The sequence below is a fragment of the Pieris brassicae genome, chromosome 3, assembly GCF_905147105.1.
Source record: "Pieris brassicae chromosome 3, ilPieBrab1.1, whole genome shotgun sequence".
NCBI classification, from domain to species: Eukaryota; Metazoa; Arthropoda; class Insecta; order Lepidoptera; family Pieridae; genus Pieris; species Pieris brassicae.
Window position 1 is genome coordinate 16,442,285 of NC_059667.1, and position 72,089 is coordinate 16,514,373.

The window sequence follows — 72,089 nt, forward strand, 5'->3', positions numbered from 1 at the left end:
TTTCTTTACAAATTGTTCGGTTGGTAAAAATAATGTTTAATGCACAAAAGTAAATTTCAGTTCAGTTTAGTTTTATAAATTATACATAGATATTAGTATTTAATGTATAAATAAATATATATTACAGAAGTAAAACGATCGTATTTACTTACGACGCACCTATCTGCAACTGTCATGCAAGTTTTGATGCTTCGTTATTTTAATGGCACCAGATGCAATTGTCACTATGATGCTGCTGATAAAAAAATACTCCTAGGATCACTGTCAATCCATCATACTTCTAGTTCATTATACAAATGAACCCTTTACGAATACGTTTCGCGTAATATATGGAGGTGGAACTGTCCACTTGACAAAAAAATTGTGTGAAAATATGGAACGTCGGTATTTGACCCATGTCAAAGGGACGTACGATGTTATTTGTGAATAAATAGTGAATTTGCATGGGACCCGGCTCAAACTTATATTATCAACTTTGTTTTAGGATATTAACGAGACTCTTGGAATAGAGAATAATACAATATTTTGTCATATATCGTGTGGTTTCACAAACACATAAAATATAAAGATTAACAACATCAAGCGGTATTCCAGGCAACCAGGCAAGTGAAGGTTATTGTATTTACTTTTAATTAACGAAACTATTACTTTTTTCAATTATGAAAAATATATATCTAGTCTTAAATTGCTTATATCATTTTGATCTTTAATAAAAACGAGAAACTTTTTTATATGGGCTTCTTTCTTTCTACATACCCTTCACAAACTTTAAGAATAGTATTCAAACAACTGTTTTTGTGTTGCATAATCGATTTATCGAGCTCTGTATTCACTAAACACAATATCCAGTACAGTAGGATAAGTCGCTAAGGATCTAAGTATTGATACGGTTATAAAAACACCTGTTCTTGGCTAATGAAGAATAAAGACTGTCTTGAAAAATATAAACTAATAGCCCTCAGTAGACTTCCCCTTGCCGAGAGCCCATAATCGGTGCGACGTGATAGACGTGATCACGTTAATAAGCGATTGCGATGGTTACATTTACTTCTATGAGACACTTACGAATATAATATATGTATTATATATATATTCGTAAGTGTCTCATAGAAGTAAATGTAACTTTAATGTATGTAGACAACTCAACAATTTTTATTTGCGATGTACCCTTGAACAATAAAATCAGTTGGAACAGTTAAAGCATGTGAGATACAATTTTAAATTTTTCAATCGCTACCTATGCAGTCATAAATCTGATGACACCAAAAAAGAGATTCCAGTAGGGCGAAACATACTCGATCTGCTGCAATACTATTTTCTTATATAAACAGGAAAGCAAGCATTTACCGTCGTTTCTTATTATTGCAACAAATAATAAGATATGTTATATTTCATTCTATTTACACTTGATATTTTAAAAATCGCTACAACGCACACGCTCGTTTTTAAAACACGATCCTAAGAAAATTTTAAACTGCAAACTTCGTTGGGTGCGAGATGGAATGAAAAGTGATTTGCCTAATCCATTGTGGAATGGAATGTGGTTCTCGCCTAGTTTTAAACATGTAAAAATGCTTTTTCTCTGGTACGATAATAGCTGTGTAATAATTATTTACATATATTATTATATAAAATATATAAATAAACTAACTTTGACCAGTAAAAGTGGATTAACAAGTAACTGGTCACTTTAACGTACAACTTGAATAAATAAATTTTCAGTAAAATAGTTAATAAGAATAATTTTCTTTAAATGGCAATCGCCGCCTTGTCTATGCCGAACAATGGTCACTATAACCGATATTAACTAAATAATACTAATTCTATTATATTTACACCAATAAACGGAAAATCAGACAACAAAGAGAAATGAGACAATATCAGAACAAATGAAATAGAAAAATGATATTTCCACATCAATATAGAAGCAGTCGTTACGGTTCTATTAATTACAAACATAAAAATGATTAATGATTGGAATGTTGAAACAAAGGACAATATTCGACCCCGGAATTTGTCAAGAAGACAAATAGCTTGCCTGCTCTTATGAGTTGTCGGAAAAGATTTTATTTCAATTTGTTTTACTGAAGGTTAAGGATAATGGAACTAGGAAGGTTATGATAAATTTTGTTTTTTTTATATTAAATCAGTCACTGGTAAGGCCATGTTGCCTTAGTAGTATAATACAGTGTTATATAGTTTACGGGCAACATTGGTTTCCAATCCCGGGAATTATTTATAAAACCTGATTGATAAATTCACTAAATATACATTTTAAATTGAGAGTTTACAATGATTTTATTATTTATAAAGAAACAACTAAACACTTAGTAGTAAATAAAGAATAGTAACGTGTCATAAATAATATTTTATTATAAATAACTAAATATACATATAATAACAACTCTTTAAATAATTAGAATAAATCGATTATTAAAACGATTTAAGTAGGAATCATTACATTTTAATCTTGAGTATTTTAATTTTTACAAGATTTTCAGTGACGGTTTCGCGTTTTGTATATATTATGGAAAACTAAACATATCTCTAAAATATTACCTATCTTGTAATATATGGTTCTAAAACTATTAACATTTATTACAATTTTGTTTTAGTATTGAAAAATAACTTCACATAAAATTAGTACGTGCGTGTTCATTCAATTTTATTTTCATAATATTCAGTCCTTTGAACATTGGAAATTCTTCAGATAAAAGGATTAAGCTGAATCAGTATTCCCTAAACGATACAAGCATCTTTGAGACATAATATTTATGACAAAGGCTACTCCATAAAGGCTAAAAGGTTTCACAAAAACTCTCGGAATCCTTTAGTTATCTTTGAAAAAAACTCGTTTGTCCAAAATATTCGGGCATTCTTTTGTGAGCAACCCTTTTTAAGGAAATAATTTCACTCACGCCTATTAAAAATCATACTAGAATATTTTAAAATGAAATATTGCTCGCGACTTCAGATGTCTCTTGGCAATAATTCAGTAGACACCTTGTAGTTAAATATCTCAATCGACGTATGTTTCATCTAAATCGCTGAAGACATAATTGACCAATCACAGCACTGAGTAAAGTATTTAAGTAAGTGTTTAGTGATTGCTAGCCTTATTGTTATTGATAAAACTATCCCGTTAAAACAAACCTGTATGCATTTTAATTTACCTAACGACGAATCTAATTTTAAATACATCGTTAATTATAATTATCATTCACTATCGAAAAGATTATTAATAGTTCTATTGCAATACATATTTTATATTTCATCCCAAAAACCTTTCTGAGTTTCTTGACTGGTTTTGCAGCTTTCTTGAACATACTATAAAATATTTGTAGGACAAATTATGCTTAGAGTATCATGAAAAAAAAACTGAGCTGTGAAATGGAAAAAGGGATATATTTTAGTGACATTTTTCGGTTAATATTAATGATTGTTATACTGCAAAATTCATAGAGAATATAAAGATAATTCAATAAATTATGTCCAATAAGCCCTAGTAAATATTTCATTACTATAGTGTACTTTTACAACAACAGGTAACGCCTTAAACGCATTACGCTCACCAAACATTAAATAATTATGAACTTGACCTACTTTTTAAACTTGACATCAAATTATTAAAGAACGAAATTAAAATTAAAAAACGAAAATACTGTACGATACTGAAGCCGACTGAAGCATCTGATCTTGTATAAAATCTGGGTTAAAATCGGTTCGACTGTTAATTACGAAAATATATAAATTTTAACCTACTTTCAGCCTCTCAACCTCTTAGTTTGGATGCTTGATGTATTTAATAGATTAAATCATGAATAAAACTGAGGATTCTTATTTAGTACCAACAATATTATGTTGTATTGTTTGTCTTTGTTCTTTTCAAAGGAAAACGCCACAAATGTAAATTGCTATATCTTTGTTTATTTTAATTAGTAATTAAACAGTTATACAATATACATGCCTAGCATATTAAAACGTAAGGAAATTAATAACCTACACTTAAGTTAAATAGTTACAAAATCGCAAAATTTATATTAAATAACAATACTAATAAGTTAAACTTTAAAAAATTTAGAACTCAATATAATCTAATATTCTCTAGAAACTGACATTCTTCACAGACTATATTTAGGTTCGGTACTGGGCGTGAAAATCACAGACTATTTGAAATATTGTCTGTGTGTTGCAATATCTCAAAACTTTCCTCTCTCTCTAATGAGTTCGCTGTACAAAATATACTTCAATATTAGTGTGTTTGTTTAAAATCTATATAAACATTTTCACCGTTCTTTATTGAAAACGTGTATGGATATAAAATATTGGTTATAGTAATTGAAATTTATTGGTACTTTACTCTGTTCTGAGCAGCTTTGTAAAATTAGCTTGCAGTAAAGACGGTTCTTTATTCTCACTAGTATTTCGCATTACATAAATATGCAATTCCCCAAAAAGACCTTGAGAGATACTTGAAAACAAACCAGTAAGCTCCGTATTATAATGCTGCTAGCATATGCGAACAAAGTGGCTGGAATTTATTTTATCTACTTATCTTTTTTTCAAGTTGAGTTATATCTGTCACTGTTTTATAATATAAAAGGGTTTCAGTGATGGTTGCTATAACTTATATAAAGGTACCTAAACTGAAATGTAAAGGAAACTATTCCAGATAATCCAATTAAATAATATTCGACATTTCTTTATACATTTAAACCAAAGTTTCACGTTAACAAGCGAGTCTTTAAGCAAATCTCGGACGGAATTTTCTTCGCTTAATTACATACATTTCAAGCATTGCACTTTGTTAAAACGAAATAAAGCTTTTCAGAGGAAATTTGTACCTGTACGATTTACTTTAACAGGAAGTCCAATGTTTGACCTAAGATGGAATAAATCATTATATAATTTAGTGATAAAATTTCTTAGGAGATACTTTAATGGCAATCAGCAGCGTGAATTAAATATTTAAATAGCCAGTGGTACTTTAACTGCGCTTGACTTGGCCTCAGATTCCAAGTATTCTACAGGCTTTTGTTTTTCTTATAAGGCATGCAGCTGAACTTTCAGTGCCACACGCCGTCGAGGTCTTCTGTTTTCCTTATTATACTGAATTTATATATAATATGTATATAAAGTCAGTATAATAAGATCTCTATATATTTATATATAAATTCAGTATAATAAGTAGGAGGAAGAGTACTGAATTTATATATAAATATATAGAGATCATTCATAAAAAAAATAGTCTAGTAGGACTAGGCACTGAGAGCCAGATTCACACACGCTAGCCAGTAGACTGCTCAAGGCAGTTATTATATTTATTATATAGAAATAAAATTGAAATAGGAGATAATAATATCTCTTAATTGTATTATACTAGAGTACAAAAAAGTTTTTGAAGTGACACTTCTTTATCGACGTTGTAAAAAAATTACCGTCACATTCTTCGTTTACGCATAACATTATTCCGTTACGCGTCACATTTATCCGTTACGCGCCATCTTTATCTTGTCCCTACCACGGTTGATTCGAAGAAATTCGAAGCCATTAATAACAAAAATATATAACAATGATAGTAATAATTCTATTACAATTAATGAAATTCTACTAAGATTAGTATAAGGTAATATGAAATAACTGTGTTCTTTGTATTCATGTCTATGATAATTAAAGCCTTTTGTTAAACTTTATCTAATTTAACTTTATTTAACCAATTTCTGTAAAGTTGTCTAGGTAGTTTTATAAAGTCATAAAGATTTTTTTGAATATATCGTATTATATATGAGCATAAAGAGCTTTGATATAATTTAATGCTTTAATTTCACATTTCCACGTAAAATAATTGTTTCAAGAATCTTATTTTACATTAGACAATGTGTAACGTTTCTAACAAAATTCCACAAAATATTATTTGTGTTGTACATAGTGAAACATTCTTGTTTTAATAATTCAATTTTGGAAAAGCGGATTTGTTCTTTCATTTAAAAACACACAATATGTTGTAATTACAACGTCTTTTGTTTTAATTTTTTGGATGCTCAATCTATTTATTTTATGACAAATTCATTTTTAATGTTAAAGCTATATTTTTTAACTATTCCGATTGTTATTGAACTTTTTCAAGCAACACGCAATCCTATATATCTTCTAGCATAGTTAACTTAAACTAATTAAAGTATTCAGACACCAAAAAATTTATTTATATGCTTAAAGTTGCACACAATTTTACCCTATAATAAGAAAACGCGGTTTGAATTTGCTATATTAAATCACGTTCGTAGCTCACCGTAGCGCATCTACATCGACTTCAAAACCGTAGACGCCTCGTAGACGCAGAGGTATTAAAGATTTTTGGTGCTTTGTAAGAGTATTCCTTTCAAATATATACTCATATCGTCGAATTGAGTAGCCAAAAGTATTTTCAACTTGTAAGCGGGTATACATTTTTATAATTAACGTAAACATATTCTCCCATCTCTATTCAAAACCTTAGAACATGCACATGTACGTACGCAGCGAGACAAATGCACTCCCTTTGTCATAACTTTCATACTTCAACACGATCATAAGAACAGGGGCATAACAGACAGCTGTACGTGCTTACTCGAGGCCCAATAAACGTACATTATTAATAATTTAATAGATTAAATCATACATTTTTATTTATAAGCCGATTAAAGGCCACGTCGGTGTAATTTGTGTATCTCATAGAGCCGGTAATGCCAAGTTCCCTATGTTTTTAATTGTGTACAATAAGGAGACTATGAACGAGACAATGTTTATTATCTTTTTTGTACTGTACACCAATCTCAACACCTAACAATTTTTTTTGGCTTCATAAGGCGTTCATAAATAAATATATTTATTGTAGTGAAAACGACACACGATGAAAAATCTTAATACAAATATTAACACGAAATCTGACTCCAAAATATGCTACATTCATTCAGTTGGAAACAGTCTCATTTTCTCACGACATTTGTTTCCTTCCAAAAGATGTATTTGGGAAGTATCACGTTTATCTTAAGAGGTGGAAATGAGCTATACTGTATATCTTATTTGGTTGTTATATTTTGTGTTTATTTATCACAACAATATACATAAGCAGCGGCCTAGTTGTTTAAGCCTGAGATCGTGTATTTGAATCCCTAATGTATACCTACTGTCATTAAAATAGATGCAAACATCTGGGCTAAGTGTATTTAATATAATATAGCAGTCAAAGGGTGATAAAATATGCTAGAAACATTAGAAATAGGAGTAGGCAAAAAAAATAATTGTCAGTTGAACGAGTGATGTCCGTGTTAATTTTTAAACAAAAATTCAATACCCTTAGAAGCTCTCTCTGTCATCAATATATTACCAAGAATCAAAGGGGTTATCTGCCGACAACACTATACGGTAACCAATTTAAAACTTTTGTTTTAGTAATAATGAGAAAGCAATGCTTGTATCTTGTCTGTTATAAAATGTCGGAAACACTTTATTAAAATCATTTTACAAATACTGAAAAAAATATTTTTGCTATAAATTCTTAAATTAAAAGATGTCAAGTTGGATAGTATAAATTCCCAAAAACCTAATAGTTAAAAATAATTCTATATATTAATGAATCTTTGAAAGCCTTAATTTCATCTTGAGCAATGCCAAACATAAATTTAATACCAAGTAAGTGGATGAAATTAATTTTAAATATTCTTCATTTTAGCGTAGACATTAGTAATTTTTACAAGGCGTTTTATGTGTATCAAATTGTAATACTGTAGGTATAATGATAACCACATAGCACCCCTAATGATATCATTTTTAAGCGTCACCTACCAATATTAATCTTAATACATGTTATGAAACACAATGACAAATGCTACAATCAAAATTAACCTTTTGTTTATTATGTGCCATAAACTGTTAATAACTTTTTCTGAATATTTGAAATTGTATATTTATTTATATTATAATGCTTTTTCCCGAAGGGGTAGGAAAGACCGTAGATCTGCACGTGCTACGGTCCTGACATACCTCTCTAGCTTCATCCACTTTCATGCACGCTCGTCGGTTATGGGTACTTTTAACTTGTCCTTTCTCTAGTACCTCCTAGTGGTCCAGGTATGTACGACAAGGAATATCCGACCCAATTTCATTATCCACGCTTGCCTTGTATATCCTACTTGTTAACGGCTTCTCACTCATCCGTTCTACATGGCCACCTTCGCATTCCCTCTCGTATCCTTCTCATTACGTCCTCTTTTAACCTACACTGCTCACGTATCTCACTTACCCTACCACGTAATTTTACACCACACATACTTCTGAACGCTCATTGAAGAATTTTGTTTCGATACATAAGTTCGAGTTTTATATGTAACTGTTAAAGAACAATCATCTGGATCATTCTTAGAATGAGTTTTTATTGTAATGAATTCCCTAAATAGGAGTTATGCTAATAGTTATTATTAGATTCTCTATAACCTTTACAGAATATGAAACACACACATCTTTATATATATACTTCTACTCTACGAGTGAATGTCACTGAACTCCTCTTAAACGGCTGGACCGGTGTGAATGCATTTTTTGTGTGCATTTTTATGACGCCCTGGATGGTTATTTATTTATTCAACAAATAAGCAGCTGGTATATATTTAAATATTCTATGCATGTGTACGTAATTGAGCTCCTAAAGGGCTGAACGGATTTTGATGAAATTATTTGTGTGTTTAAGTTGAGTCGAGAATGATTTATGTTAGGCGATATATTCTTTTGTATCTAAGATGTGTGAACAAGACAACGTCTGTCGGATCCAGTAGTACTTTATATGTTTACTGACCGTTCTACAACGACGGGTTTGATATTTATTTCTTTTAATCTCATCTAAGCTAATTTCGTCAGTAAGACGTAAGATGTATACAATCTTAATTATTTCTTACTTATTGTATTTATTGCTTCCGGCTATTTATATTTCAGGCTTTGGCAAAACTCCTCTACCAATGACAGAACACTTATTATGTAAAAGATATTGTCCTAGTATAATGTTGTTTTATTGTGTTTGTGTACGAATAATTACAGGTTACTGTATAATATACACGTTGCGTACGTATTATGATGTTATATCACTTTTAACATCATATTATACGACATAGAAGTTAAGCATCGCTAACAAATTGCTTTAAATATTAAAATATACATAAAGAGTTTTCTGTATTGTAATGAGGACCTAATTATTTTTTTAGAACAGGGGGCAAACGGGCAGGAGGCTCACATAATGTTAAATGCCAGAGGGCACGCGGGTGCGTTGCTGGCCTTTGAAAAAATTGGTAAACTCATTTCTTGAAGGATTAATTATTATGTATACCTAATTATTAACTGCATTCTGAAAATTATCTTCTCACCGGTATCAGACCTTGTGACGATAAAATAACATGTCATATGTTTGTTGGTAGCGCTATGCCTATATACATAGTGTATACAAAAGCAAAAGATTTATTTTTATGTGTCTTGGTAATAGGCAATAATGATTAAATAGATACTTAGTCTAATAACAGGATTTTTAGAACAAGAATACTAGTTATATTCTTATTCTATAAAATAATAAAACAAATCGGAGCTGCTACAACTTCTTAGGTATGGGCCTCAGAAGTATTGTTGATGACCAATTGTAAATCTAATAGGCAAGTAGGTGATCAGCCTCCTGTGCCTAACACACGCCATCAACATTTTCGAGCGAACACTAAATAAGCACATAGAAAAGTCTATTGGTATCGAACCTACGACCTCATAGATGACAGACTCATGCTGAAGTCACTAGGCCTACACTGCTGGTTATAATATTAGTGTAGATCTTATTATTATGTAATGTTGTAAACAAACAATTTAGTCCTGATGAAAGCCTTGTTAAAATAAAACGACAAAATTCCGTAATAAAAACCATCAATATATTTACATACTATTTACATATTTACATAACAATAGCTAAGTATATGATAATTGATCAATTTATTTCTATGTACAACGGCCGAATTATATAAACATGTCTTTTAGCGCGAATTTCTAATGAAACAAAAAAAATGTTTTATGGCGTAATTGTGATGATATTTGGGAGAGATTTAAAAATAAGCATACATACAAGATCCATAAGATTTAATAATTTATTTATTACACAATATAAAACTATACGTTTACATCAGTTTAACGTTTTCAACGTTAAGATTAACTTTTGCTATAGTTGTCCTTATACAAACGTCATTTTACGTATGTTGAAATTAAGCGATGTCACTAATATATTCTCTTTATTTTATGTATGTAATAAAAACATGTGGTATTTAACAAAACAGACTTTAGGTGAAAATACAAAACTCAAATAAACCAGGAAGCTTTTTTCATTTGTAAGTAATCAACACGCATTTTTAAACAAAATCTTATTTAAGACAGAAGTTAAAAAAAAATATCAATTGGTCGTTTCACAAGCCAAATACACTAGAGTTACACATCTATATAAACTTTCTACAAGTCAGTCTGTAGCGTGAGCCCGAATTTTGATCCATATTAACTAACTGTTAAATTATATCTAACGAAAGGTAGTAATACTATTAATCAAAATGTTATTCGTTAAATATTTGTTCAAATTTAAAGTCGTTAGTTTCGGTTCAAAATATCAGGCCTTCGTGTTTTAGTTTTTACTAAGTCGATTCTTCGAGCGCACTCATAGGACTCTCTGTCACTTTCAGTTTACTAGTGTTAGACAGAGATAGATTTGTTAGGTCTTCATCAACCGTGGTCAGCTGAGAATATACCGCTTTGGGGTATAATGTCATATGGTTGCGTCGTTTTATGTTAATCTGAAAGAGAATAAATGTCAAAGACCGTTTCTGTTTGAAACTTGTAATGTCGTCTCTTTAGTAAAAGTTATATGTATTTTGATGAGTCGGTAGTAATTCATTAGTGAAAAAGAATATTTAATTAATTGTATTCTTATATATGTCTAGCCTTAGTTTCAGAATAGAGAGCTTCAGATTAGAGGCTAACAGTAACTCTCGGATGTCAAAACGTATTGAATATGACATACAAAAGTCATACATATAGTGATATAATATATATTACTAAATATTGTAACTCGACTCTGGATTAACTTAAGCCATTCTCAACGGAATTGCGTTGAATTTCAAAAAAATAAACAAATGAAATAAATCTTGCTTAATCGGGAGTTTAAGTAAGTAGTTATTACGAGACGACGAAACCATTCTTCATAATGCCAATTACAAGGATAAGAAAATTCACGTTCTCATTATGAACGGTATAAAATCGAACATAAACCTTATACAAAATTCCGCTCTAAGATAATCAAACACTAGCTGTTACATAAGTGTAAATAGCCAAAGGACTCACCCTTATCACAATCACAAGGGCTATGACCAAAAGTGCGGCAGCGACACCGCTCCACACTATCAATATATCACGGTGAAAGATATTTGGCTTGGTTTTTGCGTCGCCGACAAAAAACGAGGCGGTCATATGTGATCCAATGTTCTCTGCAATGCGCCGTTTGCCCGCAGATGAACCGTTTAAACAGCCCCCTAAAATGTATTATACCTGTTTATACCATCGTGATAGCTTTGATGAATGTATAACGCTACAGGGAAGTGCGTTTAAGTTGAGTCGTGGGCTAGTGGTTTTTTTTTTAATTTAGAATGCGGGTATGCGGTTTCAAATTGAGTGACTTTGTTGCTATACATTATTTTGCAAATGATTGTAGATGTTTTTAGGGGATAATTTGTTTCTTAAATATAGTACATATTTCACTTAATATAAACATATTTTAATTAATATACGATATTCTTAACTTCTCAACGTATCTTTGCATTGAGAGATAACGACATGTATTTATAAATACATGTACAATTAACTTCTTTCTTATACAATGATTTCTGAACTTACCAATATCCCTGTCACAATGACAGCAATCTGTAGATTGATTGCCACTCGAATACACCGCGTTCTCAGTACAGCACGGCAAGCAATTGTGGTTAACTCTACAAACAAAAATACTTCTTTATAAATCTTCTCGAGGACAAAGTTGAAAATTTTATGACTGCTAAAGTTGGAAATGTGGGACATTAGACGTCGGCATTGCTCCACAATTTGTTACTGTTTATAAAAGTTTCAAATTATGTCGTATGAAAAGTTTATTCCTTCATTTCGCATAAAATACTTTTATGTGTTTGTTTGTGAGGCCAATTATTCTAATTTTGAAATACAACGAGTGTTGTAAATGTGTTATATAAGGTTTTAATGTAAAGCGTACGTTTTGTTACGTTAACTTTTTAGGCATTGCCTAAGCTTTCGTATAAATTAAAACTTTAACATAATTATTGAATGGACATCTAATAAAAGTTTTGGAGTTTTGTGAATTGTTTATTTATTATGAGAGTTTAAAATAGATAAATTCGTATATGGAATATTAAAAATAAACCTACCTATCTAAACGTAAAGGATGTGCGCATGTAACGCAACTCGTGGGCCCAGGACCGGAACAGGATCTGCACGAATCATGGCACGGCCGACAAGTCCTTGTCCTGGGCTCGTAGTACTGTGAACTAAGGCATTCCACACACAATCCATTTTCCAATGAAAAGTGCGGCGGACATGACGTACACCTCTGCGGTCCAGCACCATAGCAATCTTGGCAGTAATGATGACAACGTCGGCACGTATCGCCCCACGAAAAAAAGTTCTGCGGACACTCAGGCCGGCATTCGCCCGCCGCGAATCTCCAATCCGGCGGGCATGACGCGCACTGGTTCCGTCTCGCCCCGGTACATGTTTCACAAGACAAGTAACATTTCGAACATATCGCCTCATCCGGATAATAACCGGGGGCGCATGTCGCCCGGCATGTACCGGATTGCAGGCGTAATGCACCCGCACAAGATGTACAGTTCAATCTAGAGACGCAGTTGGTACAAGTTAGCGGACACGGAGAGCAACTGCCAGCTCGTTGATAGAAACCTTGACCGCATTCCGCAACACACCTATAATACCATATACTAGTTTAGTTGTGTCCCGTAATTAGATACAACAAGATAGGCGTATTATTTTGTGATATTCCTATCTTGTTTCCTGGTAATTAATAATTAATTATTAACTGCGATAGCTCGATTCGATTGCTGTTTATACTTAGTATGGTTTACACTAGATTAGTAGATTCACCTTTTCAAAGCATAAAAGACGTAATTAAACATACATTTATAATACACGACGTTATTACGAGTTAAATTAATGGAATGACGTCAATCATGACATATATAACGTCCAAACTAATGAAATCCAACATATTTAAGTGTATAAATCATTATAAAGCTTAATGACATTATAAATTAATAATGAAATGATTAACACGAATCATAGTGATGATTATTTGTATTTTTATATCTGTCATGTATAATTGAATTATGATACATCGGATTCTAAATGTCAGTGTTTCTTAATGTTATTTCTATCTTCACACTATATTGTTTTATTGCTAGTACTGTTTATTTAATCAATATTTCGTAAACGTATGTTACTTTTATAAATATTTTTCCAGATCAAGTTTCTGGTGATTTACAGTCATGGTCTCTCATTCACGGGTAATGTAATTAATTTGCGTTGAAGAAGTTCTTTTTACGATCGTCGTTTATTAGTTAGGTCTACGATTAGGGTTGCCACTTTCTTTTACAATTACATTATATTGGTTATATATGTATAATACTCATGACATTTTTTTATAGTTTTAAAGTAAAGTATAATGTATGTTTCTGAAGTAGTGAGTAGTGGCGAGTGGCAACTTCGATTTAGACCACCAATCAATAAATTCCGTTTAAGGAAAAAAAATATGACTAAAGAAATCACATCAAGCATAAGAAAGTATTTTCGTGTACTATATTGTTCTCATAGAGTATAGAGTAGAATTACCTAAAATAACGAATAATACTTTATTATAAAGTACGGATGGCAACCGTAATAATTATTATACGCAGATATGTTACGTGAACTTATCTTTGAGCTGATTATAAATATGAATTATAATTACAGTTTTATCGAGTTAATGAAATTGTATAGTTTTAAATCTCCACATAAATTAAAATAGGGTTACGATAAACAGTTCCAAAACCATTAATAAATAATCATATTTTCTTAGATACATACTATCAACTCTCTTCATTTCTTAGTTTATATTTTTAATTTAACTAAAAATCGTGCGTTACGTGTAACTGTAAGAAAATGTTTTATATTTGTATCGAAAAATAATGCTAAAACTTGTGTACATTGCGAACAAACATAACTAACATTAATTTATCATTCTATAGTACATATTATAACTTAAACATAGACACGTAAGATCAAACGTTGAATATAATTCGACTCACCTCGATCCTTGCAATAACAAGGGACTCGAACAAGATAAACAATCCCATTCGTTTGGTCCGCTACATTTCTCACAAGTGGAATGACAGTTTTTGCAACGTCCTCCTTCATAATATTCGTCTGTAAAGAAAAAACCTTTTAAACAAAGAACTAGCAAAGCGGCGTAAAAGCTTTGGTATTCGTTAAATTGACATATTTCAGTTGTACGTGCTCATATAGAAATGCTTTGTGCGGCTTTGTAGTTTGTTTCATGCATTTACTCAAATAGTCAGGGAATCTGCATTTGTTTTCTTTACAGTGTTGCAAGTCTAATAAACTTATTTATGGATTAAGGGATACTAAGAAAAACTACAATTGTATGGCATTGTATCTTTATGAACTAAAAAAATACACTCCTTTTTAATGAGTGAACATTTTTTCTCTGTAGAGTAGGACATCACGTTTTCGTTATTATTATTCACCGGAGACGGAACCTAAGAACAGGGCTTTAAACAATATTTAATACCTGAAACTCTGTCGGTTACTGACGAAAATGTATTCAAGCTTTAATCTCAATCATTTATGACGAAAAGACTTACTCGTGTCACATTTTCCATTGCCGTCTGGAAAGCAATTACCACCTTTTGCGAGTAACCATTTTGGCTTGCAAACAGAACAAACTCCATTCACACAAACTGAGCAACCAATTGGACACCTAAAACAAAAACCTTTTTAAAATATCTATTGTGAAACAAACTTACAATTAATATGTTTTTATATAACGTATTAAATAAGTACTTTTTATAAAATGTTTTTTGTTCTCGTCAGAATGTACTTACTATCTTAGCTATAATGAAAGTCAAATAGATTTAATTAGGAAATGTGTGTTTATACTCACTTAATACATTCTCTTTTCTGAAAATCAGCATAAGATCCCTCTGGGCATTTAGATAAACATTGGCTCTCCAAAGCGTAGTATCCAATTCTACACGAAATGCATTCTATTTCACCGGGGCCCCTACATGATTCACATAACTCATGACATGGCATGCAACCAAAGTCATCCTTTTGAAACGTCCCAGGTGGGCAAGTCGCCAAACAAGACCCATTGTATAATACATAGCTGTGTGCACATGAGGAGCATAGATCAGCCTTTTCCGTGCAAGTATCACAGTGCTCGGCACATGGAAAACAGGCGTTTGCGTCTGGATCCTCGTAATAGCCGTCGGGACATTGTTGTAAGCACACAGCCAAGTCGATAACTAAGAGATGTGCCGGGGCACATGTCAGGCATGAGTCCTGCCCCGCCCCCGCACAAGTTTCGCATGACTCATGACAAGGCCAGCACACTCCGCCCTGATTTACGAAGCTCCTCGGCGGACATCTTGATACACAAGAGTTATCTAAACGATAATGTTTACAGGCGACACATTGAGTTGGCCCCTTTCCATAACAACCTTGAGAGTCACACTCCGGATCACACATTCTCTGAACTTGTTTATCGTTTGCATCTGCCAGCACATTTTTCCTCTGCGAAGACGGTATATTTTTTGGGTAGTTGTGTCGATCTGATACCCCGAGCTCGATTTCGTTTAAGAACAGGGAATATTCGGACGCGTCATATACATCGTTAATGTGATAGGTTTTTTCCTCCTGCTGAGCGTTATTCGAATCGAAATAGTTTTTATTTCTCAATCTGATCGGATTCGTCGCTGTACCGTAGAAAATAAGCTGCCATTTTTTCAACACTCCTGGCTGTGTAACGTGATTATTTCCAGCGTTTATTATCTGTAGGGTCCATCGTCCCTCGGCATTTTCGCCCCAAAAATGTATACTCAAAAATGGCCAGTCGTCGAAATTCGAACTGGTCGCATCGTGGGTCCGCTCAAACAAAAGAGTGGACGTAGTCCCCATCGGCGATGTGAGTAATATCCGTAAATTTCCTCTGGGAAAAAAACTCAGCGAAATTTTACATTGAACATGTTCCAGAAATCTGACCTCATTCATAGTACCACTACAACCATTCACGTCCATATGTACGGAAATTGTGTATCCAAAAGAAGATTCAATGGACCTGTCCTCGTTTATTTCCTGTGACTTGCAAATATGTTGCGGCGGCACACTTATCCATTGTTCCGCTAGGGAAACCATTTGACCTGCATCCATTAAGCCGTAACCGAACTTATGGCTCACCTTCCGCTTTACCCCGTTTACGATCCACCCTTCTTCCTTCTCGAGTGGCTGCGATCGAGAGGTCATTACTACTAAATGCTGCATATCTCGCCAAGTGAGCACTGTATTCGCCTCTAAAGCTAAAGCACAAATTCCTGCGGCGAGCGGAGCGGACGCAGAAGTACCCGTGTGATCGACGGTGCATATATGATCGGGTCGTAATTGCACATCCATGTCCACAGTCGCAACGCTTTTATCGCGCCCGGGAGTGCCAGAGCTATATGTTGATGCTAAAGTGGACGAACATTCCTCTAAGTACCACGGTTTATATCCGCCTTGAGTCGCACTCGATATTGAAATCGTAAATATACTGTTTGCATAACCGTCACAATTACACGAGTCGGTATGCCGGCCGCCATTTCCTGAGGCCCATATAAAAATGGAGCCTTTCCCGCCTCTCCCGTTTGTAACCCCATTTATAAATGCTCTGAAACAAAAAAAAATGTTTTAATGAGCTCGCTCGCTGCAATCTCATTCAAAGATAATTAGACAATACCTTCTCGCTAAAGGGCCCGGTCCGTCGACCGTTTTTCCGTCGTCTTCCGGTCCCCAGGAAGCGCTGTAGATGTCTATGTGATGAGTGTTGAAACTCAATGCCTTCGCTTCCACTGCGTCGTTAACGAGGCCGTCTAGCATTCTGACTCCCCCAATGCTGGCATTGTATGCGATGCCGACACCGCAATACCGATTGTAGGCGACAGCCGCCACCTCCCCGGCACACCGAGTGCCATGTTTATTATCGCCGTTGTCTTGTGGTGTCGGGTCTGTGTCGTTTCCATTTATATCAGTCGAAGCTGATGGGTCCTAAATTTTAAAATTACGCTCGTAATAAGGTTAAAACTCAATTTAAATATAGTACCCTTACGTAACTAAACCTATGTCAAATCAGCAGTACATTCATATTCAGGAGCAGATTCGAAGTGAAAATCTACATATTATATTTCTGGGCCACACAATTTGGTATACTGCATACATTCTAAAAATTTCCTTCGTTTGTGGGTCACGCGGTCGAATGCAAGACTTTGCACCCTCATCTTGAATTCAAGACGTAATATCCTTAGCTATATAAGGTAATCAGTTTACACACAGTGTAGCATTGAAAATTATAATACTTTCAACATTTGTTTATTTTTTATACACAATTTTTAGTGTATATATATGGTCATACAACTAAAAAAATCACACGATCAAATATATGTACTAATATTATGAGATCTTAACAGACTTAGGGTCCTAGCAAAGAGCGTACTAATTCTTTAAAGGCCGGCAACACACTCGCGAGCCTTCTGGCTATGCTGGCATGGGCGGCGGTATCAATTAACATCCGGTGAACCTTTTGCCCATTTGCCTCCAATTACATAACTAACAGAACGTTATTTGTCCGTTTTGCAAGTTTAAATTGTATTGGATAGATGTATAGTTTTTAATTTAATAATCAATCAACACAGGACAAGTATTAATAAAGCTTTTCTTGTATTAACAATAACGTGAAATTGCATAAATAATCGAAAAAATAAAAAATAATACCTAGAGGTTAAGTTAGTTTCTATTATTATTATATACATACACACTAGCAGCTTAATAAACTGATTCGCGCGTATTTGGAGATTTGGAGAAACTATACAACCTAATTTTAAAAGATTTCAAAGAGGGTGCTATTTACACTTTCCGGAAGTCTATTCAAGTTGGCCACTACTCGGTATGTAAGAAAGTTCTTTAGGGAATTTGTGTTATATTGAGTAGTCTTCAGTTTTAATGCTGATGACTATCAAATATCCATAAAAAATCAATACGGAGGAGTGTGAGAATCCAAATTTATTGAATTTACTCATTTAATATAATACACCTACACGAAGCCACTAATACTAGTAAAGGTAAACATTGGTATAATTACATAATTTTGAGCAAGATCTGGGTGGTTAGGCTGGATCCCGTCGTCCAATATTGTGATAACAACACCCTTCCCAGTATAACCCTTCCGCCAGGCGTACCCAACATTCATGTCTAAGCCATCTGCCGCACCGCCGTTCTGGAAATGTATATAGTTGAATATTTTGTGCAGTAAAACAGTTTTTTTTTTTTGCTTTCAGTATGATTTAGAAGCCATTGTGCTTTCTTTATTCAGAAATAAAAATGTGGTTCAAAAAACCTTGTCTAAGGCCAGAACTATATAAACTTAGTTACTTATGAGAGAATGTGAACTAGTGTTTAATATATTTATTGTATACATTTTTTAAAAGTTTTCACTAGGAATAAACAAGAATTTCTGCCCGCCAAGACGCCTAATAAATTTAAAACTAATACTAAGTGCAATGATATATATAACAATAAGTAATAATTATTATATTGCGCGTAAAAAGACGGTAAATTATAAGTAATAATCCCACCTCATCAAAATTATATATGTATATATATATATATCAATGGCGCTACAACCTTTTTAGGTCTGTGCCTTAGATTCCTGTATCTGTTTTATGATCATTTGTTTAATCTCATAGGCAAGTAGGTGATGAGCCCTCTGTCTGTCTGAGAATTTTTGGGTCTAAGGCAAGCCGGTTTCCTCACAATGTTTTCCTCCACCATTAGAGCGAATGTTAAATGCACACATAGAAATAAAAATTCCATTGGTGCACAGCCGGGGATCGAATCTACGACCTCTGGGATGAGAGTCGCACGCTGAAGCCACTACGCCAACACTGCTCTCAATCAGAATGATGATGTCTACCTATTTTCGTCGAGAATTCTTATTCAAATATGGAATGTCTATATAGAGGTATTGATTAACATAATTCATTTTATGCACGTGTAACTAAAAGATATAAATTCTAATCTAACTTTGCCTAAATACTTTTGTAATTAGACATAAGATTATAAAATGGCACTCCGTCTTAGGTAACGCTTTATCGATCGGGTTTTGTGGGTACAATGTTTACACAAGTAAGCAAGGGTTTGGAAGACCTGTTTCCTTACTTATGACTTATTAATAACTAGCGCGGGTCCGCTGAACTGAATTTATATATATATATATATATATATATATATATATATATTAAGATTAATAGGGAGATACGTCAGTATTTAAATGATTTATGTTTTGTATAATGTTAAAATGGTACTGATAATAAATCAAACCAATATTAAATCGTTGGGCCAAATTTCTGTTTCACTCACTTTGTTGAAAATAGATGGCTTTCGTGCATTCTAAAAAGAATAAGTATTTTATGTACCATAGAAATAAAGTCACGGTCACCAAATGCTATTGTAGTCTTTACAACTTCAAATATTTCAGATAATACACAGTTTATTTCTACAGTTCACCTGGAACACTTTAGACTTCAACTATATATATATAGTATATATATTTCTAAAAATCTCAAAAATATATTTTAAAGATTAGTTTTCTTACATTTTGTTTATAAAGCTTCTATCCTGTATTCAAGACTGTCACTGATATATGTATTTATGAGTGAATTTAAAACTTGAAGATGCGATAATAATTATAATATATATATATTAAGGAAACACGACGCAAACCTACATACAAACAAACCTATATATAAAATTTAATAAGTAATCAGAAAGACTAACTGATTTCTTATATCATAAAAAATACATGATAACTTCTTAAATTCGTAATATGTACTCACCAAATACCATTGTTCCTTAAACAAAGGGTCTGGAAATGATATTAAATTTGATTGCCGCATCACCGGGCGCGTGGAATGATCCCTTTTTGTTCTTCGTAACTCTCTCTGCTGCATCACCCATCTCACCTGGTACGATAAATCAAATTAAAATCATCGAATATAACGTGGTCAATTAGTTGAAAACCTAGTGTTTTACGCAAATATAGATTTTATAATTTTGGATAAAAATATGGAGTTATATTATAAGTTTTTGTTACCAAAGAACCAAATCTGATTAGCATTTTTCACTACGTACGAAACACGTAACTTAACTGTGTTCAAAAAGCAACTACTTAAAAACTACCAATAAGTAATCTCTCATTAGTGAAAATTATGTGCAATTTTAACTACAACTACATGTTAAAATAGACATTTCAGAAATCTCTTTGCGAAGTTTAATTTTGGAATAATAATATTGCTTTTTAAAGCTTTAGTGTACAAAGGACCAGAATAATAAGAAGATATTATCTTACTATATTTTGATACAAAATAATTTCTGCAACAAAAAAATAATATTAAGCCGGTAGATGTTTATCAACGGGGCAGTCTCAGCAGATTAAGCGTGCAATACTCAACTTCAAGTCTTCAGTTCAGACCCCGTATACATAAAGATTTTTGTTTGTACCTCGGGAGAGAAAACGTAAAACAAAACGTTTGCTCTCAATTATTTTTCCGATGTAACTTGAACATTAATCAACTGCTGACACGGCTCATGGCTGTTCCATATTTTAATAGAAGGTACGCTATACACCGATAGCTTGTGAAAATAGTTTTATGTATGTTTTTTTTTTTTTTTTTTTTTATAAAATAGGGGGCAAACGGGCAGGAGGCTCACCTGATGTTAAGTGATACCGCCGCCCATGGACACTCTCAATGCCAGAGGGCTCGCGAGTGCGTTGCCGGCCTTTTAAGAATTTGTACGCTCTTTTCTTGAAGGACCCTAAGTCGAATTGGTTCGGAAATACTTCAGTGGGCAGCTGGTTCCACATAGCGGAATATATATATGAATATGTGTATTCACATACATAAAAAGTATAAGTAGTTGTTTTATAACAACAAATCAAATTTGAATATTACTTTGTCTGATTCATTATTTTTCTTTCAAGACCTTATTTATCGTCGTGAGCCTGACCGATAGCTTTGAGAAAATCCCATCACCTTGAACCTCTGACCCTATTCGTAGGGCTCCGTCTCTTACCTTAGTTCTCTTGGAGACTTTCCGTACTTATTTATATATTTAATACTTAAACTACGTATACTATACTTATGTTTATAAACACAAAGTCCACTGTTTGGCAATTTATACAATTGCGATTGGACATTTTTTTTTTAATCTTGCTGTTGCCCTTTAAAGCTCAACTTAGGCTGTTTTGATACGCATAGCTCGGCCGGCATATATTGGGCTATAAATATCTCTAGGACTTCCTTTTGTTATCGCGATTCACACATATGTTGTTTAATAAGTAAACGTAACCATGAATTTGGACAAACACTTTTTATTTCTACGAAAAATGAACCCAGAACTTGAAGCTTCTGCGGTGAGTCATCGAATCATGTCCAAAAATCTAGTCAGTGTAGTATTCATTGCACACCTAAACTAAATTTTTAATACTAAACGTATTCATGACGGCGCGAATTCAATTCCGCAAACCGTATTTTCCTAATTGCATGTAAAGCAGATGAAATATAAAACAGCAGTAAAATATATTTCGCGAGTGTTGCACTTGAAGTGGCTCGGTTTACCAATCGCTTCGAATGCGCATAAATATTCAATAGGTATCGAATCAATAAGTGTAAACTTGGCACACTGTATTGACTTCAATTTCTTGGTAAACGCTTTGCAGCTGTTCTTATTTTATGACTCGAGGCTTGATTCATACATCGATAGTAACAAGATTCTCACAATATTTCTCATCTGGTATACCTTTCAATGGTAACAGTTTTTTTATTTATTTATGTACAAGTTTGTTCCATTTGAATTAGTGAATTCTTGTTACTGCGTGTAACGGTAAACAGCGGTAAGTGAAAAAATAAAATACAAGAACAGTGTTCGCGCTAAATCGGTGGCAATCAAAGAAGGATAACAATTGTCGATTTGACTTTGACACACGAACCGGAGATGATAGGTGGTGTCCCGGCGTAATGGCGCAAGGGAGTTAAATTTTAACCGCTGTCGCGTGTGCACTAAATATATACCGCATACCGTATAGCATTAACTTTTTTTTATTCGTCATTGAAGGATCCAGTGTTTGGAGTGGGATACGCCACCGTTGATGGTAAGTGCTAGTTTTAGTCTTATCGATTATTAGATTCCTCTTTTTATTATACTGACACGCGACAGCCGAACCAGCGCATATTATTTCACCGAGGGAAGTCATCCATCCATCCACACAAACAGAATGTCCTCTCTTTAATAGAGACTGTAAGTAGTGTTATTGGACACTTTTTTATGTTCAATATCATTTTTAGTAAATAGGTTAGACTTTAATTACTTATATAAGTAGCAAATTATGACGCAGAATAAAAATGCTCAAAAAGATTCGTAAATAACTTACCAATAGGTAAGGCGAGTTAAATTATTGGTTACGTGTTTTGAGATATTATTTTTAACGTTTCATTTATTACGTATGGTAATACACAATTCTCTATTATCCAAACTGTAAGTACATGTAAATTATTACGGTTTTTTGCCTTTTTGGCCAAGTGTCTTGAACGTGCGACTCTCATCCCTGAGGACGGTTCACCCTGTGCACAGATTAATTTATTTTCTACGCATTTAACACTTGTAGAATGATAAACATAGAGCCTTGACAAAATCATTTTTTTGCTGATCTATATATTTTTCAAACAAACTGTGATTATTTTATTTTTAATGTTTCACTGCTTTAATGTTTTATTACTCTTTAATGAATAATATTCTACGGTTTTGATATTTGTAAATATCTGAGGACCATGTATGACCTGAATAGTAGAATAAATCATTCTAGGAATACATTGTTTTCACATATAATTATTTAACTAATGTATACAGATATTGTAAATCCTACTTTATAAGAAGGATTACGAAACTACCTTTTGGAAGGGGCAACTAGTATCATCTTAATATATTATTTAATGTTCAAAAGTGCCATTTTAGGTGCTCTAATTGGAATAAATGAATTGACTTGACTTGATCGTCAGGAAACTGAAATGCGCTTCGATTGCGTGTGACAGGCACAGAATACTGCTCACCTACTGGCCTATGAGAAAAAGAATGATCACGAAACAGATACTGAATAGAATCCCTTGGGCCAGTAGTGCTTTATAACTCGTGAATTTTACAACAGTCCATTCGTAGCTATCGTAAGTGTTAATCGCACTTAATATATTTGAAGTAAAACTTCTTTATCGGATTTGGAAACACCATTACGCGCCATCTTTTTCTTGAGCCTACCACGGTTGATTCGAAGAGATTTGAAGCCATTAATAGCAAAAAATATATGATGGTAATAATTCTACAACAATTAATGAAATTCTCTAATAATCTTAGTAGTAATAAGGTAAAATGAAATAATTGTATTGTTTGTATTTATGTCTATGATAATAAAAGTCTTTTGTTAAACTTTATTTAACTAATTTCTCTATAGTAGATCATTTTTCGGAATAGTTCATAAAGAAGTTTTACTTCGTACGTGTGTAGACTAGTAGACGCACACATTTTTATTTTTTATCTAAAAAGCGGGCAAGTAGAAGGCTCATATGATGTAAAAAGGTACCGCGGCCCATAGACACCCACATTACCAGAGAGCTCGCGTATTGGAGCCAACATATGTAAATCTATTACGCGTTTATTTCATCCATTAATCCATTGAAAACGCTTACCGGTGACCCCGTGTGAGTTAAGCTTCTAATCTGAAGTCAGAGTATTTATTTTAAATAAAGAAATAGCTTACCTGTGGGTCATTTTTTAATGTATTCACGTATCCTATGCTTGAATTTACCGATCTCTTTCTCACGTGTGGATGTGAAAAGAGATAGAAGTGATTCAGGTTACCGATCTGAAACAAACATACATAATTTGAATTGATTTATTACAATATTTTCCAATATAGTTTAGTCTTGAGGTAAAAGTATCTGAAATATAATTATTATATATAAAAGCTTCTATTATAATTATTTAACTTAACGGTATCGGTAAATAATTTGAAACGTGTTTTAAAATCTAATCAATCATCATTGTACACAAATATGTTTGTTAAATATTGCATAAATTTTGATGAATGTATATTTATATAATAAAAATAAAACTTTGTTAATGAAAGAAATATTGTTGTGACCATCAAATTGATCTAGCGATATGAAGCCCCTATGTTGTGGGAGACAAGATTAGACCATTATTCCGTGGTATATTTTAAACAATTGTTTAAAGAAATAGTAGTCTTGATGTCACATCTAATCAAGCAAAAGTTACTGAGTCTTTTAAGAGAAGATTGATAATTAGACCATTATTCCGTGGTACATTTTAAAGAAATAGTAGTCTTGATGTCACATCTAATCAAACAAAAGTAACTGAGTCTTTTAATTGATAGTTTCTGCTGTAAGTCAGATCTGATAGGTAGTAGTTTATATAACCATGGGAACGTTTTACCGAAAAATCTCAATAATAACAAAACCTCTGGTTGGATTAAATGGCAATTCGATAGAACTGAAATAACGGTTAAACTAATTGAAATCGTTACTTATAAAAAATATGATTTACGAACTTAATTCATATATCTTTAATCATGGAATTTATTAATAAAAATTTCAATAACGTATGCATAAAATTACGTCCTCTTAATGAATAAATTCCATAACGAATAGTGTGGAATTTCCGTTCATTCGCCTCTCAATCACACTATGTTCATTAAAATGAAAAACTGTACATATTTTATATGAAAAGTCAATTCGTGACGCTTAATAACCGGCCATTCGTTTAATTTTAGACGTTTTAATTCAAGTTTTACAAACAAGTTATAGGGTGGAAGGCTTGGCTTGTTTATTACAATACAGTTAAATTCCAATATGTTTGTGTCAGCAAAAAGGTTCATTATATCTGCTAAAGCATATTAAAAATTTTACTAATCTGTGGTCGCTATCGCTTTGCTCGTTGTCATAATAAACATTTAATATAGTTAAAAAATTCCGTTCACCAAAAGGGTTTCATTATAATTGATCTGCTTATGGCACAACACTTTTTATTACGAGAACTATATCTTCCGATTTCTTCTAGAGTATTAAATGCAAAGAAGATGGTACACGTCGCGAGCATGGTTTTATCTACTAGGGTTATTTTAAGGCTTAGTATTAGGTTTAAGTAAAATATTAATTCACGTACAATACATTACATATTTTCACGTTGTATAAATGAAAAATAATCCGTACAACATAACGAGTCAGTCCTGCGACGATAAATATTTGATTTCCATTCCTTTATTTTCCTCTTCCGTAGAATGTTGGGAAAACAATGGATATTTTTATTGGACTGTAACCAATTCGCATTTAACGCTCGATAAATACGGTCCTTATGTTTTTTTATCTCTACTAAAGGATAATGCAGATATTAAAACTACTTTGGGGATCTTCGGGATTAAAAAATAACATTTATATTCTATAAAACACTTTGACACTACTCATTTCACGCCTCAGTAATCATCTGTTTTTTGTTAACAATTTTGTTCCCGTAATAACACATTACAGACTATAGCTAGGGCGGACAAAATATCTGTGTTCAACATTATATTAGTATTAAAAATATATAATAACGATAACAATAATAATTCCATTACAACGAAGGAAATTCTGTAATAATCTTAGTAGTAATAAGATAAAATGAAATAATTGTAAAATTTGTATTCATGTTGATAATAAAAGCATTCTGTTAAACTTTATGTTATTGAATAATATTTAACCAATTTCTGTAAAGTTGATCGTTGATCTATATGTAGATTATTTTTCAAAAAATAAGGTCATAAAGAAGTTTCACTTCTTACGTGTGTACACTAGTACACGCACACATTTGTTATTTTCTATTTAAATCCATTTTAAATAATCATACCGATATCTCTCTTGAAATTATTTCATAATATAGCAATATCTGCCAAGAATTAATTCCACTATGCCCGGCGGAATGTGGTTTGCCACCCAGTTGTGTGGTCACGGCTCGAATTCTCTATGTAAAGCCTCACAGCTCTGCAGCGCCATCTACTAGATTATACACTGCATGATAAGCATATAGGTTCTCATTTTCTACTCTCGTTACCATGGCAACGCTTTAATTTTATCCGTATAAATTGCGTACAAGCAAAAGTAAATCGTAGCACGTTTTTTGTAAAGCTGATTTAGTTGATAAAAAATCCCCATATATCCCCATAAGGATTAACTAATATTAATTTAAAAATTATTATTTATTTATTTTGTTCCCTTTGGGCCGTGCGGTTCCAGTGCAAGGCACTTATTTAAGATTTAAGTTGTCGCCTGGTAGATAGTACCTGGAGTATAGAAGCAAGAAGAAAGTGTAGAGCTGGTGCTTTCCTGGCTCATCGAATAATTATCGCAATATAGCAAGGAAATGCTACCAGCTTTAAAGGTACCTGTGGAAGACACGGACCAAACTTTTAAAATTTGCGTAGATTTTCTTTTTAATAATATTAATAATTACTTTGTAGGTTACGAAAATTGTAAATACTTCATTGTAAATTATAATTAAATACTATGTAATTTCAAGTATAAGCTTTTATGAATATAGAATTTACTACATGCGCTTATGAAGTATTCTTAACTTTGTGTTCGAAGTGTTCGTAAATCTTTCGTTACTGGGAACACCTCTAAATCAATTGTTAAATATATTTGTATTAATTCATTATTTTGAATTCTTCAAAGACGTTCGCTGAATAGGTAAACAGCTTTGATAGAAATTTAATTGTAATGTTGTTTGTCGAGACTTTCTTTCGGCTTCCCTTGTACATTATTCATGACGATTATTTCCTTGACGATGAAAAATATTCAATATACAGAGTGTTCTTAGAATTACATTGCATGAAAATCATGTCGGGAAATATAATTAAGAAAGGTTTGATCCGTTATTAAGTTTGGTGTTAATTTACATTATATGAACAATATTATTTCGTTATTATAGAGTACTATTTACATTAAGAGCCTAACTTAAAGTTTATCAGCTTCATTAAATAACATAGATTAAAGATAGCATAGCTTTTGTTACCATGGTTACGATTATTGTATGACATGAATGACACAATCAGTCAATAGACCATTTTTTTTATTTTATCTTCATTGCTAAAAGCTTGCCAACGCTCGGCACACTGATACATTGGTAAAAGAACCACAATTTACAATTTTTAATGTGACAAGCACTTATAGGCAAACATGATATACATATAGAGATAATACAGTATTACATTTCTTAACTAATTTATATATATATTTATATAATATTTTAAATTAATGTTGGCAATTCTATAGTATTTTCATAACATTTGTTTATGCACTTTTTGCACTTTACCCATCATATTTTTTTAGTTTATTTCCTCACTAGGGTAGGGTTGACTGAAAGAGAATACTTGTTAGCGATAAGGGCGCCCGTTGCATCCCTTATAATTTTTAGGTACTATGTTATTTTTTTCTATAAATGTAACGAAGTGTAACTAAATAAACATTTTTAGTAGAATTTAGGTGAAGCGTAAAACGCCAAAGAAAATTAGAGTTTTTAGTTAGCAACACTGAACTGGAGTTTGAATCATTTCAAACTGCTCTCAGCAAGTCGTTTATTTCAAGCGCTCAAGTCATTATTCATTTAAGTATTTTACTGCAATAGGGAAACTACTAAATTGCTTTTTTCGTAATAAGCCAATACACGAGATTGGTTAAACGATGACGTCAGGAAGTAATTTGAAAATTGTCTGGTTCTAATTGAAAAGGTCTCTAAAACTTAATATCGCATTTATACATACATTTTGTGTATGTACTATATATTGCATACATATTCGTGATAATTATTACCTTTTTTAGTTGTCTGTCTCAATTTTTTAACATAAAAATAATATCTGTGAAACAATTAAAGGACACTTCTATAACGTGTAAATATTTTCTCAATATTTGTATTTGTCATGTCTATCATGTTACCTAATTGATAAATAAATAATAAAAAAAATATATCTACTAAAAGAATTCAGTTAATAAGAAATATGTTTGAAGTACAGGACTTCTAACACCTTTCTAATCAACTTTAGTTCAGGTTTAGGTAGGTCCCCGACTCGCGTTAGGAGTTTCTAATCAGAAACGTTTAAACGCAATGCTCATTAAACACTAAACTATTAATTTAATACAATGCAATGTACATTAAATTGAGTTATAAAAACATCCTGTATTTCTGAATGAACTTTAAAATTGGATCAAAGTTGGGTTTTTATCAAATTAAGGAATTTTTATGCAATATTCTGTCCCTCTAAGCTCCTTTACTTACAGGCTTAGTTTAAGATACTTTACATTTTAATATATTCGCCGTGGACTTATAAGAATTCCTTTTATATTCCGTTCTAAAATGTGAAGTCTCGGCAAATAACTTTTAAAAGCTGTTGTGTATATTTTTATTGAATCTACACGAACGTCGTTTTTGACAAAGAACAAACATTTCAAACGCCATGTATGTAAACGATTTATTGACTATAAACGTCAATAAAGAAATAATATTCAATCTTTCAGATAAAAATAACATAATACTTTTAACATAAAAGAATATAACAAAAAATAATAACTAATCTATATATATAAAAACTAAAATATATTATTAAATGCCTTTTAGACAAGGTTCCGAAGATACTGGCAGCGCGGCGTTGCCCGTTTGAATCGCTAGAGTAATTCTTTGAATAGCTAGACTAATTCTTTGAACAGCAAGATTAATTCTTTGAATAGCTAGACTAATTCTTTGAATAGTTAGACTTATAATTACGCTAAATCCATATTCTCTATTCAGATTTTTCTAGTTTTTTCGTTTTATATAAAAAAATACTTTACTATATACTATATAATACTTTTAATCCTCGATTATTGGTATATTACACATAAACTCATAGAAATATTAAACAACCATTGTTCAATGAAAATACATTCAAAATCTATAAATACAGTATAAATGTATGTTTCTGGATTGCATGCTACATACATACATCTAGTGGCATTACATCCCGTTATTAGCGTTCTTTTCAGATTCTAGTCTGATCCTAGTGTCTTCAACGTGCTGCTCTCAGCCCTCAGATCGTGCGGTCTAACACGGCAATAGAATCTTTCTATATGCTAAATTACACTTGCTCCTACGGAAGTCAGACACAGAAGACGGATCACCTACTTGTCTATAGAAATAATATATAGGGTTATAACAATTGTTAGCTTTATAAGAAAGTGAGGTTTTGTACATATATTTCGTTTTCGTATTTTTCTTTACTGAACAATCAAACAAATAGCGCGATAATGATTAGTCTTGGTATTAGATTTCTGTACCTGGTTCTGTGGCAAGTAGATCAGTCTTCTGTGTCTGACACACGCCGTCGATGTATAGGTCTGTTTCCTAGTTATTTGTCTACATTGCACTAGCAAGTGTTGAATATATAGAAATTATAATGAAAAATATATTTGTGCACAACCGGAGCTACGAATTGTACGCGTAACCTGGCCGTTGTCACGAAAATTTCATTTAACAAACATTTTTGTATTTAATTTTCTCTATGTGTAGACCAAATTTAATAAGTTTTGTAAGCTCACCTGTTACCATACAGGCTGTTAAGACTGAGTTACTGAATTAAATGTGTAATATTCGCAAACATAAAATATTTTTCTGTTACGTAATACTTCATTCGTAATATTTAAAAATGTGCTTTCTCGACGACAATTGATATATCTTGAATAATAGATATTTTGAATAATATCAGAGAAAGTCGATTTAGCAAATTCATTTTGTGAATGCAATAGAAGTCATGTTTTCACTATCGTATAGGGATTCACTGATTTAGATTTTATTTAGCTTGTTTGGGACACATCTAGTAATTGATGATGCTGATGAGGGATTGATCTTAAATTGGGTACGCACGTTTTTTTCTGATGACAATATTATTTTATACAATCGGTGTTATTGTAAATGCAAGATGGCCGCAGCTATAAAAGGCGGTTTATATATTGGGTATCAAATGAAAGGGCTTGATTGAGAGGATAGAGTTGTTTGTGACTATAAAATAAAAATCCAATATGGCCGCCAACAAAATGGCACATTTATTTATGTTTTTATTACCCCTTCAACAATTGTCAGGAAAGAGCTTTGTCATAATGTGGCACTGAATAAATTAAAATTAAATTTAAAAAGAATGAGAAATAGGTAACAAAAAAAACTGAAAACGTGAAAATAAAAAGGTGTATTTTTAAATTTAAATGGTTTTAATGAAAATAAAGAATAAAGTGATATTGTACTAAACCCTTAAAAATAATTCAGTAGGTTTAGTATCAGTATTTTTTTTATTTAACTTTAAGTTGCGTAACGAAAATTCTAAGGACTCTAATATAATTATTTAAAGAACCTTTTGCCATTATTTATACGTTTAGAAACTTTAATCCACGGAACTTATTTTATGTCCTTCATTCATTAATAGTTCAAGAGAGAGGTTCCTATATGTAACAGTCACTACATAGTCTACATTAATATTATAGAGATATGTTTATGAAGTTGTTATGTTAAGGGTTTTTATCTACTGATTATATTCGATATTGTAAAATATTTTACCGTTATTCTTAAGTGTCATATATTAATTAATTAAAATATTTTTAATTAATATCGAATAAGAAACTGTTCTTACGAACGTCTTAAGGAAGTTGATTGAATTCTGGAAGAACGTTGTAACGTTTTATAATGCCTACAAATAAGTCAGCTTAACTTGTATCTCTAGGTATATATATATAAAATTCTCGTGTCACAATGTTTGTCCCACATTCCTCCGAAACGGCTCGACCGATGCTTATGAATTTTTATATGCATATTTAATAAGTCTAAGAAGGCTACTATGTATCTTTCAAAACCCTAAGTGAAAAGGGGTGTCCACCCCAAAAAATTGTTTTAATTTTGTAGACAATTATTTTTGTTCTTATTTCTTATGATACAGCATACAAAAATACATACAATCCTTAATTGTCACCCCTGTACGATCAACCCCTATTTTTTTATAGTTAGTTATTTTTATTGAACAAAACGACGTTTGCAGGGTCAGCTAGTATTATATAAAAACAAATCCTCTGCCGCGTCACGAGGAACTAAAAAAAGAGCAAGCAAGAAATATTTCGCAGATTTTATATCCAGAAGAAGACGACGTTTTAGGTATATAATAGGCAAGGTTTACAGATCACAGTTGCCTGTGAGAAGCCGGGGCGCTAATATAAAGCAAAGCCACTTCCTGTTCTGTACTTAAAATCTTTTAACTGCGCTGTCTTGTTTCCACACGAACATCGTTATTATTCTAGTTACAAAAACCTACGTAGGTTTTGAACTGTTGTGACGTCATTTGAAAGAATTCCATTTATAAATAAATGTCGAATACTCAATATTGGCTTCTCGGAAGGCTTTTCGTGACAGGACAAAATTAAGTTTCATAGCAATGCTAAGTAACGACCAATTTTAGAGATTATAGGCAATTACAGTTGTGCCACATTTGTGAGTAATCGCTTTTGGCGGGGTTTTTATACCAATGCCAAAATAACATCTAATTACGTTAGTGAAAATTGTTTTCCGTAATTTATTGGCTCATTCATATACATGAAGTCTCATTAACCTTTAATCGGTCAGGGAAATTCTGCATCTGTTTCATAAACTTTTTATAGGAATTTCCCTGCCAAAGTTGACCATTTTTTGATCTAAGACTTTCTTTATGGCGTTTTTCCTCACGATCTAACATTAACCCTTAAGTAGCAATTTTATGTATGTGTACTCAACACATCGCATCGCAGACATTAAAAATCAAAAAAAAAAAAAAAAATGTGTGCAACTTCTTTATGACCTTATTTTTAGAAAAATGATCTACTATATGCAACTTTACAGAAATTGGTTAAATAAAGTTAAATTATAAATGAGTTTTATTATCATAGACATGATTACAATTATTTTTCATTTTACCATATTACTGCTAAGGTTATTACAGAATTTCATTAATTAAAATAGAATTATTACTATGATTGTTAAACGACATGCTATCCCTACTCTGCTGGTGAAAGTACTCTTTGAATCAACCGTGGTAGGGACAAGAAAAAGATGGCGCGTAACCAAATAATGTGACGCGTAACCGAAAAATGTGACGGTAAATTTATTTCCCACGCCGATAAAGAAGTTTAACTTCAAAAATTTGTAATGTATATTTTATTTGTATGATATTTTATACATAGATCTTTTAAGAAAATAATATCCCGAAACACTACCATTTGAAAGCTTACACATTCTTAAAAGGCCGCCAAGGCGCTTGCGAACCTTGGCAGTTGGCAGTTAGTGTCCATTGCGCATATAAAAAGAAAATTCCATTGGTCCAATTTCACAGTCATGATTCAACACAGGACCTCAGTCATTAGAATTGGTAAAACCCACGCTTATCAATATTATATCTTAGTTACTATCTATCTAAAATGTTTTAATAGATAGCACAAGATAATATTTTCTTACAAATAAAGTACTCGTTATCCTTAATTACGCATGTTTTATCAATTAAAAGAAAATAAATATAGAAATGTTTTAGAAAAAATTACGTTAAAAATATTCTTCCCAATACCTCATTTATCACATATACTACAAAACCTTCACTAGTCCTCATTCAACTGAAAAATCCCAACCGTACACCAGCGCACAATTAATCACGTTATAACGATCCGAACGTAGGAATTCAAACCGCACCTATATTTGGACCGAACAAGAAACATCATTAAAACAGACATAGACAATAATTTTATTTGCAAACGTCAGGTCAACAGCTTTATGGCAAATGTCTTTAGTCTATGACTCGCTTATAACTGGACATTAATAGAGCAAACGTTCTACATTTTACAGTTATATTAATTGAGGATTTGCTTTGACCATACAGTTTTCGTTCGGAAGCCGATCGCAAATATTTTAAAATTAAAATAAGGATAAATTAATTTAATGATATTTGCATCATTTTTTAAAATTATATTAGGTCCTTACATATGAAATTGGCGTTTTGTATCGGAGGAACAAAAATTCGAATATTTTTAAATATAATATATTTAATTAATCAAAGTATGAACCATTGTTTTCTATGCACTTTTGCCATCTCATAGGTAGTTCATTGATCCCTTTACTAAAAACACCAGTCGGACGGGAATCAATAAAATCTGTGAAGGCGATTTGGACTGCCCCATCAGAGTTAAATTTTTTCCCTTGCAAGAAGTAGTCCAAATTTTGAAAAAAATGGAGGATGGATTGATCTGTTGAAGCAAGGTCCGGGGAGTACGGAGGATGTCTTAGACATTCCAATTGAAGCTCTTCTAATTTGGTAGCCGTCTGTTGTGCAGTGTGTGGTCTAGCATTGTCGTGAAGTAGCAGTGGCGTGGAGCGATTGACCAGCCTAGGTTGTTTAGCCGCTAGCTTTTCCATCATGGTTTGCAATTGCTGACAATAGACATCAACCGTAAGAGTCAAATGCAATGAACAATACCGGCACTAGTCCACTAGTAACTTTTTTGGGGTTAATTTTCGCTTGGGGCAGGATTTGGCTGGCTGGCCGGGATCCAACCATTGCGCTGAGCGCTTCCGATTATCGTAAAGAATCCATTTTTCATCACAGGTAATGATTCGGTTTACACCGCGCGTTTGCCGGTTTGCTTCAGTCAATTCGTGAGGTACCCACCTTTCAAGCTTTTTAATCTTCCCAATTTGCTTCAACTGAAGTAAAACAGTTTTATCACTAACACCGCAGCATGCAGCTAACTCGGACGTGGTTTGCGATGGATCCGCTTCCACAATAGCCTTCAATACTTCATTATCAACTTGGGTCTCAGGCCGTCCACAGGGCTTATTCTGCAGGTCGAAATTTCCAGAACGAAAACGTTGGAACCAAAACGAACTGTGTTTTCTTTTGCAACATGACCGCCATACACATCATTCACCCTTCGAGTCGTTTCCGCAGCACTAGTGCCACGGCGGAACTCGTACTCGTAAATAATGCGATACTTTAAGTTTTCCATTTTGTAAAATGAGTGACGCAACAAAACAGAAGAAAAAAACAAATTAATGACGGTCATCGAAGCACAAATACATGAGTAAATAGCTGTACAAATTTGAATTGGAAATTCCTAACCAAAGAGGTATTTGAGGTCAAAGTGGCCAGAACGACAAAACGCCAATTTCATATGTAAGGACCTAATATAATAAAAAAAAATGATTGCAAATATCCTTAAATGGGTCAAATCTTTAATTCGCATTTTCAGAAGATGAAACCGGAGAGCTTATTTTGACACATGCGACGCCGTCAGTTGACAAAATTTAAGAATATTTTTTTAATAAATGATACTTAAACAGATAATACCTAACACACATGTGAACAGACTAAGTCGCGCAAACCCTTCATAAGATATAATATCTCTATTCAGACTAAAAAAAGTTATGCGGCTTCACTTGTGTGTGACGTTCAGACGAAAGAAACCCTTCTATCATTAAACGTATAATAACCCTAATAAAATAATTATAGTTATAGAGCAACAAGAGCTCTTTTGGAACTAAAAAACAATGTATTTTAACTGCACTTTTCAATTCGTTTCGTATTGTAAACTGCTGTGTTGTGGTGGTAATAACAAATTTTATAGAGTACGTATGCGTACTTAGTACGTATAAGTATGTACTTATAGAACACTTGGTATGAAAGACTTTTTGAAAGTACAAAAAGTATCCGAGTATTGTTAGTAATATATGACCTAAAATCGCTCAGGTACGATATGATTCCTTTTGTACTCCAAAATTGTAATTTATATTGTCTGTAAGTTATGACGACTTGTTAATTAAAACAGATAATTAAAAATGTTTTAAATAAATTCAGTAAATGTTACATTAATTTGATAGTTACAGATACACTTATTCAACTCTGAATTAATCAACCTTAATATGCAATTCAAAGAATCCAATTAATTATGTTAAATAACAAACTAAAATGTTATTTGACACGAAAAAATTTACTGAGAATAATTTATACAATATGGCTGTGTATGCTAAAGCATAACGTGAAAATAATAATTAATAATATATATGATTTAAAATATTAATTTTTAGACGCCGGTCACGTGACAAAACAGTCTAGATTAGTAGAATCGATGATAACGTCACAGGCCAATCTAATCCTTATACTGTCTTGCAATTTACTCTCGTCGGAGAATGATTATGATCGAAATAATCTAACAATGATAATCAGGTATAGAATTTGATGTTTGTTCGAGTGTTTACAGACATAGTACGTTGACGCAAGGCGGCGTCATCTTCAGAGTCAGAGATTTATATATATATTTAAAAGATGAGAATTAAAATTACAATTTCCATAGATTCTATAGGCACTAATAAATTATCTAAAATATATAGACAGTTTGCATTTTTGGCAGCATAAATTTGGCGTTATCTTAAGGGGTAATTTAAATTTGTATGAATTTGTCAAGTAAATCAAACACATGAACAATGTATTTAAATGGAACACAATATCATTTCAAAGCAAGAACAATGTTTATATAGTATGAAATAGTATATATTGTATATGTTAAAACAAAATGTATAATTTTTGAAACGTACATTAACGATAGCGTATTCACAAAAACCATTAAATTAAACCGATTTGAGCGGCTCTTATTAGTTAAATTTATATAATTATTTTCGTTCCAAAATAATGACGTGGAATATCGTTTTCATTAATGCAAAATTTTGTTTGTGACAAAGGTTAAACTTTATAATTTTTATTTAGCAAGGTAATAAAGTTTAAATCTAACATTTTAATTTTTTTTATCAATTTAACATTTGAAATGTAATAATGATAAAACTATTATGTCCAACAATTTGCTTCATCATTAAAGTAAGATTTTTTTAAACGAAATATAATGAAACTGGTCTTTAAGCTAATACGCAAAGCTTCAAGGACTATGGGAAAGTATACAGTAAATCCAAATGAACCATGACAATCCAAAAAATCCACCTAAAACATTAAAAATCAAACCGATACTTCCTAAAGGAAATCTATAAGACCAATTCGCCAATTGAATAAACAAGAATATCTCGAGATGTTGTTAAAGGCAACTCACTGAACGAGCAATCGCTTTCTTTGTAAACATTTTGATTTATGCTAGCAAGTGGTATTAAGGGCACTCGATATTATTTTTATATCCCCGATCCCACTTCTCCCGAGGAAATTATCGATGTTATTAGTAATGATAGAAATGGTAAGTGAAAATGTTATTATGACCTATATTCATAGGAACTAAAACACTGAGCACTTCGACGTAAAACCAAGGTATAGAAATCCCTTCCAAACTAGCCACGACCAATTTATAATAGATCCAGTAATCGCCAGTAATCGAACAAGGATACGTTATAGCCTACAGATATTAAGAAATTATTGTGGGTATTGAATTGAATCAGCAAGTTAATCTCAACTTTAAATTAAGTTAACTGTGGACCGCATCAATCGGCTGAGAATATAATTACTAAGCCTATATATTATCCTATAGTGCGCCTAGCACGAATAACCGTATCGTTTCGATAATACTTGTGATTTTATCATTGATATATTATTTTTAAAAGAAAGAAAACAAATTAATTGTGTTTGATTAGTTGGAACGGTAAAAACTTTTCTTAAAAAAAATGTTTTGGTGCATACCATGTACCACGGAATTGTTACGTTTATACTCACAACACAGTAACTTCCTAGTGTATCATGTCCATAATCCGTCATGAGTTTTATATTATTACTAGCTGCCCCCGCGAACTTCGTTTCTCCTTAATGTGGCTTTAGTTAGCCTTAATACCGTGACACGAAAGACTAATTTCACTGTATTATCGTCACTATAATACAGTGAAATTAGTCGGTCTAAGTAACACGTGGTTGGCTATGCTAACACCAAAAATTAAAAAGTAGAAATAATTGAATAACACGGTATTTCGTTTACTACAAAATAAATTTAATTTATACTTTAGCCTCAATAACACGTAGTAATCATGATATTCAATTGTAGCTTATACGACACGTTTGTCGGTTTACCATAGCAGTGCCATCTATTGATTACTTACTCAATCCAGTCGAAAAGTATCGACATCTGTTAGAATCTTTTGGAGTTAACAGATAATTGTGACTGTCAATTAATTATAGACAAAAAAATTGCAATAAAATAAAATTGCTACTATAATTAAAGATCTAAGCTATCCTATCTCTTAAGTTGGACCAGACTGCTCACGATGAGCCAATTTAATTTAAAATCGGTTAAGTAGTTTAGGAGCCCATCGCGGACAAACATCGTGACAGGAGATTTTTTTAATTAAATATTACTGATGCACTCCCAGTGCAAAAAACTTAAGTGGAATTAGTCAGGCCACACCGCTCGCATGAATAGCAGATGGACAAACAGGGTAACAAGGTGGAACGGGCCACCAGGGAAAAGGCAGGTCGGCTGCACGGTGACGAGCTTCGAGTCGGTGGGAAAGATTGGGAGCAAAATGCTCAAGATAGAGAGAGGTGAAGACAGTTGGTCGATACTCTTTAAGAGCTCTTTGAATAAAAAAATATTAAGTTACTTTTGTATAAAATTTTAAATGTTTGTATCTTTTGTAATGAAGGATGATGTTACAAGGAATATTTTTTTTATAGAACAGGGGGCAAACGGGCAGGAGGCTCACCCGATGTTAAGTGATATCGCCGGCCATGGACACTCTCAATGCCAGAGGGCTCGCGAATGCGTTGCCGGCCTTTTAAGAATTGGTAAATACTTCAGTGGGCAGTTGATTCCACATAGCGGTGGTGCGCGGCAAAAATTGCCTTAAAAAATGCTCAGTCGTGGAACGGCGGACAAGTGGAAGGACCTGGTACTGGGGAGCTCCCGCCCAGAGGTGAGGTAGGTAGTTAGGCTAATCAATGAAGAATTATTATTATTAATTATTGTATCTGAATTAAATAGGTCATAATGCATACAGAAGTGGTAGAACTAACGATTTATAGCCTTACACTCCAAAATAAAATATTCATCATTTTTCTTTATAGGCAAGTACTAGGTTTTACCGAACATAATTATCATATGTACAAATCTAACTTCTTCATGACGCTTGACTACTAACAATTTTTAAAAGTGTTTGAATGACCTCAGGGACGAGAAATGCTCGCTTAACCAAAGCTAAACCAATAACCACTTACTGAGGAAAATTAATATTTTAGTCACATATATTTATATATATATATATATATATATATATATGTGTGTGTATGTAAACCAATCCAGTCTCTCATATTCGAAATTTAAATTTATTAAGTACGATTGTATCACGCGGACCGCATTATGCTGGAGACTCTTATGACGATACTGTTTCGTGATATACTATATAATTTCATGTAAAACAAAGTGTTTACTATTGGCCTATTAAATTACTTTTGATTTGATTTGATATTCGTAGCTCACGTTATGCCAAAAACATTTATAAACAAAATATTTATGAAAGAAATTGCTGATAAGTTCCGTTCCGGTTGACGTTTTGACGACACCACGAATCTACATCCCAAAGCACAGTAAGTGACGCCATATGTGAATGTCGTGTAAGGTGATCCCGGATTTGATTTTTAAAGAAAACAGAATCATTTTATATACTGCATCGGATCGCATTCTTAAATGGAAGACGACTCTGAAAACGAGCATAAATCTGCGTCTTTATCGAGCTAATGCTACGCTAATTATAAACGCGTGGCGATTTCTTAAATAGTCACAGTTACGCCTCGAGAATATAGGCAATCTCTTCAACGGATACATTGCATTCATTCGTTACATAGCAATTAACAGTTCACTATTTCGCTTTTATACTATTGTGGTACGTGAGTGGTTAATATAGAGTAAAAATAAATTCCTCTATTATTTAAAGCACCCGATGACCTATGATAAAATAAACAGATATGTCTGCACAACGTTCATCTAGGTCATTAAGAATGAAACTTCAATACGAAAGATAATTTATCCAATCCAGATAAACTCAAACTAGTTTCAAAGAGATTCATACTCAAATATTCATCTCTTAGAAGGGGGCAGTCAAACTACAAAACAAACTTTAAATCGCGTGAAACCACAATCTAGAAGAAAATTATTAGAAGTTTATTTTCGAAAATTGAGTTCACCTCATAAGTTTTAGCCACTTATAGTAGTTGTAGGTAGTTTGGGATATATCTCTTTTTCTTCTAAATTTAAATAAAATCTTATTACAAAAAAAGAAAAAATTAAGTTTCAATTTTCAGTTTTCATATAAGAAGGATATACTCGTGCGTCACATAGACAAAGCTTTTAGTTTTACACGTCGTAATGTCAGACGCCATTTGTTTTAACACTAGATTTAAATTACTTATTCGAGGGTGCATAATACTTAATTACGTTAATAGTTTTTAATATAATTAAGTATTATTAATATTTTTCGTTCAAAGTAGATGTTTACGTGTAATATTTTTTGTAAACTAGCCTATCCACGGTGTAGGCCCGGTTTCTATATCAAACACACCGATCGTAAATGCTATAAGTTATAGATTTGTGTAACAAGAGCTTATTTAAAAATATTACGATGTGTAGCATTTGTAACTTATATCTTTAATAAAGAAATCGGACAAAGGCTACGTTTGTAAATTTCTTGTATTTCGGACACAAAAAAAATTGTCCTAATCAAAAAAATGGATATCGTTGTGCATAACTATATGATACTGTTTGTGATTCTTAAACAACAATTGTTAAGAGTTTGTAAGCATAGCATACTGCCACCATGAACGTTCATGCACATTATGAAGATCATATTTCAAATAAAACATCAAGCTTGCTAACATTTTCAAGCACAACCTAAAAACGTCATTCGCACATTAACAATATGCTGTTTAGTTATATTTTTTTTATTTAAAACAAACAACTGTAAACGTAATTATTATGAGAAAATTTATAAACTTACAGAATAATTCCTTTAGTAAAGTTTGATAAATTGTAAGATTGAGTTTGAAATGTTTAGCAAAACCGATGCGGAGAGCCGTCTAATCGTATTATAACTTGGACTTATCTGCTTAAAAATCTTTAGTACGTTTCTCAAAGGGCTTTGTACAAAGATTTACTAAATATAACATAATATTTTCAATTAGTCATTAAATACATAAAACATATTTATACTGAATAATTCGTATCGAATTTTCATTTTTAATGAAATGAAAATGTCGAACGAACTTTGCAGATATTTCTGTTTAGTTTATATATACAAAGACACAAATTTATGTTTGTTTCCAAAGTCGGACCTTGTTCCTATAAGTTACACAGATTTATGCCTGTTTTTAGAGTTGGAACTAACACCGTAATTATGAAAAAATATATCTAAACAATAAAAAATAATTATCTCTAAACACACACGTTTTTCCCAAAAAAACAGTTCTAAAATTGGAAAAAAACGCGCTTCAATGATAAAAGTATTATATCCTTATTATGTTTACTGGTTTGTTTACATTTATTTGATACAATAGATTTCTTGTTATACATAAATCACCATATTGATCTTTATACATTTTCTGCCCATTAATAAGTTCCCAACAAAATGATGATATAAAATATTTTATTCAAAAATCTCTCCATTGTCAACAATGCTAATAATTTATATCTTCATTTCCTCTTCAATTCAAGATTGTTTCTGCTATACATTAGGGAAGTTCTTCGAAAGTCATATTCTGTTTTTCTATTATCTTTTATCATACTTTGTAAAGTACACAAAATTGAACTTCTGGGTATTATTTTTCTTAACTTTTGCTTGTTCCAAAAGTCAAATGTGAGAATAAAATAGCAATTAAACATTTTAATATTAAATATATATTTTTTTTACTTTTGAATGTAAATTTCAGATTCAAGTTTAAAAAATCTAAGAATATACAGTCACATACAGTATAACTATTATTTATAAACGATATTCATTTCCACGTGAGCAAGACGCGCCGGCAATAACTAGTTAAATAACAAAATAAATAAAAACGTAATCTAAATCTAATCAAGCTATGAATACTATTCAATTACTGTGTCTACGAGTTGGACTCTTTTGACAGTGCTCGAGGATTCTCTTATTATTTTGAAGTACGGACTTTAAAATATTCATCAAAACACATCTTAATTTAACAAAATAGATACAAAACGAAATACTATTTATATTCAGCAATTAACAGAATTTTAAAATTATTATGTAGTCACGATATTACAAAACTTACCCAAAGTTTTTATGTTTCTGAGAAAACATTAGGTACGAGTTATTAAAATTTTAATTAAGTTTATTATGTTTATAATAAAATCAAATTTTCATATGAACTACATTCCGAAAAGTAAACGTTTAAATGATTTCATAGTCAACAGCTTTATAAAGATCTCATTACGTGTTATTTTAAAAAAGTATCATAATGGTTGTAATGATCTTCCAACAGCGTGGTTCAATAATGCTAAAGGTCAATTCAGAGTCGATATAGTACAAACTGACATACGTCCAGATCCAACACGGTTTTAAAACACGAAAGTCATATTTTAGATATCTTCAAAGTCGCGAAATAGAGCTACTTAGCGGCTAAGATAAACAAGCCAGTGTGAAGTTTGATTAACTACGGTTTCAGCTATTACGAGTTTGACGGGAATTTGTATAGACGTTAATTGTATCAAGACAAATATAAATACAAAATGAGAGAAGTGTACTGGCTTTCATGGCTTAGTTTGCGAATACCCTCAAATATATAAGACGATTGTTATAAACCAATATCAAGTAACTGCTACACTTTAGTACATTGGTAATTGATAACTTTTTTGTTCTATTCTTATTCTACTGTGATATTAGTGTGTCTTTTTAATAAGATGGCTAGAAAGTAATGAGACTAATAAATTTTATATTTCTTATCTTGTGCCGTGTCTAACTATTATTATAATTTAAACAATTGGAGACTTTTCGACATATATTCGAAGAAGATATCATTATTTTTTATTTGGTGTGAGCTTTCCAATAATCCTATACCCACTGACTTTAAACTTTAATTTGACTTAGTCATACGTCTTAAACTTTTCTACAGCGATTACACAAAAAAACGACATTAATCTACAAGATCGCTATATATTCTTAATGTTTACCTGTCCGTGATTAATAAAACCATGCCGGATCGCCAATTCATCTGCATTTCCACTAGGCACATGTATCGCGAACTGATCGTGGTACAGTGGCTCACACAAGTTCAGAACTGCTAAAAGCACGACCACGAGAAACGGTGGCATAACTCACGTCGCGCATTGCACGCTACCGTTTACGTACTTTCATTATATCGCTTACGTAATATATAACCGCACAAAATGCGTGCTTACAGGACAGCGTTCCTTCGTCAACTGATCTCGTGTTACTGAAGTTCTACCCTCTATGTGGTTTGCGCATGCGGACTAAATGGCGCCCTTTCTTCATCTTGCTATCAAAATGTATTGTGTGCATAGCTTTAATTGACAGGAATTCTTAATTGGATCAACGCCACGAACCTATATTTAAGGTCTTACTGCGTGGCCTGCCAATCTACGGGTTGATATCGGCATATTTCAGTTAGTTAATATATAGGTAATAAATAGATCCTATATTATTTATTTGTCTACGTCGACGAATTCGTATTCAGTTATGTAGGACTTACCATAAACTACAGTTTTTTGTTAAAATACTTCTTTTTTTGTTGTTGTTTTCTTTGTAACTGCTGTATTTTTATCTAATACGTCTTCTGTTTCTTGCCTGCTATTGCACTTTTTTAATATTGTAATAAACAATTAATTTATAAGCTAAATATATTTTTGTATGAGTAGGAGTTTTTGTCTGAATGTGAGATAAATATTTTAAATTGTTGGATACTTACCTACGTATCCAACTATCCAACGTATCCACTGCAAAATATTTAGAAAATGAAAAACGGCTTAATGTAGAAAGTTGCCTATACTTTTATTGTATTTCGAAGTAATCTCCGTTCCTCTCTACACATCGTTGCATTCGATGGAACCACTGAGAAAAATACTGGGCCCATTCTTCCTTAGGGGTCTCTTCTATAGCATTTTCGTACGCTGTCACCGCATCTTCAGGGGTCGTAAACCAAATACGAATTTCATCTTTAGTTCCTGGGAATAAATGAAAATTGCATGGTGCAAGTTCAGGACTGTGTGGTGGATTACTCATTATCTCGACACCCATAGTCAAATATTCAACAGTCTGTTTTGCGGAGTGTGCTGAAGCATTGTCGTGGTGAAAGAGGATCCTGCTTCGAGGGCGCTGCTCTCGAATTTTTTCCAAGACAACAGGCAAACAGCGCTTGACATACCAGCCTGCAGTAACTGTCCTTCCATTTTTTAGCACAACTGTCGCAAAATGACCTTTCCGACCAAAGAATGAGGTAATCATCTTTTTTCCTTGACTTCTTCCTTTCTTTACCTTTGTGGCCGATCCTCGAAAGGAAACACCCACTGAGCTGCTTGTCTTTTTGTTTCGGGCTCTTGCTTTCATCACTTGTGATGATGTCAAATTCAGCATTTGAGTGACCAGTCCATGCAAAGGTCTTTCTGGTCGTTGATTAAAGTATGGGGAATCCATCTGCTACAAAGCTTCCTGACGCCTAAATGTGCTAATTGCAGCCTATCATAGCTTTGTCGTTGAGTAAACCATAGTCATAATAAATCATTTTCACGTGTAACAAGAATTTTAGATTTCCCGGCAATTCACAAAAGCAAATGATTGCAATATACATTAGGTTACCAAAGAGTTCTAAAATTGAAATTAGTTCGAAATAAGTATTCATTAGCAATGTTTCTAACTGGCCAGTTCTAAACATTATCAGAGTTACCCACGAATTTTATTTTTTTTTATTTATAGATCTAGCATAGATTTATACCTTTAAGTTTAAGATTTTATTTTAAAACGCGTTTAAGTAGGTATTATATGACAATTAATTTTAAATTAAATTATCAAACTGTATTAACCTTCCGCATAATTATAAAGTTGTAATAAAAGTGTATTTTTTGTTAAAAGAGCTCTCGCGTACATAAATTAAATATTTATTCGTCATTAAAATATATATCTATACCACAGTTGTCAGTTCTTCAGAGCTTATTGCCAGTTCTTCTCATCCGTTCTAAAGCCTTGATTTGATAACTGGCACTATATGTTAAAGTACATTGTACATTGTGTTACCTACATAAATAAATGATTCTGAATTTGAATTTATTGATTATCATTAACTGCTGTTTAATATTAACGTGTGAATAATTCAAATGTGACTCAGTGGAAACTATGTAAATAACTTAAACTAAACAGCACAAGTTCATAAGACAATTAATTGCTCGTGTATCTGATTTCACACAAATATTCGAGAAGTTTCTCAATTTACATCTTAATCGGGCGTAGCTCTTAAATATTACGGTGCCTTAACCTAACAAATAATGTTATTTAATACATACATTTCTATAAGGTTAACTTAACTTAACTATTGCTACTTTATGTATATGACCGATAGTTATATCCCGTAGTTATCTATGTCTATTCACATAATCATACATATAAATAAATTACACCAGAACTATAGTCAAGATACTAGATTGATACCAACTTGAAATGTTGCATAGAAAATCTTTATAAACGTTTAAAACAATTTAGTTCGACGTTTCAAGAGCTTTTCACCAATAGTCCTCATTTGACGTTATATTTAAACCTGTAATAATCACATAAACTATAACAATATTAAAAACTTTTAGAAGTGACGAACACACCTTCTACGCCGTAGCATATTTTTATACGTCGTAGATCCAAAACGCGCTACGAAATAAATAAAGTTCTTTAAATATAAATTCTTTTTAAATGACAGTTAAAGTCGAGTCCTAATTAATTTAAATTGAGTAATACTCCAGTATCTTAAGAAATTTCTTGCTGCTGTAGCAAGATAAAATAAAAACCATGTTTTTTTTCATTTTAATAACATTCTTAAGAAATTGAAGCCCTAATTCGTTCGAGATTTCAGTCGCTTTCAACATCGTGTAACGTACGAGGCAATTTTTAACCACAAACTTAAGTTTTCGAGTGGAAAACTGGCAAGTATTCGAGCTATTCAATTCAAACTGGGCTGGATATTCAAATGCGTTATTTGTTTAAGCGAGAACTTCTCAACTTTAAGTACGGATGAGACTAAAGTTCTCTAGATGAGCTTCAGTATTCGAATACTAAAAGAACAAGGCAGAACTCAAACGGACTGTTAATTCTAATTAATTGTTTAATTATTGAAATATTCGTCAACTCAATGCCTAAACTGTGGTTAGTAATAAATATATATAAATATATCTTAATAGTTGATGCATTCAATTATGTATGATGTCTCGCCAGTTCCCAAGAGCAGCTAAACCGAAGGTTTCCAGTAATTTTATATTTAGATCCTTTATTTGTAACTATGGTTGCCAAAAAGATTGAATAAATTTTAGTCGTGTTAGAAATTCCACGAAAAAAGTAATTTATATTATATTATTATTGTTATAAATTGTGTTGTCTTTTTATAAATTAAGTTTAACAATCAATTTATAATTATCATAATGACATAATAAGAGCTTGGAGATACAGTATTTCAACATCTAACCACTATACATGGACATAACCAACACAATTATAAATATGTATCTGGGGACGTGAGTGCCTTCTTTTCTTGAGGGTCTTAAGACGAAGCTGTAGGCTGTGCCTGTCTTAATCAAACTTTCTAATAATAATAATCCGTTTAATTAAATGCTATATTTGACATCAAGTAACTAAGGAATAATATGATAAAAATCAAGATCACATGAACATTTTCTGAAAGCATGGTACACCATAGATAGCAGATCTCAACCTTTATGTACAGTATAGATTCTTTAGTTTCAAATTAAAATTATTTAACTTTTTTTTTAAGTTGTAAAACACAAATCAACAGCCCCCCGCCACTCTGATCACTGAGGTAGATGAAACAGTAAAACATATAACACTTTATCAGTCGCACTCTTCATTTCTGAAGGTCATGTTAGTGGCGACATGTGCACAGCTTCCTCCACTCTCCCTTGTGTTCGGCAAACCTCTGCGCCTGGGTGATGGTGACACATGTAAGGGCCTTGTCCTGATCGCTCCAGTGATTAGGATATCGGTCTCGAGTTCTGGTGCCCTCCACTCTGCCAGTCACGATGAATTTTTTAAGCCTTCTGCGTGCACGTACATACACATATTAAATTCCTTATATTTTGCTGTTTTTATTTTTGCAATATTATCGGAATCTTTTTCAAAAACATTCCGGGTATAAAAATAAGGTAGTCCGTCCCAAAAGTATGTTTAACAACATAGAGAAGTATGCAAAGATAACATGACGTCTGCCTATCGTCTACATGTTGCAGTTTTATTCGTCTGTCGACTCCTATTGAAAGACATTTCCTGAGTTTCAATGGGATATTTTCATAAAAAATGTTGCATATTTTGTTATTCAGACATTCTTGAGTTAAGCTTATAATTCAGGTTTTTATTGACGCTTTGGAACCATACATAGTCTAGCTTTAAATGGAACTGTTACACGGTAATGTACAAGTTAAAATTTTGACATTAGTTTTTATGAACAACGGTCTTTTAATACATATAAACACACGTGACAATTTTTAATCTGTACTTTTGTATATACAGTTAATAGCTAATTATATATATATATATATTAAAAGGGCTTTGAATTGTTATTTAAAAAACCTTCAATCTAATTTATATAAAGTTGTCATGATCGCCCTACTTTCAACACACTAGTGTAGTAAATCAACATTTAAAAAAAAACGGTAATGTGGTGGCTAATTTTTACGATACTAAAATTCATATTTTTAATTAACACATACCTATAAGCAAATGGCTCAATTGTTTCAACAAGATTATTTTATATCCATTATGATTTCTTGATTGTGTCAAGAGTAACATTTTTCACATTTGTCTTAAGTTGTATGTGTACTATTTAAATGTGTGTGTTGGCCTATTGGTCTAACCATGCAACTCTCATCCCCGAGGTCGTAGCCCTATACGTACACAAGGTTCAAACCCCGAATATGCATTAATGGACATTCTGTCTGTATTTGACATTCGCTGGTACAAGTAAAACATCTTGGGGAAATCAGCATGCCTTGGTACCACAAAAGTCGACGGTGTGTATTAGGCACTGAAGACTAATCACCTACTTGCTTATTATAAAAAACAAGTGATCAGTAAACAGATACACAACTCTTAAGTCAGTCTCAGGCCTAAAAGGTTGGAGCGTCACTATTCTTCTCGGTATTAAATATTATTTTAAATTTTAAATATCGTCGATGTACAACATTTAGATATTGTTAAGATATATATATAAGATAAAAAAAGTTATATTTAAAGTTTTAACTTCTAACTATATTTTTTTACATGTGTCTTTACTAAGACATCATGGAACATTAGGATCTAGCCTAACTTAAGACTAATAAGTAATTGAAGTCAAACCTAATTTATTAAAAGATATTTAACATACAAAACTGTTCAATAGCACTATATAGTCTCTATTAAAGGGACGACATTCTGTTCTTGTGTTCTATTTTTCACTCACTGTTTAGCACTTAATACTAACGTGCACTATCACTAATTCACTAGTTCTAATGGTTTTGTCCTTTTCAGTCGTGGTATCAAGGAGTTGAATAACCTCGATATGTTTCTGAGTATATAAAATGTTCAGAAATATAAAAGATTATCTAACAACACAGATTGTTATCAATGGCTTATCTTAATCGATTTCAAATGCGACCTGGTATTGTAGTCGACGTTTGATCTAAACCAAATGAGAGTATTATGGAGGTTCACAATGGTAAATCAACTTCATATTATAATGAATTGTGATAGATCCTTTCTCGCTTTCCAAGGGATCCTTGAAAGCCGAATAGACCTTTAGAAATGTATTGTGAGGTGCGCCATTCATTATAGTCTCAAGTCATATTCAGTTCTTGATACAGTCTTTTCAACGCTTAATGATCGCTTTCAGGAAAATTAAATTTTACTGCCATAGGTTTAAGAAGTGTTTATTCAAAACTGTATATTAATAGTACCTTTTACTATTATTTTATTTTAATATCATTTTTATAGGGGCAAACGGCAGGCTCATCTGAGGTTAAGTGGAACCGCACTCACATTGCCAGAGGGCTAGCAAGTGCGTTGCCGGCCTTTCGTATTGTCTTTTGTTAACATAGCTTTTACACATTTAAAGAAAACACTTTTTTACCGGATTGAAGCTATGTATTAGTATAAACTTCTAATTATTTTACATAATTTTAATTTTTTCCCGACATTTAGCGTGCGTGGTCACGGTGACTGAAGACAAAAGGTGTTGAATGTCAAAAAGTATCAATAGACCGACAGACGCAGCAAGACTGCATCCGCTAAATAAATAAAACAAATGAATACAGGATTTTTTACAAGGAAATTCTAATTGAACCTTGTTTGAGGGCGTTTCTGAAAGCTAAAAGAAAATATTTCAAATAACTTTAAAAATAAAAACCTAACCTCTATATAATTAAAGAAAACTTACTCCTCAGAAATTTACGAAAAAAATATGAAAATTGGTGCCACAAGAAAAAAAATTATAAATAAAGAACGGCCAATACACGGTAATTACCGTCTGTGTCTATGTTTTTCCACTACCCTCAATCTATTATATTATTTTTTAACGTAAGGTAAAACATGTATAAAGAATCGAATTAAAAAAGAACATAAAAAAGAAAAGTTACGTAGTCGGTAATATATATATATATACCTAGTTATATTTCCAACTAATAGAAATGATCATGAAACAGATAAAGAAATCTGAGGCCCAAACCTGAAAAGGTTCGGCATTGATTTTTTTTTTATTTTTTCAATAGAAATTCTGAATTATACAGAATTATAACCTATTCTCTGAAATACTCATATTCAATAAATAATTCGAAATTCAAGCCGAGAGTTTGAATATTTATTGAAAGTGATTTTCGATTGAATTCTTTATTCATATACAACTGTCTGAAGCTTCTCGAAGCGAAAGAACCTTTATGAATGCAATATATCGAATTAATATATCAAAACTATATTTGATTAATTCATTCATTCATATTTCAAAGACTCATTGATTATTCTCCCTAATATGCAATGACGTTGCCTAAGGTTTGTTCTATGGAAACCATTTCGCAAATTTCGTGTTTTAACAAAAATCTTCTTTTGTTTTTAATTAATTCATTGTGTTACGCGATAGTTATAATAAGTTTATACTTAGCTAAACAAAGTGAGCAGTTCTAGCCTAGTGGTTTCATCGTGCGATTCTCATTCCTGAGGTCATACGTTCGAACCCCAATTGTGTTTCTCTTCGTTTGTGCGCATGTTATACTCGTCAATACGGAGAAGAAATACATCGTAAGGAAATCGGCCGTTGAAACAAAAGTCGAGGGCGTGTGTCATTCACAGAGTAGTTGCCTATTTCAAAAAACAAATGATCACGAAACAGATAAAGAAAGGGTCAGGCCTTAAAGGTTGCAGCGCCACTGGCGAGTTAAACATAGGCTTATTTTTATTGCTATTTATGTATTACCAAAACCAGCAATAGGATTTGAGGAGCAGAATTTCTGCATCTAATCAAATTATATTTTTCTCCATAGGTTAGCTGGTGATCGGCATTTGACCTTTATTATCGCTTTTACTGTTATAATATGGTTCCTTGACATATTTATTGAGCACAGAAACTAATTGCTTCACAGTATCGAAAAGATGATTTAAAATCGCAACAATAAACCAGTTCAGTAAACAGTATGAAAAGCGAAACACGAAAATTAAAACTATGTTAACCGTATCGCACTGACGGTAAATTGGTTGCATTGAATGAGAAAGCGAACTCCTCTGACGAACGTTTGCATTCAAACGAAAAAACCAAGCCAGCCTTCAACAGTGAGCTAGTTAATTGAATACTGAGAGAACCACGATCATTTCCGTTGCTTGTAACATTTATGTACCGTGACCTATTTTTCATATAAAAGGTATTTTTCATAATAGGTCATTGTCTTAATTGGCATATAGAATATGTAATCAATATTGCCGGGTAAGTAGTATTACTTACATGTATATGTATGAAATGATTCGGGGATTCTTTTATCACTCCCTTGAAGATGTATTTCACTACTATAACGTAATAGATGGGCTTAAAAGTTCATTAGCCTATGAACTTTACATAGAAAAAATCTTTTTTTTATAGAATTTGATTTGATGATTCAGTTTAGTTACATTCGAGAGCGATTAAACCGATCATAGTCATAAGATATACATATTATATATACCGATACCTGGTTTATAGAACGATTTATCTTTAGCCTGGAATTACGCTTCAGTTTCAGTGATTACCTCTTCATCACCGCAAAATTTCTGCCCAGTGCACATTCTTTTGAGGTCTGAGAAAACAAAAAAGACACTGGGTGAAATCTGGATAATACGGAAGTTATTTGAAGCCCAATTCATGGAATTTCGCCATCATTTTTATGGATTTGCAACCCGGTACATTGTTTTGACGGAACAGTACTTTGTCCATCTTCAAATGTGACCTTTATTATAATGTTATACGCCTTTCTTTGTGAGAACTATTTTAAATATCATACATATATAATGCAATGCAGTGTTCTATGTACAAATAATATTATATATCTTAAAAGTGGTTTTGGTTCATTCTATTTTTATGTTCTCTTCCTAAGGGATACAACAATAGAATTGCCAAAATCGAAAAGCCCCTTTAACTCTAATTACAACGTTACAAAGGAAAGCGTTTAATTAAATTGACGTTTCCTTCAAACAGTTCGGATACCGTGAACTCTAGATTAACTATCTTGCTCTAAGGGAACTTTATTGTGTAATAAAAAACGTATAAAAATCCGGCCGTCAAAACGTCGGACCGGGCTTAAATTGACCAGAAGAGGTTGTATACAGTGAAGAAACAAGGCAAATTTACGGTTATAACCTGATATTTTTAAGTAACGGAAAATTAAAAAGAAAGCATTGTTTTTTATTAATAATTTGATATTTTAAATAGCAACGCGCATAATCACCAAAGGTATTCCCAATATAACAAATCTGCAGTGTACGAGAATTATTTGTAATTCTATAGCAAAACGAATATTTAGTTTAATAATTCTGAAGTAAAAATAAAATAAGTAAGAGGCGCGTATGGGTCTTAGATTTCTGATTCTGTTGCATATTATTTTTTCTAATCTAATAGGCAAGTAGGTAAACAGCCTCCTGTGCCTGATACACGCCGTTGACTTTTTGGGTCTAAGACATGTCGGTTTCCTCATGATGATTTCCTTCACCATTCGAGCAAAAGATAAATACGCACATAAAAATAAAATCCATTGGCACAGCCGGGGATCGAACCTACGACCTCAGGGATGAGAGTCGCACGCTGAAGCCCCTGAGCCAATACTGCTCGTAATACTGCTTTCCTCGGATTAAGGCACTTTATCGCTAAACATAGGCTTTAGTAACATAAACTATCATGTATGTGCCAAAAATTGAATTTGGACTATCATACTCATTACAATTACTTCTAATACGATATTATACTTTATACATATTAGAAATCGAAATATAATTTATTTATATAAAATAGTGCTTCTAAATTTTCTTGTACTGGCAATTCTCGAATCAAGAACGTGTTAAAAGACGAAATATCACAATGGGTTGTTTGCGAGACTAAACGCTCAAATGAATATAGATACATCTATTTACACAGTAGATATTACAAGCTATGTTCTAAACTAGTTACACAACTACAAGCTCAATATTTTGTATTACAACTGTACTTCCCAAGTTTATATATGGTGCATACTTACACTAAAGAAATAATTATTATGTAAGAAATAAATAAATATTGTCTCTGAAGTTGTCTGTATGTGATTCAAAATATCTCAACTAGATAGTTTACACTTTTAGATGTGACGCGGTGGTCGCTGGAATCACTATTACTAATGGCTTACGGCTTCATAGTACATTGTCTATGGTGTCAATATTTTCAATTGTTTATACATTTAAGAGTCCTAAAGAAGAAGACCTTTTAAAAAAGAACTCACGTGTGTTGTGTGACTTCACTTGTTTCATAAATGTATCTTTTTTCAAATATATTTCTCTTTTACCCGAATCCTTGTATTTACCGGAGCCGAGTGGAGCTTTAATTAATTATCTTCTGAAAGTCGAAATCTAACTTGAGATCTAATCTATTTCAATTTAACCCAGGCTAATTTTACGAGATGTTTTACGGCCTCGAACATTGCAGACCTTCCAACAATAGATTTCCCCTTTAGTATTTGATGGATTTAGCACTTTGATAAAACATTTTGTACGCTGAAAGGGCTGTAAAACATTGAACGTGTTGGCTACAGTTGAAGGCTACGGATTTTTATGAAATATGGTTTAAAAAAAGCGCTTATCAATGTTATTTATATTTAAAGATTTTCTAAAAGGATAGAAAAGTGTCTGGCTGTCAGAGAACATCGTAACATGATTTCTACTGTATGTATTGATATAAAAAAATTTTAATTAATCAATGGCGCTACAGCCTTTTTAGGTCTGGGCCTCCGATTCTGTATCTGTGGCATGATCATTTGTTCGATTAACAAATGATCATCGAATAGGCAAGTAGGTGATGAGCCTTCCGTGCCTGACGCACGCCGTCGACTTTTTGGGTCTAAGACAAGCCGGTTTCCTCACGATGTTTTCCTTCACCGTTCGAGCTAATGTTAAATGCGCACATCGAAAGAAAATCCATTGGTTCTCAGCCGGGGATCGAACCTACGACCTCAGGGATGAGAGTCGCATGCTGAAGCCACTAGGCCAACACTGCTCATGTATTAATATACTATAAATAAATTATTAAACTTAACACAGTTATGTCTTACCAATTTCTTAACATTTTCATTTATTCGTTACTCACTAAAACTAAGCCATGGAGATGCATACAGGCTATAACAATTTCTTGATGACAGTATAGTCCTAACCTCTTAAATCTTACAAGTCTCCAATATATTTGCATACAACCACCCCCGCCCAATAAATCGCTCAATTTCACGCTCCATTACGTAGCGTTTAGCCTGGGGACATGCAAAAATATTAGCCACAGAACATCATAACGCAACACCTCGGTAGAAATTTTGAATACCAGCCAATCAACGCGCGACAGGTCGGTGGGTTGATCCTGGGAAAATTCAATTATATTCGTATTTTATTGGCCCGAGAGGGGACAGCTAACTACGTTGAGGTAACCAGTTTTCGTAATAGCGTTTTGATGTTTACAGTATCGGATGGGTCTCTGCAATGACGTCGCGGTCTTCAAACTAGTTAACACCTAATTTTATAGGTTCATAAATGTATAATAGAGGTTTTAAATTCTATTAAGTAGCTTATTGTTATGTTTTTCTGGTTTATTGAATAATTTCAACAATTTCTTAGAATGGCTTTTGCACTTTAATAAAAACTGTTCAAAAACGTCTTTTCTCTGACATCGATCGTTTTAAAATATGCAAAATTTATACTAGTATAACGAATAGCGATTAAGGGAGCATTAAAAGAATTAGTATATTACATTAATAATATAAAATATCAATATTTCGTTTAATTCTTTCATAAAACAAATCATAATAACAAAATGACACCAGTGTCAGCGATAAATTCTTTACATTGATTTAACATCCCTTTTTAAGCGTTCCAAACTTAAATTTTGACATCGAAATCCATAAACAACGCAAACTGCCACAGATAAAAAATATTCATGTATTCTATGAATTGGCAAAATAACTGATGGGATGGCCAGCTCGTTATTTTCCAATTCTTGTAATAGCCAATCGCACTCTGACGCGATTCGCACTTTTTGAGGTCAATTTTGGGATCACAAGGGTAAAATCCGCGTACAGTAGATTCTATTTTTATTCCCTAAATAATTGTTCCTTCTTATAGAATGTTCGGTATCCAAATTAATAAAAAGCTTACCTCGAGTTAGAAATCTCATATTTATTAAAAAAAATATTTTCCAACCCACATATAATATTTAAAACTGTTTATCGACAACGTCCATGTCAAGGTGAATACAACGGTTCTCATCCAATCACCGAAGTAAAGCAACGTCGGACGCGGCATTACGTGGATGGTTGACCGCCTGAGAACATCGCGAAATGTTGGCTTGTTATACATTTTTTTTTTATATTCTATATTTATTTACACGAAACCGTTATATTATATTTCAATAAACTATTATAACGTAATCCTGAAACTGTATTTTATTTTGCTGAAAACTTAAGCTTCAAGCCACTTAAAGTCTTGTAAGTATTAAAAGTCAACTTCTGTACAAACTTCCGAATATTTTAATGCTGTTTCCACCTTCCACAATGTCCAAGTTTCACTTCCAGATATTTAAATTTTAAAGTGCGAAAATTTGAATTTAAAGAGATTTTGATGTGATGGAATGGCTCAAGAAGGATAAACTCTATATTGTGTAAAAATAACACAAATAATTTTTGATATTCCTCACTATAAGAGGTTGTTAAATTAAAGTTGTTTAAGTAGTTAATTATTACTTAGGTATAAATAAATATCGTTATTTGCATAACTAAATTATAACTTATTTTTTACAATATCATATTATGCAATTCCTATTTTAAGTACACATTATTTTCTAACAACTCACTATGTACTAGTATTATTTTAATTTGTACTATTTTTTAAATTAGCCATTATATTACTTTTGAGATATTTTACCATATTTTAAATAAAAATACATATATATATTTATATATCGGTTTATATCATAATCTTATTATTTTTATTACTATAGTAAATACAACAATTCTTTATTTAGGAATGTTAGCACCCGACAATATGCGTGCAATATACATAATACCAGTTTTGATGATTAATTCAATATGTTAATTTATTACCTTCGGAATGATTTTTATAATTACAGATAAATAGTTGTACGAAAACGCACATAATATTTAATTCTAGTTCTTTCTTTTACGGCCTACGCAGTACTATAAAAAGGTAGATGGTAATTATATAATATATATAATAAAACTCAAATAAAATTGTTTCAATTGAATCAAAAGATTTCTCTTTCAGTGCATAGCTATACAAATCCACTAAACCCCGATGACATGGGTTTGCTCCTTGCGAAAAACCGGCGCGATTCCCGCTAAATCACATTTGACCTCTCCGTGACCCCAGGATATATTATGAATCGTCCCAATACCTTCCGGGGATCAAGTGTTTTATTTATCCTTAAGTATAAGATAAAAAGAGTTCAGACGGATTAAGGATTGAAAAGCAGATTTGGACACGAAATTAATATCGCTATTTAAATTATTACTAGCGAATCCGACAGACGTTGTGTTGTACAAACGTTTTACGAACAAAAAAAACTCATAGTTCTCGACTCCACTTGAACACACAAAAAAATTTCATCAAAATCTGTCCAGCCGTTTACGATATTAATTACGAACACATGCACGGAAGACATATATATACCAGTTAATATGCTGTATAGATAAATAACCTAGATACCGACTGCAGTGCCATCTGCCGAGCAGATTTGTGAATATAAGCCATCCAGGGCATACAAAAAAATTCATTAAAATTGGTCCAGCCGATTAGGAGGAGTTCAGTGACATACACACCTACACTAGTATTATATATATATATATAAAGATAATGATAAATATAATTTTAACTACAATTTCGGCCCTTAAATTTCTGCATCGGATTCCTTGATATTTTAACTCATACACAGACTCATACACAGGCATGTAACCTATCACCTTCCTAGAGATTTTTGGCACATGGGCACATAAATATAAAAAATGCATTGTTTCACAGCTAGTATAAACAGACGAGTACAGGGTTCATAATCAATTAGCTTTCATATAAATTACTATCAAAATGTACTATATTTGTTTTTATTTTCAAATAATAACTGTATTATTGCACGAAATACCAATATTGATAAAAAAAACAATATTTGATCGGATACAATACGCACACAAAGAATAAATTTCATGTCGGCAACGTTTTGTTATTTGTATAAACTATACAAACGTTGCTCCTAATTATTTAAGAGTTTGTTTTTTTACGTAATAGGAGGCAAACTTGCAGGAGGCTCACCTGATGTTAAATGATATATTATGCTCATGGACACTCATATTGCCAGAAAGTTCCCAAGTCCTTGCCGGCTTTAAGAATTTGTACGCTCTTTTCATGCAGGACCCTAAGTCGAATTAGTTCGGAAATACTTCAGTGGGCAGCTGGTTCCACATAGTAGTGGTGCTCGGCAAAAACGGCCTTGAAAAACGCTCAGTTGTGGAACGGCGGACGTCGAGTGGAATTTCGTATTCTGCCTCCACGTCCGACGATGAAACTTAACTACACTTATTTATCCGATCACCTTCTCTATATGTGTTCACTGTACAAGGTATATAAAGCAATATTTTATTGTATAAAAATCTCATAAACTATAAAACTCCGTTAGTAACAGAATATACATTTGCAAAAGTCAAAAATCATTTATTCATATAGGTACACTTACGAACATCAAAAATTTCATTTGAACATTTACTACCAGTTCTCAAAGCAAGGGCGTAGAACGGAAGAGAAGAACTGGCAATAGACTCTCCGGCACTCTTTTTGCAAATCACCCAATGGCTATTTGGAGGTGTGCGCATCTTAAAAAGTAGATTCTAACTGCTAATTAATTAAAGCATACCTCATCTTAAATATGGAAACCGGAAGTGGAACTTAACCGCTGTTATAGTATTTGGCACTTCAAACTCCCGGAAGTTAACTTTAAACTGTACACAGATTGCAGTAATGTTATTACTTTAGAACAGTACTCGACTGCAATCTCATTTTGAGATGGAATTGTCATAGTGAAGTTTGTCCTCGTAGGACATTCAAACAACATAAATGTTTGTTTCATTTAATCTTGGTAAATCTTTCTATACCTTGTAGGTTTACAATGTTTAAGAAATTAATGCGCCAACTTTTCTGTCATAGGAAACATGGCGTATTAATTATTTAAATGTAGGGATAATAAAAAGAGCTTTCAATAGATAATCAAGGTATCTCAAAAGAAAGTTTATATTTAGTTGATTATTGATCGATTTAAAAAAAAGTAAGTCGTGTATTAAAAAAAAAATTGAAGTACACATTTTGGGAATTTATTTCTTTAAAATAATACCGCACTCATTTAATCGAATAATAACTACTTATTACAGCTCGGCAGATGGACTCAGTGATGGCAGGAGGTGTGATGGAGGAAAATTTATGTCACCTCTCCTGGAGATCAATTTGCCTGAGAAAATTTCACAAACTCGTGGCAGAGACGCATTGGACGTGTGTAACGTTGCTCCGTCCTGCGGGAATCATCTTCTTTGGCTATAGCTAGGAAAGTTTTGAAGTTCAGGCACCAAGAAGTCGTCTGAAATTTTCACATAACGCTCTGAATTGTAAATGGAAACTTTCTGTTAAACCTGTTTTAATCTGTATTTTCGAATCTTTATATTTTCTTATGTTTTCTAGAGAATTCCTCGACTATATTGTCATCGGAGGTATTGAATAACTTGCCAAAATGGTATTTGTAACCCGGATGATTAAACACTACTACCTATTTCTTTTAACAACTTTTAGTATGACATTTACCGCAAATTTCAGAAAGTTCTATGGTACTTTTATTTTTAAATCTTTCAATTAAAACATCAGACTTCATCTCAATAAACGTACATTTTATCAAATTTTGGAGTTGCTACCTCAAAAAGTCAACTTCAATGGACTTCCAGTATTAAACGGTCAGTCACCTCAATAGAGGTTCTATCTCAAAAACCCCAAAAACTTCCAGACAAAATGGTCAGTGACCTCTTAATTACCATAGCATCTCGCCGCAAACGAGATAAACCGACCTAAGTTTATAGACCTCTTAGGGGCGTAATTCAGTTTAATAGTGCAATACATCTTCACCTGTAACGGTTAACTTATACTTAAGTGCCGCTTGTTACTTTTATTGCACTCCACTACGTGATTAGTAAATGCAGTCTGGGGCTTTTATCCAAATTTGAAAAGAGGTTTATGGTTTTAAATTTAGGAGCTTCTTTACATAGTATATAACAAAATCAGAAGCCCATTAGATTATGTTAGTGCAACGTGTTTTTGCTGTAGTTACTAATAGACAGTAATGTTATTGATAGCCTGTAATGTACACTTTCATATCATAGTCCCTGTAAAAATCTTGTCCTTGTCTAATAAAATTATACTGATTATTTGTATAATTTTAATAGCAAACAACAAGATCTAAAATTAAATAATCAGTATAATTTTAACGAAACAGTAAATAAAACACAAAAATATTTTTTTAAAGTCCTATTGCTCCTTTAACGCTGACTGACAGCTTTCCGTATTATTGTAATATTTATACCAGCCCGGGGTCACTGGTACCGTCTACCAGGCTTGAATTTTTATTTAGCGCATATGTGCACTTGAACACATGCTCAAGAGTTCTTGATTCATCTCTCTCTCTCATGCGCTGCGACGTAATGACATATGTCTCCAAAGCATTTTTTTTTTATAATAATTTTATGGCCTGGTAACGAGACCTTTACGCCAAGTCTTATTTACGGTCACTAATTCACATGTTATTCTATCGTTTCACTTGTTTTCTTAAATCTTCCCCACGGTATTTTTGATGTATTTATATAATGCACTATAACACTTTTTGTTTTTGAGCAAATCACACAACTGGCGGCGGGAGGGATCACTAATTTCCATTATTTCACTTGCCAATATTAATCCAATATTAATGCCAATATGGTTGATATCTGCGATCTCGTTACTATTACAGAAAGAGCAAATATTGTTAGCTATAATATTAAGTTTAGCGAGGTGCGCGGGTGCAGTGTTATGCCCAAAGCGCAATCTGTTGATTGTGGTAACGAACTCACGACTCACGATACAGCTAGTATTCAACTCACCATACCAGGGTCTTATATGTAAATTTTCCTGTATACTACCATACCATTTTCCTTTCAATTTTTGATCTTCTTCCCATAATGTTGTCCATAAATTTTTTATCGAGTTATTGATATAATAATAATAATCAGTCATAGGAACCTGTACCACATTTCTGACATTAAGAGTGTTAATCCCTTCATATGCAGCTTTGTCTGCTTTTTCGTTACCAGTAATACCTTTATGTGAGGGTACCCACATAAAGGCAACAGTTATATCTTTTTTATGCAACCGCAAGACAGTATCTTTAATTAAATAAATAATATAATTAGTTTTAAAATTATTAATATTAGAATGCTTAAGGCTATTTAAAAGACTCAAAGAGTCTGTCAAAATTAGAAAATATTTACAATTATTTATAGAAATATAGATTTTAAAGCGGCAAAAACTGCATATGCCTCTGCTGTAAATATGGAGCACTTTTTATCGAGAGCAAAGCTTTCAGTGTAGATTGTATAATACTTGTTATTTTCTTCTATAAAAGCCAGTAAATCTGAATTATTTTCGATTGAATTTGATAAAATCGTAATAGGATGAGTGATACAACTGTATGAATGAGTGTAACACGACCAGTATGAAAGTTTTTTGATGTTCGAATAATGAGATTGTATTTCTAAGAAGATCTGGCACAGAGCTGGAGATGTCCCTCTCAGGAGACCATTTGGTGAAGTGAGTGGACCATCTATATTGATTGGGTGAGGTATTATCCTATTTATAATTTGGGTATTATTTGATGATAATAGTTTCAGGCAGTATCTTTCTGCAAGCATAAGTCGTCTCAATATCAATGGCATAATATTTGTTTCGACTTCCATGGCCCTTATGGGAGTCGAACACATTGCTCCTGATATGATCCTCAAAGCTCTGTTCTGCAATATATCCAATTTATGTACATGAGTGCTGTTTAAATAAGCTAAAGAACTGTAATCAAAGTGACTTCTTACAATAGATTTATATAATAATGAAAGTATTTTGGGATCTGCACCCCATGTAACACCTGCTAGACATCTTAAAATGTTAACACCATTTAATACATTTCTAGATACATATTTAATATGTTCTTCAAATGACAATTTCTGGTCAATGATAATACCTAAAAAATTGTGTGAGGTGACTCTTTGAATGACATCACCATTATAGACAACATCCACTATTGGTGTGTCCTTTCCAAATAGCATTAAATTACTTTTGCCAGCATTTATTTTCAATTTTAATGTGTGTTGATAATAATTATTTAACTGCCTTAAGGCAGTTTCAATGGCTACTGTTAAATTTACATCTGAACTATACAACACTAAATCATCTGCAAATTGAAGTATATTTACATTTTTAATATTAACATATTTACATATCTCACAAGTATACAAATTATACAACAAGGGTGATAATGTGGCACCTTGTATAGTACCTTTTGATGCAGTTCTAGGTCCATATAAGATATTGTTATGCCTAACATATAGTATTCTGTTATTAAGGAAATCATAAATCCATTTACATAATTGTCCAGGTATACCAGAATTACTGAGTACCTTCACCAGTATGCCAGGATCCACACTGTCAAATGCACCTTGCACATCTAGAAATACACAAACTGTGTGTAATTTATTGTTTTTTTCATTTTTCAGATCCGATATGAGAGAAATGAAGCTATCAACACAACTTCTTCCTCTGCGAAATCCATATTAAATGTGTGGAATGACATTATTGGATTCTGCATACCAGTCAAGACGAGATTTCACCATATTTTCAAATATTTTTCCAATACATGATGATAACGAGATTGGACGATAAGAACTGATCTGTTCAGGTGACTTATCTGGTTTTGATATAGGTATTACACATTGAGTTTGCCATGAACTTGGTATGAGTTTTTTATGCCATAGATTATAAGTACAATCAAAAATAGCTTTTGTACAGATTCAGATAGATGTTTTATTAATAAATATGGAAAATCATCTAAACCAGGACTAGTATTTCTTCTAGATTGTATACTCATTAAAAGTTCAGACCATGAAAAAGAATCCAATAAAAATTTAGATTGAGGATTTTCATTGTTAATATTAAAATAATTGACTAATGAATTTGGGTCAAGTAAATTGTTACTATCTGATAACTTATCTAAAAGTGGCTCTACAAATTCATCCCTATATGATTTATTACCAATTCTGATACCCTTAAACTTTTTAATGAGATTCCAAATTTTACTGATGGGTGTAGTTCTATTGAAACTATTGCAAAAACCATTCCAACTGATTCTTTTTTGCTCCTTTATAGTGCGTTTTTTTAAAGCATCTAATCTTTTATAGTTGATGTAATTATATTCTGTTGAATCATTTCTATACAATTTCAAGGCTTTGTAAGATTGTATTACGGCTTGTTCACATATACTGTTCCACCAAGGGGCTGGTGGTCTACTCCTAAAGTTAGTCCTAGTGAATCTAGGAACTGCCATGAGTTTGAGTTTATTGAGCCGGTTACAAAACTCATCATAAGATTTTATAGGACTCTCTTCGCTAACCATCATGTCATGGAAGACCAAACCAGACAATTCACTATACTTTGTCCAATCTGTTTTATCATATAAAAATCTGTCAACATGTTTATTAATTGTGTATCTTTCAATGCACATTGTAATGTTTGTTATGGTTGGATAATGATAACTACCCATAGCATCATCATGTACTGACCATTCACAAAGAGGAGCCACACATGGACTTACATCTATTGCTGAGGGGTTGCGTGTAGGATAATTTACTGTAGTAAAGCTACCATTATTCAAAATACATAAATCACATTCATCAATTATATTATATAAGTTATTCCCTCGACTTTTCGTAGACATACATCCAAAAGCAATATGATGTGCATTGAAATCACCACTTACAAAAAGAGGCTTCGGTAATTCTCTTATAATATTGTGCAATCTATTCATTCTTATACTCCTAGGTGACGGAGGACAGTACACACAAAGAATAGACGGTGTAGTATTTTCTGTGTATATACTTATGGCTATAGTTTGTATATATTCATAAAAAAGTAGTATTTATAACAATGTGTTTCAAATATGGTTTAAATATTATATTCCTACACCATTACGAGGATTTTTTGAATTTTTATTGTAGAAATTATAACCGGAAATATAAAAAGATTGATGGTCTTTTAACCATATCTCATTTAGTAAACAAATATCAATATTATTTTCATTTAAGAATTTTGTAAACAGATGTTTTTTATGATTTGCACCTTGAACATTAAATTGCGCAATACGTAGAGACGATGTTTTATATGGTTGTGTATCCATTATATTGACAAATTTTTAATAAGTATATCTTTAATAAATGTTGTAGTTATAGGCTCATTATCATTCTTATTACCTATTTGAACCAGTGTTTGTACCAGGGCCATAAGTACATCACTGTTTGCAATTATTTGTGATTTTATATCATTAATACTTATAGCCTGTGAGACAGGCTTAATATTTACAGATTTATTTACATGTTTGGGTGCATTATTTACACTAATCACTTTTTTATTTACAGGGTTGGAGCGTGCTGGAAGGGGAGGGAACTCATTGTTATCTTTTGTGCTGGCAATGCTTGCATATGTTATTTTATTTTTCTTTTCTAGGATTTTATTCATTTTTATCGGACACATTTTGGATATTGCTAAATGAGGTCCACTGCAATTTACACATCAAATCTCATTTTGTTTATTGCAGTCTTTATAAGAATGTTCACCTGAACAAATAGAGCAACGCTGTTTGCCATTACAAATTTTAGCATAATGATTAAATTTCATACATTTGAAACATTGTTGGAGAGGAGGTATATATTCAAACACTCTGTAAAAAAATAAATCATATTGGACACTCTCAGGTAAAGAGTTTGCCAAAAATGTGATACTAACAGTTTGTGTTCCGACTAATTCATTGCCAATTTTTTTCATAAATCTCCTAACTGCAATTATTTCATTTGTAGAAGTTAATTTACTAAATAGTTCTTTATTTGATATACTTGCAGGCACAAATCTGATAATACCAGTTTTTTCAATTTGAGCTGCTGGAATGTATGCTTTCATATCATGTTTCTCAAGAAAACTTATATTGTGTATCAAGTTATTAGCTGTATTATGTTGTTTAAATATCACAACGATTTTATTTGCGCTAATTCGCCTTATTGCCACGCCTTTAATTTCGGAGAATATGTGGTTTAAATATATTGGGCTTTTATTTCCCAGCCTGTCCTGAATATGTTTGTTTTCAATAAAAACCTTAAATTCCATATTAATAGAATTTTCAGGATATAGTCGTTTATAATTAGCTTGAGATATGGGATATACGAGTCTTTTTCACCGCCTCCGCCGCCAGCATCAGAAACATTTTGGGGATCTTCGAGCCGCCGTCGTGGTCTCTTTTTTGAGTTGGGCGGGTCAAGCCCGCCCCCCTCGTTTCCTTCCATTTTTATTATTTATACACTATGTTTATATTTAATTTGTCTATTAATACTGTTATTTACAAAGAAATAATCTTTATTTTAATTAAAGTATTATTTTAGAAAAAAAATAGTACCGCGCTTTTTCAATTTCCCGCCGCAATTTTCAGTATTTGTATTGTCTATTAAAAAAATAAAAAAAAAATATATAATCTGTCCTAGAATTGATGCGTTAAAAAGTAAAAAAAAACACTGCATAGATTTTTTAAATCTCTTTGCTAGAAATATGTGTCTTGGAAGTTTTTTAGTATTACAAGAGATTTTGTTTAGTATTGTTTTATTATTTTGTATTGTATTAAAATCTGTCAAAGCGTCAGAGGCAAAGATATAAAGTATTGAACTGGTGCCAAAAGCGAAAGACAAATTAATGGATAGACCAGATTAAGGAAACATCAGGTGGTACATGACAGAGAGTGGTACAGTTCAGACAATAATGGTAGGACTTTGGAGAAGGCTTTTACCAGGGCACACAGATATTTAAAAAATAATAAGATAATAAAAATATAAGTGTAATTTAATTTGAAGTCTATAACAGAGGACCAGTAAAAACTATTTATTCTTATAATTCAAAGACTGATTAATTCATGTGGTTTTAGGTTGGAACTCCAACAGTGCGCTAACGAATTGTTCTTTCTGAACGTAATTAACACATACTTGTGTTTAATCGTGCATGTCTTAAAGCTGAAATGCAATTATGTATATGATCAAATAGATGGAAAAATGTAAGCCAACATTGTGTTATTGTGCCATTGAATGTAGCATAACAAACTGGGTGATATTCTTTCTTGAACCCTCAAGATGGGGCACTCACGATACACCGGCTGTAGGAATACCGTGAAGGTTTTAACCATATAATACTAGGAGTATTTTAATTAGATTCATATGTTAATAATAACGAAATTCCAACCAACAACTTCAATCATCATATGAAAACCAAATTTTGCGTTTAAGTAAAATGTTGTCGAAAAAATAGGCTTGATAAAAAGCCTTTTAACTTATTTCTCTGCGAAATTCTCGTTTTTGAACGTCTACAAATATGGTGGCTTTAATTTTTATTTTCGACGGTATTTATTTACTTTCTACGTCATTTGTTCAATATTAATTTATATTTACCAACTGTGAATATATATATTAATAAAAATTGTTTAGTTGCCACAATTTTGCAATTAAAAATTGTTTAAAGTTTAAAAAATTTACGAAATTTTGCGTACTTTACGATAGACACGGTAATAGGTATGATCACAATTTCAATTTCGATACGTAAACCATGACATATGTACCACATAAAAAAATATAACGTAAGGTGTTGTTTGATAAGAATTTTGTTTGCCTAGTCTATTGACTACTGACTACTTGACTGACTCAGTTCAGTCACACCAAAGAGCAATGTTCAGCTTCAGTAGGCGACTGTCATCCCTGAGGTCGTATGTTCCAGTCGTGGCTTTGTAGCAACGGTACCTGCATAGACAGAAAGTGCGAAAATAGAATAAAAAGAAGAGGTACGAGCGAGTGATAAATAGCACTGTCTCGTACGGTGAAGAATAAGTATCGTGAGGAAACCGGCAAGTCCTCGACTTGTGGTAGACATAGAAGGCTAATGATCACGATACAGATATATATTTGTATCTAAAGTACTAAAAGGTTGTAGTGGATTACTGTCAAACCAAAATAGACAGACACGAATTTGACTGGTTATCGTATTTACAACCGAGGCAGCTAATTTTTACCTCCAGGCGGAATCCCTGAATTGTGGGGGCGAATCGCTTATTGGCTGTTATGCAAATTTACCGCGACGTTGACGCGTTCCGTGCGTTATGAAATTATCCACCCCGCCAATGACAATCTCGGATCATGTCAAATCAATTCCTGGTCATACGTATTTCCCGGATGTTAATGAGTAACCGTCTAATCTTATTTCCAGGTTAAACTTGTTTCGTTCTTAACAATTTTGAATTTAAAATGAAAATTCTATAAACTATGACTGGTTTATAGACGTACTTAGCCTGTGACTATTACTAATCATACATGTCAAGCTTATATTCTATATTCAAAACTATATTTTTTTTTGGCATAGGCCTTTCGACCACGTGATTAGACATATCTGTGGCCGAGAAGCTAAGCAGCAAGAAAGGGTCTCCCCCTTTATAAAAAGGGACTTTATTTACTAAAACTGGTGGGCTTGAGGTCTGCAGAGGGCTCCGACGTACCCATAAATATCATGAGATATTTCCATCATCACCTTGGCTGTGCTGTTCATCTTACTGATCTGTGTGCAAAGTTTCAGATAGCCCATCCCGAGACACCGTTATGCCCGGGACACTGTTATTGCTCTTTGGTGTGACTGAACTGAGTCAGTCAAGTAGTCAGTAGTCAATAGACTAGGCAAACAAAATTCTTATCAAACAACGCCTTACGTTATATTTTTTTATGTGGTACCTACGTAAGGAATATTTGTTCACTGATCATGATTTTAAATTGAAAATTATAACAATTTTTATTTACAACTGGTACAAACCGCAACTCGGGCTGTCTTTGTAAACAAATAGTACTTCTTCTGTAGAGTGATTTTTTAGTTTTTAGCCTTACGGACTAAAACTCGAAATATGCAGTCGAACCAAAGCTGCCCGCTAAGTTGTATAACAATGTAAGGAAAGAGGATCAATCCTTTATAAAGTATAACTATCGTATATCGCTAACAAGTAAAGTTAAAAGGGGGTCGTTATCTTTCGAGAACAGTTTTATAACCGATTGTTAGACCCTTGTGTTACTTTATCCGTCCGTTTGTTGCGATATTTACTGACTTTCATTCCCTTTGATGTATCTTTCGACTATAAAGATGAACGAATACAAACCAAGTTTTATTAGGCAGCAAGAAAGGTTATATAAGTTAAGTTACTTACATATATTTAAAATAAAAGTGTAAACGAAATGTTAACAATCATCTAACACTTGTTGTCAATAAATTATAAAAAGTTTTGGTTGTGATAACTGAGGCTTTTAGTTTTTAAAATATTCATAAATTGTAATATATTTATAATGTCGACATCACTTATATTCTTAACATGCAACAGATGTGTCACTTAGTTTTAAGAGATAATTTTTATTAGTCCAGCAACATAATTTTATGTTAGTATAGATACCGACAAACATCTTGAACAAATGTCCTTGCCTGCGCAGAAGCGATTCTCAGGTATCACTGGGGAGGGAGAGGGACGTGTCGATCACGTGATTGGTAAATCAGTTGACGTTTGTGTCCCGCGCTGTGTACGATGCGCAATCTTTCCCCCATTCCCTTGTTTAATGCTCAAGAAGTTTGCCGGTATCTGTTATAAGCTTTTGTTTTAAACGATTTAAGATAGTTCACGCTTAGCTTCAAAGAATGTGTTTCATTTATTTGAACTTACCTCCAGCAAACGCCACCAAACTTAACTCAATTGATAATAAATTTATTTAAATGCCAAAACGTAGATATGTTTTTTCTACGTTTACAAGCTACAATGAGTGATAATCTTTATAAATTAAAATGCCTATATTTGAGGTAGATCAGTAGTATCGGTAGATTGTACTAACAAAACTGGAAAAAATTTGGGAAGGTATCTTCTCCCTAAGTTCATATAGATATTTTATTCAATTGTTTACATAGACGGTAAAATAAAGCTTTGCCTGAGAACGCTGACAAACTTTTTTTTTAAATATTAACAAAAGTCCATAATATCAGGCAATCCAATCTCAAATTTAATATAAAGATCTTCAGGAATATATCAAACAAAAGTTAGTCTTAACATCATTAAAGACGCAACACGAGGAGGGTATGAAACTTTGCGAGGCCTCAAATTGCTGATTGCCGTGTGACAGCCTATTGACATGCTAATTTCTTATCAAGAAAGTGTGGAATAGTAAATTTATATGGTATGCATATCGATATCGATTTGAATCACACGATACGATATAAGCGTCCTATTGATGAACAAATATGTCAATGATAACGTACCCGTTGAGGTAGTGGAAGAAGACGACTAAAAGGTTTAAGACCGGTGACACATCCATGGGCTGCAGTTGCCTTATACGGCTGTTCCATGGGATCGTTTGCTCCCAGATTAAATTGATTATATAAAAATCGTTGTTTAAAAGATGGCTCAGATTTCTGTTCCTGATCATTTCTAACATGCAAGTAGGTGATCAACCTTCTTTGCCTGACACACGATGTCGACTTTTGGTCACATGTCGGTTTCCTTACGATGTTTTCTTCGCCGTAGGACCAAGAGCTAAATGCCCACATTAACAGTCCATTGATACACAGGCAGGATCGAACCTACGACCCGAGGGATGAGAGTCGCAGTTTGATACCACTAGGCCAACACTGATCATACAAAAAAGTATACTCATACTTTATCATCGCTTATATTAAACGCAAAATATTATTGAAACTGCTATACCCGATATCATTCTGACATATCTCATATATTCTCTAAACACGCAAAGTTTACGTGACATGCAAACTTTAAAATAAATAATTAGTGACATTGAAGATCCTTTGGTCTATTTTGGGTAAAATCATCGGCTTTATAAGGTTGAATAATCAAAGAGACAATATTGGTTAGAGTATCAAAGCTTATGGCTTTCCGACAAAATCTATTAAAATCCCGATCTACTCTTAAAATACTGTATTTTAAAATAAATAAAAAAGTTCCTTTGTTTATTCCTTAATTTTTTCTTTGTTTCAAATTCTAGTAATTTGAAAGATTTTAAAAGAAAGCCTTTGTTGAATACAAGAATATTTGTTTCTAGAATAGAGGGCATATTATAACGTGTTATGATAAGTGACCGCCGCCCACGGACAGTCTCAATGCAAGAGAGCTCGCGAGTGCGTCGCTGGCCTTTTAAGAATTGGTGCGCTGTTTTCTTAAAAGAATCTCGGTGGGTTCCTAAATACTTCAGTGGGGCACATGGAGTTGGTGCGGTGAAGAATCCGCCTTAAAAACGATCAGTTGTGGAACAGCGTCAACTGAACTCGTTGTATAAAAGTTTCAAACAATATGACTTATTAATATATAGTTAGCAATAGAAATAAAAAAAAAATAAAAAAAATAAGTTTACATAATATTGACCACACTCTATAATTTATAAACAACAAATAACGAAGCGACGACAAAACGAGCGATCACACAGTCGCTCGGTCGGATCGCTCAGTCTAGTATCGTAATTTTCTGCTTATAATATATAATCTATAACGTAGAGTTCCGTAGTTTAGAAACTATCAGCTCACCAGTTAAAAATATATTAATGCCAGGCACAAAAATAACAAAAATGCTTGAAAGGTTCTTCGAGATTTACAGACAAGACTCAGATGTAACAATAGTTTCAGGAGCTATTGAATATATGGCTACTACAATCCCGAGATTAATTTGATTGAGTTGAGAGAATGATTATGTCAATACATATTGGAATAACATTAGTGCAATGTTCTATCTGGTATGTGTACATTTCACGATGGCTGGGAGATCAAAATTATATTTCAATGAAATAATGGTCAGTGTATATTTGCAGGGACATTAGTTCTAAGGCAATGGTCTCTTTTAATACTCATGTAAAGGAGAAAGGTCGATCGGATTAATGAGCTGAGTTTCATCATCGGGCGTCGAGGCAGAATACAAATTTCCAACCGTATCACCTCAACGTCCGCCGTTCCACAACTGAGCGTTTTTCAAGGCAGTTTTTGCCGAGCACCACTACTATGTGGAACCAGCTTCCCACTGAAGTATTTCCGAACCTATTCGACTTAGGGTTTTCTAGAAAAGCGCGTACCAATTCTTAAAAGCGCGTACCATTTTTGAGCCCTCTGGTATTGAGAGTGTCAATTAACATCATCCTGCCCGTTTGTCCCCCGTTTTATAAAAAAAGTCTTACTGGCCAGCCATAAGGTCCCAGTGGATAAGGTTGAGTTGTGTCGCAGCCAACTAGTTTAATAAGCCGTTCAAGTAACAGCCTAGCCTCTTAACTAACCAGCGCCGTTTAACTAGCGGCCTGACAGATATTCAGCCAGTTGATCTAGGCAAATGATATGGATAGACAATGTTTCAATACTTGCCTGGTGACTGTTAATTTAAATTACTCACTCACTCTCAAACTCGAAACGAAACTATTCAAACTATCAATAGGCGTCGGCAATCCTTGTTTGAATTCCTTGTTGATGTTTTCCAAAGTTTAATGAAAAACAAAGTACAATGGAAGTGTGTAGTGACCATTTTAATGTGAATTTAGCTATGACTGACTCAAGCAATCTAATTTTCAAAGAAATATTTTTGTATATCAAGGAATCGACTACAGACTTAGTAACCTTAGTAGAGAGTTATGTGCCGCTTTGCTCGCACATAACTCTAATCGTGGGATGCTGGTCGGCTTTAATTGTCTATTGTCACCATTTGGGCTAATTGACTTAATATAAACACATGATCCAAATGCGGACTGAGAAGCGTCACTAAACGAATGTAATTCTATATATTTAGGAGAATCACATAACACCAACCTCGGAATTCGTAAATTAGATAAGAATTTTAAGTTGTCCGTAAATTTAATCCATTCCTTTTTTATTTCGGAGGGAACTGGTTGATCCCTGTCCAGTTTTTCTTTCCATAGCTTTTGCAACATCATTTTAGGTACTACTATTACTGGGCTGAGAACACTTAAAGGGTCAAATATTTTGAAGGAATTTGACATTATAAAACGTTTCGTTATAGGTACATCTGGTTCCTGTGTCACCCTTATAGGAAAATGTAAAGTGTCGCTAGAGGGTTTCCATTCAAGACCAAGAGTACTCAAAGACTCGCTGATAGTTAGTCTTGCTTATTTATGTGAAGGTTATCAAATCCATACGGATGCCTGCTCTTATATTTTCGAAGATCAAAACAACCTAAATTTAATGCATTGGATACTGACTTTTGTATGTAAATTAATTGCTGGATCATCAGCTCCTGTTATTAAATCATGAACATAATAATCATTTTAGATGATGTTTTTGATAAGTTCATCATCTTGTTCCTGTCCTAGCTGCCACAAACACCGTGTATTTTACTTTTAAACTTTTTAGCAATAGCAATGCTGCAAATGGCTCACGTTCTTCGTTCTGGTGGTACTGCCGCTCAGGGAACCCGGCTGCGCACGCTCAACAGTTCGCTCCCGGCCGGTGCAGGAGCCGCGGCCAGCCAATGTAATTCAACGGGATAAGTATGTACTTGCAAAGGGCGCACGGCGATGATAAATATTAGCCTGGAATATTCGGCAAATACGCTAAATATTATATGTATAAACAATACGAAACGAGATAACCTAAAATACGAAACCAACGTTACTTCGTAAAATAATTTAACTCTATATCAATTGAGTGACCTTTTATTGCTTAATATACTTCCATTGAATTTATTAACTATTTTACGGAATAGTGAACTTACAATTGAATGATTTATGTATTAATTTAGATGATATTGCGATATATAGCTCAAAGTTAATTCTTTTGTTCACTTTTTTATACATACGGGTAGGTAAAAAATGATGATGCAATGTTTGCACTAAATAACAAATTTACGTGCATAAAATGCTGTATAACTTGTTTTTAGACACTTAATTTACACAAATGACGAACGATTTTGAATATTATCTTGTTAGTTATTAGGTTTTTTTAGGAATTAGTTAATAAACGACACTTACCCTAGCGGACGAACTCGTAACTGCTCGATGTGAAACTTTAGCACGAATCTTCTTTGTTTTTCGGCTTTCCAATACAGACCGTGATTATAGAAATATTCACTGCACGGCTCCATCCACAGGAATGATTTGATGTGATGTTGAAGACCGTTAGATCGCCGCTCTAACCGGTGTCTTGTCGTATTTACGTATTAATTGTTATTATTTCGCGGATTC

General features: G+C 32.7%; 1 protein-coding gene across 1 annotated transcript; it reads right to left on the minus strand.

Annotated features, from left to right (window-relative positions):
* Nucleotides 1-10,018: 10,018 nt before the first annotated feature.
* On the minus strand, nucleotides 10,019-42,938 carry LOC123706841 (furin-like protease 2). Its single transcript, XM_045656338.1, has 12 exons — nucleotides 42,705-42,938; nucleotides 24,233-24,337; nucleotides 20,262-20,387; nucleotides 18,509-18,643; nucleotides 17,111-17,418; nucleotides 15,281-17,041; nucleotides 14,982-15,097; nucleotides 14,406-14,523; nucleotides 12,474-13,028; nucleotides 11,935-12,029; nucleotides 11,386-11,573; nucleotides 10,019-10,838 (listed from the first exon to the last, which is right to left on the minus strand). The coding sequence occupies exons 1-12, from the start codon at nucleotides 42,843-42,845 to the stop codon at nucleotides 10,680-10,682; spliced, it is 3,807 nt and encodes a 1,268-aa protein (XP_045512294.1). The 5' UTR covers nucleotides 42,846-42,938; the 3' UTR covers nucleotides 10,019-10,679.
* Nucleotides 42,939-72,089: the final 29,151 nt, after the last annotated feature.

Excerpts from the sequence above, each read along its gene's own strand:
- LOC123706841 (XM_045656338.1), bottom strand. The coding sequence starts at position 42,845 with ATGCCACCGTTTCTCGTGGTCGTGCTTTTAGCAGTTCTGAACTTGTGT. Across the intron at positions 24,338-42,704 it reads GTTTTATTAATCACGGACAG|ATCGGTAACCTGAATCACTT; the intron begins GTAAACATTAAG and ends TGTTTGTTTCAG. Across the intron at positions 15,098-15,280 it reads CAGAAAAGAGAATGTATTAA|GTGTCCAATTGGTTGCTCAG; the intron begins GTGAGTATAAAC and ends TTTTTGTTTTAG.